The sequence below is a fragment of the Eleutherodactylus coqui genome, chromosome 6, assembly GCF_035609145.1.
Source record: "Eleutherodactylus coqui strain aEleCoq1 chromosome 6, aEleCoq1.hap1, whole genome shotgun sequence".
Lineage (NCBI taxonomy): Eukaryota > Metazoa > Chordata > Amphibia > Anura > Eleutherodactylidae > Eleutherodactylus > Eleutherodactylus coqui.
This window is the reverse complement of record NC_089842.1, coordinates 127,501,632-127,552,777: the sequence shown is the minus strand read 5'-3', so window position 1 is coordinate 127,552,777 and position 51,146 is coordinate 127,501,632. Positions and strand designations below refer to the sequence as shown.

The 51,146-nt window shown below is 47.5% G+C and overlaps 1 protein-coding gene across 2 annotated transcripts; it reads left to right on the top strand.

The window, feature by feature from the left end:
• Positions 1–22,666: 22,666 nt before the first annotated feature.
• SPATA7 (spermatogenesis associated 7) lies at positions 22,667–50,525 on the top strand. Of its 2 annotated transcripts, XM_066607588.1 has the most exons (12): positions 22,667–22,864; positions 30,569–30,643; positions 30,795–30,887; positions 32,460–32,507; positions 37,138–37,265; positions 45,995–46,401; positions 46,834–46,879; positions 47,622–47,683; positions 47,931–47,987; positions 48,120–48,197; positions 48,267–48,324; positions 48,905–50,525. In XM_066607588.1, exons 1-12 carry the CDS (start codon positions 22,828–22,830, stop codon positions 49,586–49,588), a joined length of 1,773 nt encoding a protein of 590 aa, XP_066463685.1. In that variant the 5' UTR covers positions 22,667–22,827; the 3' UTR covers positions 49,589–50,525. The 2 variants fall into 2 exon arrangements, with proteins under 2 accessions (XP_066463685.1, XP_066463686.1); XM_066607589.1 differs by lacking the exons at positions 45,995–46,401; positions 46,834–46,879.
• The last annotated feature ends 621 nt before the right edge of the window (positions 50,526–51,146 follow it).

The following is a 51,146-nucleotide window of genomic DNA, read 5'->3' as shown; positions in this document are numbered from 1 at the left end:
ATAAGGAGAACTTTTCCACTCTCATACCCGAAGAGGAAAGGGGTTCGAGAGTAATGCTATACCACAGGACCCTGGCGGACAAGCTGATGGTAAAATTCCCATCCGACAGCGCTAGTGGCAGAAGGCGCAGTTCCGAGGGTCAGGTAGCAGGGGAGGCGCGGAGATCAGGCAGCATGTACAGCACAGGCAGGGGAACACTCTCTAAGGCCTTTGACAGCTTTCTGGCTCCCCAGCAAGACTGTGTCACCGCTCCCCAGTCAAGGCTGAGTCGGCGGGAGCACTGTATAAGGATGGTGAGGGAGTACGTAGCCGATCGCACGACCATCCTCCGTGACGCCTCTGCCCCCTACAACTACTGGGTGTCAAAGCTGGACACGTGGCCTGAACTCGCGCTGTATGCCCTGGAGGTGCTTGCTTGTCCTGCGGCTAGCGTCTTGTCAGAGAGGGTGTTTAGTGCGACTGGGGGAATCATCACAGATAAGCGTACCCGCCTGTCAACCGACAGTGCCGACAGGCTAACACTCATCAAGATGAACAAAGGCTGGATTTCCCCAGATTTCTCTTCTCCACCAGCGGACAGCAGCGATACCTAAACAATACGTAGGCTGCACCCGCGGATGGAAGCATTGTTCTCTATCACCATCAAAAACGTGGACCTTTTAGCTTCATCAATCTGTGTATAATATTCATCCTCCTCCTCCTGCTCCTCCTTCTGAAACCTGACGTAATCACGCCGAACGGGCAATTTTTCTTAGGCCCACAAGGCTCAGTCATATAATTTTTGTAAACAATTTTTAGACGTTTCAATGATCATTAAAGCGTTGAAACTTGCACCTGAACCAATTTTTATTTTAACTAGGCTGTCTCCAGGCCTAGTTACAAATTAAGCCACATTAACCAAAGCGATTAATGGGTTTCACCTGCCCTCTTGGTTGGGCATGGGCAATTTATCTGACGTACATTAGTACTGTTGGTACACCAATTTTTGTGGGCCCTCGCCTACAGTGTAATCCAATTAATTTTTTGCCCACCTGCATTAAAGCTGACGTTACCTCAGCTGTGATGGGCAATGCAATGGGATATATTTATGTACCGCCGGTGGCTTCCTGGCACCCACCCATGCTGTCGGTCCACACGGAGTTGTAACTGCATGTGTCCACTTCTAAAGAACCCCAGTCTGACTGTGGCATGCAGTGTGGGCCGAAGCCCACCTGCATTAAACATGACATTACCTCAGCTGTGATGGGCAATGCAATGGGATATATTTATGTACCGCCGGTGGCTTCCTGGCACCCACCCATGCTGTCGGTCCACAGGGACTTCACAATAGGGAGTTGTACCTGCCTGTGTCTATGAATTAAAAACCCTGGTCAGGTTGGGGCATGCAGTGTGGGCCGAAGCCCACCTGCATTTAATCTGACATTAGCTCTGCTGTCCAGGGCACTGCAATGGGATACACTTATGTACAGCTGGTGGGTTCCAGGGAGCCACCCATGCTGTGGGTGCACACGGAATTCCCATTGCGGAGTTGTACTTGCCTGTGACTATTTATAAAAAAAACGCGGTCTGACTGGGGCATGCAGACACCTTGACAGAATGAATAGTGTGTGGCACATAGGTTCCCCATTGCTATGCCCACGTGTGCAGCTCCTGATGGCGGTGTCACAGGATTATATTTCTCATTGCTTCTGTACAGCATTGTGGGCTATCGCCCCGCCCCTTTTAAAGAGGGTCGCTGCCTAGCCGTGCCAACCCTCTGCAGTGTGTGCCTGCGGTTCCTCCTCATGGCAGACGCACTTATTATTAGACATGAGGGTGGTGTGGCATGAGGGCAGCTGAAGGCTGCGCAGGGACACTTTGGTGTGCGCTGTGGACACTGGGTCGTGAAGGGGGGGGGGTTGGGCAGCATGTAACCCAGGAGAAGTGGCAGTGGAGTGTCATGCAGGCAGTGATTGTGCTTTGTTGGAGGTAGTGTGGTGCTTAGCTAAGGTATGCATTGCTAATGAGGGCTTTTCAGAAGTAAAAATTGTTGGGAGGGGGGGGGGCACTCTTGCCGGTATTGTGGCTTAATAGTGGGACCTGTGAACTTGAGATGCAGCCCAACATGTAGCCCCTCGCCTGCCCTATCCGTTGCTGTGTCGTTCCCATCACTTTCTTGAATTGCCCAGATTTTCACAAATGGAAACCTTAGCGAGCATCGGCGAAATACAAAAATGCTCGGGTCGCCCATTGACTTCAATGGGGTTCTCTATTCGAAACGAACCCTTGAGCATCGCGAAAATTTCGTCCCAAGTAACGAGCACCCGAGCATTTTGGTGCTCGCTCATCTCTAGTAATCACAGTAACTTGCTTAAATAGTAATTTCCTTACAGTAATGTTGTTGGTTGAAATGACTTTCTATATGTGCTGTAGTGCCTAAATCTGAGCATGTACTGTATGTATATGGCTGAGATGTTATGTATGGCGTACAAGAGGTATCCTTTCCTTTTTCCTTACTGAATGCTATATCTACAAGTGCCCCAGACTCGATCTAGCCTCTATGCTTTCTATATAGGTGTAGATGTAGACTCCATGCTGTCTCTGTAGGTAACAATGCACTAGGCAATAGACACTATGCTCTTTCTATGGAGTCTGAATTAATTTAGGAATCCAATCTAAGATCTGCATTAATTTAGGGGTCTGAATTTATTTATGCTGCTATAAATGCTGGGGGGGGGCTGTAGAAGTGTCGGATAAGTGTGTCTCAAGAGTCTACAGCAATGATTGACAGCTATAGCATCCAATCAGGAGAGTTCTACAGCTGTCAGTCATTGCTGTAGAGCATCTAATTGGACAGAGAGGGAGAGCACCAGAGGACGTCCCTCCCTCAGACCACGCCAGAGATGAAAAGTTGAATTTCTCACTGATGTGGCAGCTTACAGCTGTAATAAATGTATGATGCCTCACTGCTCCCTATGTAGGTCTGCTCGCAGTTTTCCATAAACAAAGCTGCTGATAGAATCCCTTTAAGACTGTATATAAGTCCTGCGTATATGTAGTGATAAAAGGTAGTCTATATAGATATTTAGATCATTCTGCTTCTGGTAATAGTAGATCATTCTTGGTAATCTGTGTGAGTCTGGTCTGATGTTCATTTAGCAGTCTTTAGGGGAACCCTAAATCTTTCTGTCATTTTGTTAATTTTCAAGCAACTTTTATCTGGGTCCACAACAATTTGCTTCACCTGTAAGGAATAGGGAACATGGAAGGGAATTAGTAAGATGTGGTGGGTAACAGGTCCCAGATTATATTAGACTATTTTGGTCCATATGTTTATAACCCATTTAGGATCAAGCACAGTAAATTTACGGCGCTTGATCCTGGCGTTTAAACCCAGCCGATAGTAAAAATACAGTGGGGGTTTAAAGCCTCTGCCCTCTGCAATAAAATCAGAAGCATGTCGGGTTGTCAGCTGTTAGTGACAGCAGAGAGCCCAGAGGAGAAGGCAGGAATGGTTTTTAACCGTTTCTGCCTTCCCCTTTCTCTAGTACACAGCGCTCAATGAAAAAAATAGGGAATTAAAACCATCACATGGGTAAAATCTCTAAAAAGTGTCTGGTCCAAAGGACTTATTCTCATGAGCGTATATTGGCCAGCCGTAAAAACGGCCAGCTGATATACGGTACCGTGTGATGCATCGGGCGGCATATACTCCGTCAGGTGGGGAAGACAACTCTTCCCTCCCCCTCGACGACTCTCTGTAAGGGGAGGAGGTGGGACAGGGCGGGAGCTAGTGTACTAAACTCCTGCCCCATGCCACTGTTAGCAATGGGGTGGGTGTGGCAGGGCCTAGCCCCTGCCCCTGCAAACAGTGGCAAGGGGCGGGGAGGAGAAAAGAAGGGGGACGGAGTTCAGCAGTCACGTTGCTAAACTCCCTCCCACCTCCCTTCTCCTGCAGCTGTCATTGGCTCCCATAGGAGTTAATGCAGCTGCCACCACAATCGTAATAGCGCTTTTGCACTGCGGAGATACGCCCCTGTGCACTGATGCATTGTAAACCAATGCATAAGAGGGGCAGCGTATATCGTCCAGGGCATGAAAACCCAGACGATATAATAATAATAATAATAATCTTTATTTGTATAGCGCCAACTTATTCCGCAGCGCTTGCCCGTCGATATATGCCCGTCTGAATAAGCCCTTAAAGGTACAAAACAGCCTGGTCCTTAAAGGGTTAAAAAAGGGTCATATATTCTGTCCATTACCTCAACTTGAATGTCAAGAAAGTGTAGCTGGTTGGTATGAAAATTAAATCGTGGGTAAGGCCTGTATTACACAAACATATTTGTGCAGCGTTTTGCATGTGGAAAATTTGTGGGCACAATACACAGTGAGTAGAACCCATTGATTTCAATAGGTTAGTTCACATGCGCATATTTTGCGCGTATTTTATTCACGCCAAGAATTTGCAGCATGCTCTATTTTCACAGGGAAACAGCACATCTTAAACCAATTGACTTAATTGCCCATTTCAATCAATGGGAACATGCTTGCACGTTTTTTTAGTGTGCGCAAATGTGCACGATTTGCGCATGCAAAAAGTACAGTAAAACACGTTGCAGACAGGTCGCAGATTCCGCATCATCGCCTAACGATGGTGCAGGGGAAAAAATGTGAAAAAAATCTGTACTGCGCATGTCGGAAGGCGGCTCGCCGCAACCATCTGCTGTAGAGATGAGAAAGTACAGGTACGTGTGGATGCCGGCCTGGCACAGGGTCAGATTCCACTGTGGGCTCCCCTATGCGGAACCGAACCCATTCGTGTGCAAATAGGCTTGGTCACTAAGGGGTTAAGGAGGAAATAACTATTAGATAAAACAAAGACTGGGTCAAAGTTGGCAATGTAGTCCAGTGATTTTATTTTACTTAGTGGTACTATGCCAATGTGCAAGCATATATTTCTGGGGTGATTTTCTTCTTCAGTAATCTTTTAAAGTCTGTTGGACTTTTTGATCTTTCTGACTACTTAAAGGGGTTGTCCCGCGCCGAATCGGGTTGTTTTTTTTTTTCAACCCCCCCCGTTCAGCGCGAGACAACCCCGATGCAGGGACTTAAAAAAAAAAACGCTCAGCGCTTACCTTAATCCCCGCGCTCCGGTGACTTCTATACTTACCGGCTGAAGATGGCCGCCGGGATCCTCTTCCTCCGTGGACCGCAGCTCTTCTGTGCGGTCCATTGCCGATTCCAGCCTCCTGATTGGCTGGAATCGGCACGTGACGGGGCGGAGCTACACGGAGCTACACGGAGCCCGATTGAAGAAAGCAGAAGACCCGGACTGCGCAAGCGCGTCTAATTTGGCTATTCGACCATTTTAGACGGCGAAAATTAGGCGGGCTCCATGGAGACGAGGACGCCAGCAGCGGAGCAGGTAAGTGAAAAACTTTTTATAACTTCTGTATGGCTCATAATTAATGCACGATGTACATTACAAAGTGCATTATTATGGCCATACAGAAGTGTATAGACCCACTTGCTGCCGCGGGACAACCCCTTTAAGTAAATTACTTGGATACTGAAAGATAGAAGTAATTATCTTTGCGTCACCCTCTGTGTATGCAAACGTTGCACCAGGGGGTTCCTGTGGTCTTGAGGAGGACATTAAATACTGAAGGAAGTTGAAAGCCTGGCAGTAATAGGGTTGATATAACTTGTGACCCCGCTCATCTCTCTGTAGATGTATTCTGCTTGTTTGCTGGTTTCTGGCTCCTACTGCCCAGAGCCCTGCAATACAATTGATACCAAAGAAAGGGAGACAACACTCCAGACGTAATGCACGGAAAATCAAATCTTCAATTCATTTTTTAAAGTGTAACTGTCAATTTTTAATTTTACCCCAAAAAGCCTGTCTTGGACTTGGACTTGCCTTCCTGCTAGTGATGAGCGAGCATACTCGCTAAGGGCAATTGCTCGAGCGAGCATTGCCCTTAACGAGTACCTGCCCGCTCGAGAGAAAAGGTTCGGCTACCGACGGCGGCCAGGGAGCTGCAGGGGAGAGCGGGGAGGAACGGAGGGGAGATCTCTCTCTCCCCCCCCCCCCCCCACTCCTCCCTGCTGACTGCCGCAACTCACCGCTCCCCCGAGCCGGCACCTTTTCTCTCGAGCGGGCAGGTACTCGCTAAGGACAATGCTCGCTCGAGCAATTGCCCTTAGAGAGTATGTTCGCTCATCTCTACTTCCTGCCCTTCCCACTGGGCTCCACATTCCCCAAAGCAGCTTTATACAGTAAGTTTCGACTTCAAACACCTCCACCAGGTGCAAGGAGAGAAAACAGTTCTTTCATCTTCAGGGTGTTTAGGTGGAGATTACGCTCTGCTGTAGCCAGACATAGATCTTCTAGGGCTGAGGTAGGCTCATTCGCATGCTGAGAATTGGCTTTGGCAAACAGTTTGAGCAAGTCTTCTATCAGGGCAACATCCACTGAGCGAAAATGGTATATGATGTAGTATAGCGAATCAAAATGCTGTAAAACACATTTGGGACTCTGGGACTGGAGAGCAGCTTTTTAAGCATGGAAGTCCTTGGGTAGCTGTTGTATAGGCAGCACCTCCTGGACTACATCTTGGCCCACTCCTCCACTCTTCAGCAAGGCAAAAGGCCAAAGGGACAGTGAACCTGGATGTACATGGTGGAGACCTGAAAGACTTCAGCTGCGGCTGCTGATGGCAGCGGGAACCAGGAAACACAAGAATATCCAAAGACCGCTGAATTCAAATTTTAATTTTTAATTTTAAATGTACAGAATAATTGTTTCTAAGCATTCTGCAATATGTTTTATTAACTTATTCTGTACATTTTTCCTTCAAAACCCCTCTTCTGCTAAGTAGCTAGGTGAAGATGTTGCTAGAGAAATTTGCATTCATCTAACAGAATAGCAGAGGAGGGCGCTTCAGCTGTGCCCCTACTATTCTCTCTAGTGCAGGCACAGCTTTCCCATATAATACTGTTTTAATAAACGTTTGTTTTATGTTTTAGTCATTTTTAACCCTACTTTGTCCATCTGTGCACTTATGTTCAGTCCCCCCATGTTGGTGTTATTCCTCTTGGATCTTGACGGGCTGGCCTTCAGTGCTGTAATCGAGAAGCCATTCTGTGGACAGCTTATCCTCTTCATGCGGCCTGTTGTGCTTCAGATGGTGGCATACAGTATATGGGAACAGCTGTGCCTGCACTAGAGAGAACAGTGTAGCTACTAGAGATGAGCGAGCACCAAAATGCTCGGGTGCTCGTTACTCGGAACGAACTTTTCGCGATGCTCGAGGGTTCGTTTCGAATAACGAACCCCATTGAAGTCAATGGGCGACCCGAGCATTTTTGTATTTCGCCGATGCTCGCTAAGGTTTCCTTGTGTGAAAATCTGGGCAATTCAAGAAAGTGATGGGAACGACACAGCAACGGATAGGGCAGGCGAGGGGCTACATGTTGGGCTGCATCTCAAGTTCACAGATACCACTATTAAGCCACAATAGCGGCAAGAGTGGGCCCCCCCCCCCTCCCAAAAACTTTTACTTCTGAAAAGCCCTCATTAGCAATGCATACCTTAGCTAAGCACCACACTACCTCCAACAAAGCACAATCACTGCCTGCATGACACTCCACTGCCACTTCTCCTGGCTTACATGCTGTCCAACCGCCCCCCCTCCCCCCCACAGCGCACACCAAAGTGTCCCTGCGCAGCCTTCAGCTGCCCTAATGCCTCACCACCCTCATGTCTATTTAGAAGTGCGTCTGCCATGAGGAGGAACCGCAGGCACACACTGCAGAGGTTGGCACGGCTAGGCAGCGACCCTCTTTTAAGAGTGGCGGGGCGATAGCCCACAATGCTGTACAGAAGCAATGAGAAATAGAATCCTGTGCCACCGCCATCAGGAGCTGCACACGTGGGCATAGCAATGGGGAACCTATGTGCCACACACTATTCATTCTGTCAAGGTGTCTCTGCATGCCCCAGTCAGACCGGGCTTTTTAATTCATAGACACAGGCAGGTACAACTCCCTATTGTGAAGTCCCTGTCGACCGACAGCATGGGTGGCTTCCTGGAACCCACCGGCGGTACATAAAAATATCCCATTGCAGTGCCCAACACAGCTGAGGTAGTAATGTCGTGCTTAATGCAGGTGGGCTTCGGCCCACACTGCATGCCCCAGTCAGACTGGGGTTCTTTACAAGTGGACACATGTAGGTTAAACTCCGTGTGCACCTACAGCATGGGTGGCTCCCTGGAACCCACCGGCGGTACATAGAAATATCCCATTGCATTGCCCAACACAGCTGAGGTAGTAATGTCGTGCTTAATGCAGGTGGGCTTCGGCCCACACTGCATGCCCCAGTCAGACTGGGGTTCTTTTCAAGTGTACAGATGTAGTAAAAACTCCGTGTGCACCTACAGCATGGGTGGGTGCCAGGAAGCCACCGGCGGTACATAGAAATATCCCATTGCATTGCCCAACACAGCTGAGGTAGTAATGTTGTGCTTAATGCAGGTGGGCTAAAAATTTATTTGATTACACTGTAGGCGAGGGCCCACAAAAATTGCTGTATCAACAGTACTAATGTACCTAAAAAAAATTGGCCATGGCCAACCAAGAGGGCAGGTGAAACCCATTAATCGCTTTGGTTAATGTGGCTTAAGTGGTAACTAGGCCTGGAGGCAGCCCAGTTTAACGAAAAATTGGTTCAAGTTAAAGTTCCAACGCTTTTCAGAGCATTGAAACATCTAAAAATTGTTTCGAAAAATTATGAGTGAGCCTTGTGGCCCTAAGAAAAATTGCCCGTTCAGCGTGATAACGTGAGGTTTCAGGAGGAGGAGCAGGAGGAGGAGGAGGAGGAGGAATATTAGACACAGATTGATGAAGCAGAAATGTCCCCGTTTTGGATGGTGAAAGAGAACGTAGCTTCCATCCGTGGGTGCAGCCTACGTATTGCTTACGTATCGCTGCTGTCCACTGGTGGAGAAGAGAAGTCTGGGGAAATCCAGGCTTTGTTCATCTTGATGAGTGTTAGCCTGTCGGCACTGTCGGTTGACAGGCGGGTACGCTTATCCGTGATGATTCCCCCAGCCACACTAAACACCCTCTCCGACAAGACGCTAGCCGCAGGACAAGCAAGCACCTCCAGGGCATACAGCGCTAGTTCAGGCCACGTGTCCAGCTTCGACACCCAGTAGTTGTAGGGGGCAGAGGCGTCACCGAGGATGGTCGTGCGATCGGCTACGTACTCCCTCACCATCCTTTTACAGTGCTCCCGCCGACTCAGCCTTGACTGGGGAGCGGTGACACAGTCTTGCTGGGGAGCCATAAAGCTGGCCAGGCCCTTAAAGACTGTTGCACTGTCTGGGCTGTACATGCTGCTCGATCTACGCACCTCCCCTGCTACATGGCCCTCGGAACTGCGCCTTCTGCCACTAGCGCTGTCGGATGGGAATTTTACCATCAGTTTGTCCACAAGCGCCCTGTGGTATAGCAACACTCTCGAACCCCTTTCCTCTTTGGGAATGAGACTGGGAAGGTTCTCCTTATAGCGTGGGTCGAGCAGTGTGTACACCCAGTAATCCGTAGTGGCCAGAATGCGTTGAATGCGAGGGTCACGAGAAAGGCATCCTAACATGAAGTCAGCCATGTGTGCCAGGGTACCTGTACGCAACACATGGCTGTCCGCACTAGGAAGATCACTTTCAGGATCCTCCTCCTCCTCAGGCCATACACGCTGAAATGATGACAGGCAACCAGCATGGGTACCGTCAGCAGTGGGCCAAGCTGTCTCTTCCCCCTCCTCCTCATCCTCCTCCTCCTCCTCCTGAACGCGCTGAGATGTAGACAGGAGGGTGCTCTGACTATCCAGCGACATACTGTCTTCCCCCGGCTCTGTTTCCGAGCGCAAAGCGGCTGCCTTTATGGTTTGCAGGGAACTTCTCAAGATGCATAGCAGAGGAATGGTGACGCTAATGATTGCAGCATCGCCACTCACCACCTGGGTAGACTGATCAAAGTTTCGAAGGACCTGGCAGATGTCTGCCAACCAGGCCCACTCTTCTGAAAAGAATTGAGGAGGCTGACTCCCACTGCGCCGCCCATGTTGGAGTTGGTATTCCACGATAGCTCTACGCTGCTCATAGAGCCTGGCCAACATGTGGAGCGTAGAGTTCCACCGTGTGGGCACGTCGCACAGCAGTCGGTGCACTGGAAGATTAAAGCGATGTTGCAGGGTGCGCAGGGTGGCAGCGTCCGTGTGGGACTTGCGGAAATGTGCGCAGAGCCGGCGCACCTTTACGAGCAGGTCTGACAAGCATGGGTAGCTTTTCAGAAAGCGCTGAACCACCAAATTAAAGACGTGGGCCAGGCATGGCACGTGCGTGAGGCTGCCGAGCTGCAGAGCCGCCACCAGGTTACGCCCGTTGTCACACACGACCATGCCCGGTTGGAGACTCAGCGGCGCAAGCCAACGGTCCGTCTGCTCTGTCAGACCCTGCAGCAGTTCGTGGGCCGTGTGCCTCCTATCTCCTAAGCTGAGTAGTTTCAGCACGGCCTGCTGACGCTTGCCCACCGCTGTGCTGCCACGCCGCGCGACACCGACTGCTGGCGACGTCCTGCTGCTGCTGACACATCTAGATTGCGAGACAGAGGTTGAGGAGGAGGAGGAGGGTGCTTTAGTGGAAGAAGCATACACCGCCGCAGATACCACCACCGAGCTGGGGCCCGCAATTCTGGGGGTGGGTAGGACGTGAGCGGTCCCAGGCTCTGACTCTGTCCCAGCCTCCACTAAATTCACCCAATGTGCCGTCAGGGAGATGTAGTGGCCCTGCCCACCTGTGCTTGTCCACGTGTCCGTAGTTAAGTGGACCTTGCCACTAACCGCATTGGTGAGGGCGCGTACAATGTTGCGGGAGACGTGGTCGTGCAGGGCTGGGACGGCACATCGGGAAAAGTAGTGGCGACTGGGAACTGAGTAGCGCGGGGCCGCCGCCGCCATCATAGCTTTGAAGGACTCCGTTTCCACAACCCTATACGGCAGCATCTCAAGGCTGATAAATTTGGCTATGTGGACGGTTAACGATTGAGCGTGCGGGTGCGTGGTGGCGTACTTGCGCTTGCGCTAGCGACGGCTGGACTGTGCGGTGCGAGACATTGGTGGATGGGGCCGAGGACAGCGGAGGTGAGGCTGTGGGTGCAGGCCATGAGACGGTTATGCCTGTGTCCTGAGAGGGAGGTTGGATCTCAGTGGCAGGTTGGGGCACAGGGGGAGAGGCAGCGGTGCAAACCGGAGGCGGTGAACGGCCTTCGTCCCACCTTGTGGGGTGCTTGGCCATCATATGTCTGCGCATGCTGGTGGTGGTCAGGCTGTTGGTGGTGGCTCCCCGGCTGATCTTGGCGCGACAAAGGTTGCACACCACTGTTCGTCGGTCGTCAGGCGTCTCTGTGAAAAACTGCCAGACCTTAAACATGCCTCTGCAGGGTGGCATGGCGCGAGGGTGTGCTTTGGGAAACACTTGGTGGATTATTCGGTCTGGCCCTGCCTCTACCCCTGGCCACCGCACTGCCTCTTGCAACCTGCCCTGCTGATGCCCTTGCCTCCCCCTCTGAAGACCTGTCCTGAGTAGGCGTTGCACACCAGGTGGGGTCAGTCACCTCATCGTCCTGCTGCTCTTCCTCCGAATCCTCTGTGCGCTGCTCCCTTGGACTTACTGCCCTTACTACTACCTCACTGCAAGACAACTGTGTCTCATCGTCATCGTCCTCCTCACCCACAGAAAGTTCTTGAGACAGTTGGCGGAAGTCCCCAGCCTCTTCCCCCGGACCCCGGGAACTTTCGAATGGTTGGGCATCAGTGACGATAAACTCCTCTGGTGGGAGAGGAACCACTCCTGCCCAATCTAAGCAGGGGCCCGAGAACAGTTCCTGGGAGTGTTCCCGCTCCTGAGCAGGTGTCATTGTAGTGGAGTGAGGAGGCTGGGAGGAAGGAGGAGCAGCAGACAGAGGATTCGGATTTGCAGCACTGGATGGCGCAGAACTGTGGGTGGATGATAGCTTGCTCGAAGCACTTTCTGCCATCCAGGACAGGACCTGCTCACACTGCTCATTTTCTAATAAAGGTCTCCCGCGTGGACCCATTAATTGGGCGATGAATGTGGGGACGCCAGAAACGTGCCTCTCTCCTAATCGCGCAGCAGTCGGCTGCGACACACCTGGATCAGGAGCTCGGCCTGTGCCCACACCCTCACTTGGCCCTCCGCGTCCTCGGCCACGTCCACGTCCACGTCCTCTAGGCTTACCCCTACCCCTCAGCATGCTGTATTACCAGTGATTTGATTTCCCAGGCAGGAAATAAATTGGCGCAAGCCTGCAGGCCAAATATAATGTTTTCGCTTTTTTGCAAACGGAAGACCCCACTGCGTGTATTCAATGAACAAGAAGTTTAAAGGGGTTGTCCCGCGGCAGCAAGTGGGTCTATACACTTCTGTATGGCCATAATAATGCACTTTGTAATGTACATCGTGCATTAATTATGAGCCATACAGAAGTTATAAAAAGTTTTTCACTTACCTGCTCCGCTGCTGGCGTCCTCGTCTCCATGGAGCCCGCCTAATTTTCGCCGTCTAAAATGGTCGAATGGCCAAATTAGACGCGCTTGCGCAGTCCGGGTCTTCTGCTTTCTTCAATGGGGCTCCGTGTAGCTCCGCCCCGTCACGTGCCGATTCCAGCCAATCAGGAGGCTGGAATCGGCAATGGACCGCACAGAAGAGCTGCGGTCCACGGAGGAAGAGGATCCCGGCGGCCATCTTCAGCTGGTAAGTATAGAAGTCACCGGAGCGCGGGGATTAAGGTAAGCGCTGAGCGGGTTTTTTTTTAAGTCCCTGCATCGGGGTTGTCTCACGCCGAACGGGAGGGGGGGGGGGGTTGAAAAAAAAAAAAACCCGTTTCGGCGCGGGACAACCCCTTTAATATCTGTGGTGTGGCCCTCAAAAAGTGTCACACAAGTATAGTGTAGCAGAGTTATTAACTCTAGCAGACCAGGTATTTGCCAGTCAGGAAAGACAATGGCGCTAGGCTGCAGTAAAGCGTAGCTGGTTGCGTCTGATTTTTGTACGTTGTACACGCAGCACACACGTACACGGAGACCTTAGGACTGACACAGGCAGGCCAAATAGAATTTCTTTTCCTTTTTAGCTTAGGGAAGCACCCACTGCGTATATTCAATGAACAAGAAGTTTAATATCTGTGGTGTGGCCCTCAAAAAGTGTCACACAACTATAGTGTAGCAGAGTTATTAACTCTAGCAGAGCAGGTATTTGCCAGTCAGGAAAGACAATGGCGCTAGGCTGCAGTAAAGCGTAGCTGGTTGCGTCAGATTTTTGTACGTTGTACACGCAGCACACACGTACACGGAGACCTTAGGACTGACACAGGCAGGCCAAATATAATTTCTTTTCCTTTTTAGCAAAGGGAAGACCCCACTGCGTGTATTCAATGAATAATAAATGTCTTCTGGCCCTGCCTACACAATTCTATCCCTGTAGTATTAATGCCGGGTGCAATGCTCTGCACAGCCGGTTTTGAGAGAAAAAAAAAATATGCAACACTGCTAACAGCAGCCTGGACAGTACTGCACACGGATAGAAGTGGCCCTAGAAAGGACCGTTGGGGTTCTTGAAGCCTACACTAACTCCTAACACTCTCCCTGCCTAACCCCCACTTCTGTCCCTATTGCTGGGCGCAATGCTCTGCAGATCCAATTTTGGACAAAAAAAAAAAAATTACTGTGCTAACACAGTACTGCACACTAGTAGATGTGGCCCTGAGAAGGGCCGTTGGGGTTCTTGAAGCCTACACTGACTCCTAACGCTCTCCCTACAGCAGCACCAGCAGCAGCACTTTCCCTCAGCTAAGTCACAAGGCATGTGTGGCGAGCCGCGGGAGGGACCGATTTATATACTCGGGTGACATCTGATCGCCCCAGCCACTCACAGCAGGGGGGTGGTATAGGGTTTGAACGTCACAGGGGGAAGTTGTAATGCCTTCCCTGTCTTTCAATTGGCCAGAAAAGCGCGCAAACGTCTCAGAGAGGAAACTGAAAGTAACCAGAACACCGCGTGGTGCTCGTTACGAGTAACGAGCATCCCGAACACCCTAATATTCGCACGAATATCAAGCTCGGACGAGTACGTTCGCTCATCTCTAGTAGCTACAGTTGGAGTGTCCTCTTTTGATATGCTGCTAGACAAATACACCCTCCTATATAAGTCTATGAAAGAGCGTGCATGTGGGTCTCTGGAAAAAAAAGTGAGATTTTCATGCACCATCAGAACTTCAGAGGCGAACATCGCTGGATCCAGAGTATATAAAATTACATCACCTGGCTCCCTGTCATGTTCCCTAACAGCACGATAACTTAGCTTATGGTGCTGTGGGCATGTGGTAGGTTCCTTTTAAATGCATAGTAACTTTTTAAACAACTTGTGTGTATAATAACTAACAAAACTGTTATTTACCTAAAGTAAGGTTTTTGTCCTGAAATATCACTCTAAAGTGCTGCATCCCTTCTCCCTACCTTGCTGCCCACTGTCTGTGCTCTCATGATTGGCAGATGATGCTAGGATGGCAGAGCAGAGAGTCTTGCAGTACATTCCTATATGATGTATGTCTGTGTGTAACAGTTAAACCAGAATGAATGCATAAAATTCCAGCATTTCCTTAAAAATGTAGCTTTTATTTCTTAATCCATAAAAATCCATGATGTGTATATTATAGTGCCAGGGTAGACACACCATGGAAACGGTTTTTATAGAATAAAAATAAAAGCTACATTTTTAAGGAAATGCTGGAATTTTATGCATTCGCTCTGGAGTAACACAATTACCAGCAGTCCACTGGGCTTTCCTTACACTCCTGTGAGTTGAACCAGCTGAATTGAATTATGAAGAATGGGTGAGCTGACTTCTTTCTATTTGAATACATTGCCTTTTATATATTGTGTGACAGTTAAAGCAGAATCTTTGCAGTTCTCTGTGTACAGTCTATAGCGGTGGTGACAAACCTATAACACGCGTGTCATAGGCGGCAGGCAGAGCCCTCCCTGCTGGCACGCGTCGCCAACGGCCGCTCACCACATTAATGAATATCGACAGCGGCCACGGCTCCCCTGCCGATACTCACTCACTGGGCTGCTAGCGGCGCTGATCCCGGCTACACTGTGACGTCAGTGTGCAGCCGGGATCCTCCTCCCCATCCCCTGATGTCTACTACTTGGTTCCGCGAGAGCAGGGGAGGAGGAGGCGTCCGGCAGCACACTGACGTCACAGTGCGCACTGGGATCATTGCCAAGCAGCAATGCTGAGATGAGGAAGCTGCGGAGCTTCCATAGAGGAGGGGCGGATGGGGGGCCGCTGTGGGATGTCACTATTACACTGGGGGCCGCAGTGGGATGTTACTATTACACTGGGGGCCGCTGTGGGATGTCACTATAACACTGGGGGCCGCTATGGGGTGTCACTATTACACTGGGGGCCTCTGTGGGGTGTCACTATTCTACTGGGAGCTGCTGTGGGATATGGCCATTACTACTATGGGCTGCTGTGGGATGTCACCATTATACTGAGGGTCGCTGTGGGGTGTCGCTATTACACTGGGGCCGCTGTGGGATGTCACTATTATACCAGGGGCCCCTGTGGGATGCCACTATTATACTGGGGCTGCTGTAGGATGTCAGCTTTACTACTAGGGGCTGCTGTGGGATGCCACTATTATACTGGGGCTGCTGTGGGATGTCAGCATTACTACTGGGGGCCGCTGTGGGATGTCAGCATTACTACTGGGGGCCGCTGTGGGATGTCAGCATTACTACTGGGGGCCGCTGTGGGATGTCAGCATTACTACTGGGATCCGCTGTGGGATGTCAGAATTACTACTGGGGGCTGCTGTGGGATGTCAGAATTACTACTGGGGGCTGCTGTGGGATGTCAGCATTACTACTGTGGACCTCTGTGGGATGTCACCTTTACTACTGTGGGCCACTGTGGGATGTCAATATTACCGCTAGGGCCGCTGTGTGTGGGGGGGGGGGGGTCGCTATTACCGCTAGGGGCTGCTGGGGGGGTCACAATTATCACTGGGGCCGCTGGGGGAAAGTCACTATTATCGCAGGGGCCGCTGGGGGGTCACTGCTACACTGGGGGCCGCTGTGGGGTGTCACTATTTTAATGGGGGCTGCTGTGGGATATGACCATTACTACTATGGGCTGCCTTAGGGATGTCACTATTATACTGGGGGCCACTGTGGGGTGTCACTATTACACTGGGGCCGCTGTGGGATGTCACTATCATACCGGGGGCCCGTGTGGGATGCCACTATTATATTGGGGGCCGCTGTGGGATGTCACTATTTTACTGGGAGCCACTGTGGGATATCACCATTACTACTGTGGGCCACTGTGGGATGTCAATATTACCGCTTGGGCCGCTGTGGGGGAGGTGGGCACTATTACCGGTAGGGGGATGGTCACTATTACTGCTGGGGCTGCTGGGGGGGGGGGGGGGGGGGGTCACTATTATTGCTGGGGTGGGGAGTCACTATTATCACTGGGGCCCCTAGGGTAAAGTCACTATTATCACTAGGGCCGCTGAGGGAAAGTCACTATTATCGCAGGGGCTGCTGGGGGGGGGGGGGGTCACTGTTACACTGGGGGCCGCTGTGGGGTGTCACTATTCACTATTTTACTGGGGGCTGCTGTGGGATATGACCATTACTACTATGGGCTGCTGTGGGATGTCACTATTATACTGGGGGCTGCTGTGGGATGTCAGCATTACTACTGGGGGCCACTGTGGGATGCCACTATTATACCGGGGGCCCCTGTGGTTTGCTACTATTATACTGGGGGCCGCTGTGGGATGTCAGCATTACTACTGGGGGCCGTTGTGGGATGTCAGCATTACTACTGGGGGGCGTTGTGGGATGTCAGCATTACTACTGGGGACCGTTGTGGGATGTCAGCATTACTACTGGGGACCATTGTGGGATGTCAGCATTACTACTGGGGGCCGCTGTGGGATGTCACTATTATACTGGGGGCCGCTGTGGGATGTCACTATTATACTGGGGGCCGCTGTGGGGTGTCACTATTATACTGGGGCCGCTGTGGGATGCCACTATTATACTGGGGGCTGCTGTGGGATGTCAGCATTACTATTGGGGGCCGCTGTGGGATGTCAGCATTACTATTGGGGGCCGCTGTGGGATGTCAGCATTACTACTGGGGGCCGCTGTGGGATGCCACTATTATACCGGGGGCCCCTGTGGGATGCTACTATTATACTGGGGGCCGCTGTGGGATGTCAGCATTACTACTGGGGGCCATTGTGGGATGTCAGCATTACTACTGGGGGCCGTTGTGGGATGTCAGCATTACTACTGGGGGCCGTTGTGGGATGTCAGCATTACTACTGGGGGCCGCTGTGGGATGTCACTATTATACTGGGGGCCTCTGTGGGATGTCACTATTTTGCTGGGAGCCGCTGTGGGATGTCACCATTACTACTGTGGGCCATTGTGGGATGTCACCATTACCGCTTGGGCCGCTGTGTGGGGATGTGCACTACTGTGTGGGGGGGTGGGCACTATTACCGCTAGGGGGGGTCATTATTATTGCCGGAGGGGATGTCACTATTACTGCTTGGGCCGCTGTGGGGGGGGGGGGGGGCACTATTATTGCTGGGGTGGGTGGTCACTATTATCACTGGGGCCACTGGGGGGGAAGTCACTATTATCGCAGGGGTCACTGTTACCACTGAGGTATGTTTATATCTGGTGGAAATGGGCAGAGCTGTTTCAAAATAGACAGCATGCAGATTTTGACTGCTTTTCTCATGATTGACAGATGATGCTAGGATGGCAGAGCAGAGAATCTGTAACTCCCATAACCAGTTGAGCGGTTGCAAAGCCTATGCAAGGTACAGAGTGTGGCAGTTACAATAACTGTGCAGAGCTTGGCAGTTACAGTCCCTGAATGCGGACACTAAGCTTGGCAGTTGCATGTAACAGTGGGACAGATATACTAAGGTGATTGTACCCAGAACTTATGGCCCCCACACTTTTTTCAGTGGTTTCCTTACCAGAATACCACCCCCACGTCTAAGCCATCCAACCCCCCCCCCCCCCCCCCCCCCCCCCCTTGGGCCATCCCCCCCAATATCCCCCACGGGCAATGTTTTACTCGTTCTTAGATCTTTTTTGTTTGCAAGTAGAGTAAGGTTTTTTGAAAAAATAAATTTCCCAGTATGATCAGTTGGGAGTGTGTTAGAGCTTTTAAACCAACACCAAGGTATGATCTAGCAATATTTTGTGTCAAATCATCAGATTTTTGTTGGCCATGTCCCTGGATCATCATTTTTATGTTACTGGAAGTCGAAACAGTAGTAGATATTACAGTAGAAGTTGATGCAGTGTCAATTAGATCATCAAGCTTAATGAGCAGCTCTCTGAAAACATCATGATTTTCTTCATCACGAGTAGGCCTGACATCTTCATTTATTCTTGTTTCAGGGACATCATCTAAATGTAAGTTAAATTGGACTTTCTGGAACTGGCCACCTTCATCACTAGTCGATAGTTGGATAGAAGTAGATGCGTCCACGGTACGTCCACGGTACGTCCACGGTAGCGTCCCAATCACTAGTAGACTCCTGGTCTGCGCCATTTTCTTTCTTGAAAACTTTTATGGGCTGACGGTTAGTTAACTCTTTTGATTGTCGTTCAGCTTGTAATTTTCTCTTTTGTGCGACATGTTAATAGCCTCAATATCAAATAAAGCTGAACTGTTTACAAATCTTTACAAAAAATGTAATTTAGTTTAGCAATTAATTTAACAATAGGATTAGTTAACTATTTTATACGCCGGTTCTTGCTGGAAATTCTGGCAACCAAATACACAGAGAATAGAACCCATTGTTACCATGTGTTCATTCTCACTGGTATAGCGTATTTGTTGACGGAATTTCCAGCACGCTAAGGGCTTATTTAGACGACCGTATATCGGCTTGGTTTTCACGCCGGCCGATATACGGTGTCCTTGTCTGCAGGAGGGGGGGGGGAGGATGGATGAGCCAGGAGCAGGAACTGAGCTCCCGCCCCTTGCCACTATTTGCAATGGGAAGGGCAGGACAGGGGCGGAGCTAAGCGTCGGTACTTAGCTCTACCTTCGTCTCGCCCCCTCCTATCGCAAATAGTGGAGAGGGGCGAAGAGGGGGCGGGAGCTCAGGTCCTGCTCCTGGCTCTTCCATCTCCCCCCCCCCCCCCCCCCGATCGCAGACAAGGACACCGTATATCGGCTCGGCGTGAAAACCAAGCCGATATACGGTCGTCTAAATAAGCCCTAAAAGAAAGGCACTGACGTATATTTGGGGCTTATTACGCTGGCAAACATGGCTATTCACAGGAAAATGGTCGTGTTTGCCAGTGTAAAAACAGCCTGCCCTGTCTGCACAGCACCCTAGGGAGAAATGAAAGAGACCGGGGAATTTGATTGGTATACTTACCAGGAACCCCGCTGACAGTCAGTCCTCCCCCGAAGCTGGCGGCATCTCGCTTTAGTACAGTAAAGTGAGAAGCTGCCACTGCAGGGTAGAACACAGGCTGTCAGTGTGGACCTGGTGAGTAAAGCCACATGATAGGGTAACATATACTGTTTTTGCTGTTGGCATCAGAAACTTTTTTTCTCCTTGTCGGCCGGGCCCCCTGGCCACAGGTTGGGCTGCCTTGTGGGGGGCGTGAGAGAACTTTTCATAAACTGCAGCAAAATGTTATTTATTTCTAGTGCATAATGTTTTGTATCAGACTTTTTTTTACTTATTTATGAAGCAGATGCACAAAAAGGAAAAATCTAGTGCGCCTTGGGGGGACCGCGTGAGTGGGAAAAAAAGTATGGCTTGGTAAAAAAAAGGCATGGCTTGGCTTAAAGATGATGTGCACATAATTTTTGGCTCCACTTATCTAACTTTTTATCACCCATTAGTTGGCCTAAGTGTCTAAAGATGTGCTAAATGTATCATTGAGCAGAAGCCATTGTGATAAATTTGGCACATTTTTAGACTGTCTGGTCTATACTTACATTGTCTAACCATTAGCATTAATAAATCTGCCGCAGTACCTTTGCAGAGTATACAGCCCTAGAGTGCACACGGTAGGCTGAAAAGATCTTCACCGGGGGGAAACGAGGAGCAGGGGAGTGTGAAAAAAAGCATATCCACCGACTCCCTGTCACCTCTCGGAACAGCAGCATAACTTACTTTATGGTACTATTGCAAGGTAACAGGTTCCCTTTAACCCCTTAACGCTGCCGGACATACAGTTACATCCTGCAGGTTTGCGGTATATATGGAAGGGGATTGTGGGCCGATGCTGCTCCATACAATGCAGGTGCCGGCTGTTACTTACAGCCGACACCTGGCCGCAACAGCTCCAATAAGCCGCGGCATTGATCAGAGCTGTTAACCCTTTAATTGCCCCGACCGATGTTCGGGGGTCCTACACTGCGCCCGCAATAAGATCGCGAGTTGCCATGACAGTCAAGGGCCTTCTGAAATGCCCTAGGGCTGTCATTGCAGATTGCCTATCAAGCCAAGCCAAGTTTTTCAGTACATTATATGGTACATAATCTAGTACCATTGAAAAATACAAGTCATCCTGCAAAAAAACAAGCCCTCAGACAGTGACCTCGACAGATAAATAAAAGACTTCTGATTTTTTTTTAAAGGAGGGAGGGAGGAAAAACCGAAAATGGGGAGAAAAAAAGGTCCATGTCCTTAAGTGGTTAAAGAGAACTCCCTTCAGGATGAAACGTTGTACAGGGTCACTATCACACAGCTAAAGAGGCCAGGGGCCCAGGGTTTGCTGTCCAGCTTTAAGCTTGCTGGACCCAACTCCAGTTCTTATAGAACGACCCATATGGCTCTTGTTCTCCAGGCAGTCTTGGTGCTCATACAATTTTCCTCAATTCTTCAGCAAGTTCATACGTTTTTTAGTGGATGGAAAAGGTAAGCTGCTAACACACAGCTCTGGTGGTGGCTTATCTCCAGGAAGAACAGAGGACTTGGGCCTACCCAAATTCCTCCTTTCCCCAACATCATCTGTCAGGGGAGTCAGACAGCCCCATATAACAGTCGGCCACTCCTGCCGAAGTTGCTAGGTTTGGATGACTTATCCCTAATACGTACGAGGCTCTTAGGACTCACATAGCTATATGCAACTTCAGCCCCGTGAAAAACGCGCCGTTCTCAGTGTGTGTCTCTGATGTATATTGGGTACGTAGGAGCAGTTTTCACGTCCTTGCATCAGTGTTCACAGTTTTTCACATGTGCCAAAAAAAGCAAGGTGGTGCAAGTGATGCCCGTTTTATCACAACCCACACAATGCAGAGTCTGCAAAAAAGTAAATACACACGCTAACGCATTTTCACCGGGTGTTTTTTTGCGCACATTCACAAATGTAAAAAATGATGCCTAAATATACTGGGTCTGTATTCTGTCAGTAAAAGGAACAGAAAACACGGCTATTCAAATGGGCTCTTAGTAGGCAGGAGCCTCTGCCGTACTCTCTGTGCCACTACATCCCAACCAAGTCAGCCGGAATTATATAGAGGCGTAGCTAAAGGCACTTGGGCCCGGATGCAACACATTGCTAGAATCTTAAACGATAGAAGGTAAAAGTAAGGGGCCCTAAAGAAAAATCTGCCCCTCCCCCTCTAACCATCTAGGTGCCATTTATAATACGGGTGATCTCTCATATGATAGAGGGGCCCTTGGGCCCCCTAAGTCTCCAGGGCCCGGTAGTGACTGCTGCCTCTGAACCTCCTATAAATATGCCTGTGATCCCAAACTCTACCCTTGGCATGCCCATGCAGCGCTACCTTGGGCAATCATTCATGCCCCCGGGCCAATCACATGAGGCTATGTAGACAGAAAAATCAAAAAGTCACGGCTTTTGGAAAGCAGAGATAAATGAACCAAAAAGACACCTTCAAAGATGGCCCCAACGGGGTTTACAAAAAGAAAAACAACCCCCTAAAGCCAAACGAGAAACTCGCGCCAGCTGGGTGCACGGCGATGCACACAAAACCTGCGCAAATATGTATTTGTATGGATTTATTCACATCAGCGGTTTTTTATTTGATGTTTTCCTTGCAGCACAATGATGGCGGACGGTTCTATCCTTGGGGGTTCCCACAGGAGGAATCGCCGTTACTTTGGGGGGGGGGGGGGGGATTGCAGGGCGTTTTTTTTTTTCCCCATAGAAGTCTATGGGAGAGTCTTGCGATCCTTTTCCGCTCGTGAGAATCGCAATTTCACAGAAGTGATGTCCTTTTTTAATTACAAAACACGTATGGCCTCGCCGTGAGAATCGCATGTTGACAAGAGTCTCTTGGCTGCTATGGCGCTCGCCCGTGTGAGCGTAGCTGAGGATATAAGATGAATCTGCCCAGCTGCCATGATGGCACCAGAGGGTAACTAGTGCACTAGTCAGCTGCCCCGCAGATACAACCGCCTGCAGGGGGCGCTCTCACACCTGTCTGACCGGCTCATGTTACGGGCTTGCAGACACCTTCAGTGCACCTAGTACCAGCGGCTCGGGAGCAGCGGGCAAAGAGCGGCGCCACGGCTGCGGGAAAGGAGTGCGGCTCCGGCTCGGCAGGATGGGGCGCCCGGTGCCGGCTTCCTGCGTGAGGTCTCCGTGACAGGAAGTGCCGCCCCCGGCCGCAGCTTCCAGTATCCAGGAGACGCCGCGCTGGAGCAGCTTGGCATGCGATGCACCCCGGCGGCAGCAGATGCGGAGCCCGAGCGGGTGAGTGCAGTGCCGGAGGCCGCCGAGGACTAGTCGGGCGCACGGAAACATGGAGGCCGACTGTGTATGACGGGGAGCCAGGCAGCATCTGCAGGCTTCCCCGGGGCTGCTGGGACAGGCGGAGGCGCACACTGCTTCCATAGCAATAACTTTAGTGCCCCGTTATATAGTGATGGCGGCTGCCCGTCCGCGTAGATCCTCCGGCCGGCGGAAGAAAAGTGCTGCATGCGGAGCTTTTTCTTCCATCCAAAAGGCAGAAATCAGACGGACCCCATTGTAGTCAGTCCGACCGGAGGCAACCGCTCCGCCGCAGGGACTCCCCTTCAAGCTCCCGGACGGAGTAGAAAAGCGGAATCCCCATGGCAGATGTGGACTGCCCTGGCAGCGCTGCGCTCCATGGAGGGGTCGTTACGTAATAAACCAGTATTAGGCTGGGGTCACACAGGGCGGTTTTGCTGCAGCAGATCCGCCCGCGGCCGCTAATCCCGGGATTAGCCAGCCATCTGGATGAGGTTTCTCAGAAATCTCTTCCACACGGGACGGCTAATCCGCTGCGGTAAATCCGGTTGAAACCGCGGCTGCGGCCGCCGCGGTTTCAAAAGATGCAGCATGTCTATTTACCTTTTCTTTTTTGTTTATTTTCGTCACGGCCGCGCTCTCCTCTATGGGAGCGCCGGCCGCAACGGAAAAGTAAGAGGCCGGGCCGCTTCAAAGCCGCCGCGGCTTAAACCACGGCGGTTCTCCCGGCGGAAATCTCGCGTTTTTTGCTGCGGCCAAACCGCGAGATTTCCGACGGGAATCCGCCCCGTGTGAACCCAGCCTTATACACTCAGGACCCGTTCCCACCAGCCTATGCATGAACCGCGGAGGGGGTCACACAACGTCTTACCGCCGTGGAGGCGGCGGTGTGCTGGCTATAGTTGTGTATGGTGACAGCGTATCTCACACCGGCGGTCATTAGTAGTGGGACTAGTTACCTCAGCTGTCTCATAGCCGCGAACTAATAGGGGGTGCAGCGGGTGCGGGCGCACCTGGGCCCAGGAGCCCTGGGGGGCCCGTAAAGTGTCTCGTCCCCATATTGCAATCCAATACCATCAATGAAGCTTTATAGTTGAGGGCCCAGTTCCAGATTTCGTACTGGGGCCCAGCAGCTTCAATTACGCCTCTGCGTAGGGCTATACACGCGTAATACATGGTGAAATGGAACGTGTTCTTTTTTCAAGCGCGTATTATTCGCAATGTCTATACGCAAATGTAAATGGATCAATGAGAATCGATGTGAAATTACACTCATGGGAATGAGCCCGCAGAGCGACACGTCCTTTCAAAGCGTCATTTTCATCATTTACCATCTTTCACTAACATATCCAGTTCCTCATTAGTCCCTCCTGGCAGCAGCAAGGCACATAGCTCTCGCATCGCTATCGGTGTATTTATGTCACTTCACATTTCTGTGGCGTAATCGCTACATACATCAATAATAATAATCTTTATATAGCGCCAGCGTATTCCGCAGCGCTTACAAAACAGGAGAACAGATGCAAAACAACAATTGCATGCAGTTTGATAGACAGTAGGGGTGAGGGTCCTGCTCCAAGGAGCTTACATACTACAAGTAATGGGGTGATACAGAAGGTAAAGCGGCTGGAGATGTGCACGGTATGGCGGGGTGGAGAGTGAGGGATGCTATACACATAGACAATGGTCAGGCAGTATAGTGGCAGAATCAGGATGAGTGGAGGTGTCGGTTGATTACGGATAGCAGGGATTGCAGTCGGTAGGACAGGGAGCATGTTATCAGGCGGAGTACAGAGGGGTTTGGTTTAGGAGATATGGTGTGCCTCCCTGAAGAGGTGCGAGTCAGTGATTGCCCGGATAGTTTTGGTCGTGCGTTCCAGAGGACTGGTGCTGCTCTGGAGAAGTCTTGGAGGCGGGAATGAGAGGTTCGAATTAAAGGGGCACTTAATCAGACTTCGTTAGCAGAGCGAAAGGTGCGGGCTGGGTGGTGGATTGAGAGGAGGGAGGCAATGTAGGGCGGTGCGGTGCTGTGGAGGGCTTTGTGGATGAGGGCAGTGAGTTTAAATTGAATTCTGCATTTGCCGGGCAGCCAGTGCAGTGACTGGCACAGGGCAGAGGCGTCCGAGTAGCGGCTGGACAGGAAGATGAGCCTGGCTGCCGCATTCAGGATGGATTGGAGAGGGTAGAGTCTGGTGAAGGGGAGGCTGGAGAAGAGGAGGGGGCCGAGAACCGAGCCCTGGGGGACCCCAACAGCAAGGGGGAGAGGAGGTAGAGCCAGCAAAGCAGACACTGATGTAGCAGTAAGATGGGTAGGAGGAGAACCAGGAGAGAGCAGTGTCCTTTAGACCAATAGAATGAAGCATACTGAGGAGGAGTTTGTGGTCAACAGTGTCAAATGCTGCAGAGAGATCGAGGAGGATCAGTAGGGAGTAGTTGCCCCTCGATTTAGCAGTCAGGAGGTTGTTTGACTTTTTTTTTTTTTTTTGTGGAGGCGGTTTCTGTCGAGTGTAGGGGGCGGAAGCCAGACTATAGGGGGTCAAGAAGAGAGTATTCTGATAGATAGCTTATAAGATGGGAGTAAACCAGGCGTTCTAGTAGTTTGGAGATAAAGGGGAGGTTGGAGATGGGTCGGTAGTTGGCAGCATCGGTAGCGTCAAGAGTCGGAGTGGGGATATGCTGGCATGTTTGAATGAGGAATGGAAAATGCTAGAGGTCAGAGAGAGGTTGAATATAGTGGTGAGGTGGGATATGACCATCAGGGAGAGGGACCGGAGGAGGTGCGAGGGAAGAGGGTCACTAGCGCAGGTGTTGGAGCGAGCAGAGGAAAGCAACCTGGAGACTTCTTTCTCTGTCGTTGGTCTGAGTACAGACAGTGAGCAAGAGCCTGGATACAGTACTGACGAGACTAGGGTCAGGGCTAGTCTGGGATTGGGGAGCTATTTTTTTGCCGGATGTCATCATCATCATTTTTATGGCTGTAGTCCCCAACCTCAATCGCCCCGTACGAGCAGCGTTCTTTAACTACTGAACACATTTTAGTCCTCATCCATATCTCCACTTCATCCTCTTCACACAAGTGGTTTCTCTACCGCGTTATACATTGCTCTGTATTTTCCCTGCTGCGCCATCTTTAGTGCGTGTAAGTGCGATGTGCATGTACCAAAACCAGAGCGCTGTGTGTGATGTGCGTGTACCACAGCTTTGTTTTTGTGTGTGGCGTGCGTGTACCAGAGCTGTGTGGTGTGCGTGCGGGTAGCAGAGCTATCTATAATCTATCAAAACGCCCTAGAGGCGCAGTGACAATGACTTCATCACAGGTCCTAAAACGGCAGCTGTGTGCTTCCAACTTCAATCCCTATCACTGTATTATATTAGTAAGTGGCGCCACCAGAAACACTGCTACTATAATTTCCTAAGAATTACTAGTAGTAATGTAAACCAACATGGAGGTCTGTTGTGTGGCCCCCACTGGCCTACGTTTGAAGACATTGACAGAATTTTTCGCAAGCTTCCGCTTCTTAGTGCGTCTAATAAGATATTTATCGGTAAACCACATTCCAGTGAAGTCTGTTGTACAGGGGGGGGCCACGGAAAATTGTCCTAGCAGCACACTATTATGAAAGCTGTCTAAAAGAAAATCTTTGTTGCCTGTAGCAACGAATCACAGCGCAGCTTTCATTTTACCTCAGCAGTATAAGAAATAAAAGCTGCGCTGTAATTGGTTGCTGTGAGCAACAAAGATTTTCCTTTAGACAGCTTTCATAGTGGTGTGCTGCCGGCTACCTCTCTGTGGTCTGGTGGGGCATAGTGTGCAGTTACATAATGCATACACAAGCCACCCCACATCAGGCTAAGGGCTTATGTCCTCGTGCATATGCGTAAAACGGCGAGGATCTCCCGCACTGTTTTACACATATGGAGGACTTTCGCTCTGCCTGCAGGGACCGCATATCAGCGGGGCATGCACTGCGCATGTCCAGGAATATGGTGCACAGACATGTGCAGTGAGATTTTATTTTTTTCAAATTCCGCACAATGTTCAGAGCAGGGATGTGTTTCGAAACCCTGCCCTCTCGCAAGCAGAGAAAAGCAATTTGGAGACTTCTTCCTCTGTCACTGGTCTGAGTGCAGACAGTGAGCAGGAGCTAGATGCAGTGCTGACAAGACTAGGGTCTGGGATTGGGAAGTTATTTCCTGACGGATGTCCTCAATTTTCTTTTTGAAGTAAGCAGCCAGCTCTTCAGCACTGAGATCCGTCACCGGGGGCTGCGGTTTAAGGCTGAGAAGGGAGTGAAAAGTATCAAAGAGCCGTTTAGGGTTGTGAGATAGGAGATGCGCAAGGTGGAGTAGACTTGTTTGGCGTGGTGGAGGGCGAAGTTGTAGGTTCTGAGGATGAATTTGTAGTGGGGAAAGTCTGTGGAGTTTTGAAACTTCCTCCACAGCCGTTCAGTACTTCTAGAGCACCGCCGGATGAACCGCGTTTCAGGCGTGAGCCAGGGTTGCCGCGGTCTATATCGGATGTCTTGAGTCACCGGGGGCGCCGCTTCCTCCAGGGCATGTTTGAGGATGTTGTTGTAATGTGCGGCAGCCAGGTTGGGGGCAGAGAGGACTGTAGGGACTCGGCAAAGTATTGGGTGTGAACGGCCTGAAGGTTGCTGTCAGTACGGTAGGTAGGAGGGTCTGGAGAGATGCTAGGGAGCTTGACAGAGAAAGAGAGGGGGTTATGGTCCGAGAGCGGAAGAGGGGAGTTAGTGAAGTGGGAAGCAGAGACACTGAGGAAGACCAGATCAAGAGTATTGCCATCCCTGTGAGTGGGAGAGGCTGTGAATTGAGAGACCAAGGGAGGAGGTGAGCGATAAAAGCTGAGCGGGAGATTGGGTCATTAGTGGGGATGTTAAAGTCTCCTAGGATGAGGTTTGGGATTTTGCAGGATAGGAAGTGGGGGAGCCAGGTAGCGAAGTGGTCCAGAAACAGGCTGTAGGATGTCCTGAACCTATCGCTGAGCTGTCCTTGTCCCTCATTCCACTTCTAGGGGGTGACTCACTTTTGACCATCACTCCAGCAGTGGAAGCAGTGTGCCGCTCCACAGCAAAGGCAGGATTAAAGTGCTCTAAGCCCCTAAGTCTAAGACCCCTAGGTCTCCGGACATGAATACGGTCGTTGCCAGTGCAGAAACTAAACCTGGATTCATCGCTGAAGTCAAGACAGTTTTACTTTGTAGCAGTCCAGTTTCATTCACAACACCACTGCAAATGGAGGAGACCTGTCTCTGGATAGCGGACAACAAAACATTTGGAGCTGATCATGTCTGTAGGACTATCAGACAATCCTCTCTTCTGGTGGTCTGTTGGGGGCATCCTGAGCCCGGTCACCTTGTGTGCCCTCAAGCATCCACTGGTCCCAACACCTCCTAACAGTCTGGGCAGAACGGCCCAGGTGGGGGGCAATTCTTCGATACGACCATCCAGCTTCTCAAATTCCAATAATGCGCCCCTCTTGGACTCCGGTAACGGGGTGAAATCTCTTCTCTGCGTTGTAGAGGCATCTAGTTGTCAACAAGATCTACACAAGCGAAAGAAGAGGTCACTCCACACAAGGAGCCCCTGAGAGCCTTTTTATAGGCCAAGGGGGGAACCAGTTTTAGGGTCTTAGGGGACAAGACCGTTCATGTAATCACACCACAACTCATCATTTACATATCTGCATGTAACTGCATGCTGAGTTTTGTAGCTAAACGACAACCTCTTCTAGAGCCTTGTTTTTTTTGTGCTTTTTTGACAGTTTATATTAGATTAGAGCATTTGGAGTTCACCTGGAGGATGCTCAGGAACCCTCTTTATAAGCAGGAACAGAGAGACCCCCAAAAATCCATCATGTGGCTGTGTCAATGTGGCAAAATGTATTTGTATATTTTTTTCAACACCAGACCTCTCCTGTATATTGTAATATACATATGAGAACTCCGATGTCGGACCTCTCTTCTGCATAGTGTTAGAAATATGTGTTGGACCTCGCCCGACATGGGAGCTATGCAGGGAAATCTCCATGTCGAATGAGGTCCGACACTGGATTGGAAAGGGTCAAAGGAGTTGTGCAACTTATTCTATGTTTAGCAAAACGGTCTACCTGTGTGAAAAAGGTAGTAGCGGAGCTTATAGCGCCCCTGCCTTGGGTTTCCCCATGATGTAATGTATACATGCTGCAGCCGCCAGTGTATGGGACATCTCAGTCTGCTGCAGCCAATGATAGAGCTCAGTGCTCAAAACACAACATACAAATGTAAACTTTGTTTTTTATACAGCTTGTCCCCGTTGTGAATTTGACGCCACATTTTCTGAAAAGTCCTATGGCTGAAGCCTCACAGGCAGTATAAAAATCAATTGGAAAATCTGCTACATAATGGTTGTAAACTTGGGCCATGTGTCTGCTCTGTGCGGATTTGAACATTCTCAGCTGTATGTGGAATAGGTTCTATATGCCCTCGCCCTCGGACTGTTGCGAGCCATTGTTTGCATAAAACGGGGTGATTCTAGCAGGGCGACACACCGGTGGTGCACACCGAGCTGCTGCCGACAGATGGGGATTTTCCTGTGAGTCGGGCATGTCTGTCAGATTAGCTGCTCAGTTATGTCATGGCAGCGGAATAAGACAGACGGGCCATGTGACTACTCCCGTGTATCATACTCTTAAAGCTATTGTACCATTTTCTCCCTCAGTAACCGCCAGCTGCAAAAATGAGGGATTTAACGTTTAGCTAAAGTAAATACCATATTGGTATCAGTTGAGAGTAAATATGCTCAAGCCACATCCAGAACAGCCATTGTAATTCTGCTGGTTGCCAGTAGAGCCAATCAAGAGTTTATCATTAGACCTGCCCTTAAGGGCCCATTCATACGGGCGTATTTTTTGTCCGTATGCTTTTTTATTTTTTGTTTATGCATGTTGCCAGGCGACAGTGAGAAAGGAAAAGTGACTACAGTTGGTTATTCTTGCAGTTTTTTATGTGAAAAAAATGGATGACACAGGGATGGCACACAGACCTGACAAAAGTGCATACAACACATAGTAAAACCAGTCCATTTTTTACAGCTCGATATTGCATACCCCTGAGGGGATGCTCCTAACACCTTAGTTATAACCTGTAAGTTATATTCTAGTTAGAGTACTTCCTACATACATGTGCTGTACAGAACCTGAGCCTACATTATGGCAGGAGACAAGCAGGCAGAAAAGGTTGTGATGTGGCTGCAATATGAGATATAATGTAACAGCAGAATTGTGTGTACAGCTCTGGATGTAACTGGAGTACAAGGAGTTCTGGTGATGTCACATTGCCTGGGTTCTGAGTCCTGCTCTCACTCCTGGGACCTCGGCTTCACGTCTTATCGCAGCAGGTGAGGCAGCATCAAGGTCTTGAGTTCCTCTTCTGAGCATTGGTCTCGGTTTTTAGGAGATTGTCCCGGCCCTGTAAGAGGCTTGGCTCAGTACCTGGAGAAAAGGTCTCACCCTATTATACCAGTTATGTGTCCCTCATGATGTTCCACTGTTTGTTACAATGTAGCAGCCTGGAATCCAGGACAGAGGTTTTCTGCTGTTGTGTTTAGCTCATGCATTGACACATTGTGTCAGATATGTTTGTGTATATGTATAATATTATATTCATTGGCTGGTTTGTTTGTGTTGCAGGATCTCAGGCTCCCTCCATTCCCAGGTGCGGAGTATCGAGTCCATTCAGGGGACACCTCAGTACTAAGAGTAATGGTAAGCACTCCTGTGGGGAGAGCCCTGTGGAGGTCCTGGTCCAAAAGAGAAATGGTCTCCCTTAAATACTTTTTCTTTTTGCTTCTATTTGATATGATGCTTCATCACTCTTGACATAAAGTTACTTGTATTTGTTCTTTCCTCCGGTCAGCGTTTTGTATCGGCCACAGTAGCCGTCTGAGTGACCAGTACCAGATCCGGGACCACATGCTGATCCACTACAATAAAATCCTCTCTGCTAAAGGTACGGCGCCCGCAGCGATCACGGTGAGGAGTCAGCGTCTCCTTGTTATACATCAGCGAGGCGATGGGGGAAGGGATTGTGTATGATTGGCGCTCATGGCCCTGATTGCCCCGTGTCCAGGGGGAATTCCTCCCTCACTCTGTGTTTTCTGCAGTCAGTTTTACAAATCGATTTCCTTTTGCTTTATGGCTCCTGACAGGATTGTTGGGTTTAATAGTCTAGGGAGAGTTTCAAGAAGTTGTTTTACCGTCTCACCGCTCTTTGCGGGCGCCTGGGAAGCCTGTCCCTCCAAGGGCAATCTGTCATTATTGGGGGGGGGGGCATATTGTGGATGCACTGTATACTCATTCACATGGTTTATTAATGTCATTCTCCCCCATGCCTCGGTCGCGTCACTGAATTCTAGAATAGCTTGCACACTAGCTTCTACAGGAGACGCTGATCTCTGATTCCTGCTGGACTTCTATGAATAGTTTATTATTTTGTTCTGTTGCTTCGGATAGATGCTCTTTTATCACTACAGATAGATTGTGTTTATTGTTGACTTGCCGCGGGAACAGCAAAATAGAGACCGTGAACTCTGCGATTTACTAGTCTGTAATGATGGATTATTATAAACATGGCACAGATTTGCAGGATTTATTGGAACTATTATTACAGATGAGAGGAGCAATAAATGCAGCTTTTACGTTTGAGATGTTACATAAAATATACCCCATTTTTGTGTCTGCATCTAAAGTAGCCTTAACCCATTATCAGCCCAGGATGTATATGTACCCCGGATGGGTGCGTAGGGTATGTATGGAGTGGAATTAGCAACCGCATCTTAGACAGCTAATGTCTGACTGCAACAGCTGCGGTCAGTGTCCCTATCGCGCTACCCTTCTTCCAGTGATGAGATTGCAAGGTGGTGTTCCGTTGTCATGGCCAGCAGAAGTACCATATACTGCAATACTGTAGTACTGTAGTATATGGTATAAGCATTTAAACTATCGCAAGCTCAAGTCTGCTGTGGGGAATTTTGTGTTTGTTTGCTGCAAAAAAAAATAAGATTTGAACGCTTAAAAAAAACGAAGCAAAAAACTTTTCCATATTTAAAATAAAATTGAGACAAAAAAAGCACACATTTGGTATCGTCACATTCATAAAAGTCCAATCTATCAAGGTAATATATTATTTATCCTACACGGTGAATGTCGTCAATAAAAAATTGCACAATACCAGAATTGCTCTTTTGGGGTTTTTTTGTTTGGGGGTTTAAAGTCTTATAACAGTGCAGGAGTGTTATAAGATAAGTGACTGATATCTCTTATACATATGTATGTAAATATTACTGAAGGTTTTTCACACTGGAGATATGTGGCAAAGTAGTGGCAGGCAGTGAGGTTTCTATACTTTATTTACTCCTCCCATAGTATAACACTAGTCCGCTTCTTCCGTGTCTGAGAGAGGCTAATAAAAAGGAGCAATAAATTGTAATAAGCTGCACATCAATTGGAATGATGATGGACATCGGTGTTAGTACCCCTTTAATTATTTTCATTTATTAATTCTTGTATATTTTTTTTCTAGCTGCCGTTGACTGTTCCATTCCAAAGAGCATGATAAAAAGTATAAAATGTAAGCATATATCTTCCACAGGAACTAAACGCTACTGTCTTTGAAAGAATGCTCAGCTTCTGTATCTTAGCCTATGATCTGTTACACTATGTGCTGTATCTAATCCTATCCTGTGTGATGCTGTCTTCTGCTGTATATAAAGGTGGCCAGTGTCAACCAAACCTGATGATTTCACTGGGACCTGCTGACAATGTAATGTGTACAGGGGTATTAAGTTGCATTTACACACACAGATGATCGCTCAAATTCATCAGAAATTGACAGTTTTGAGCGATCATTTTGCATTAGCTACTAATGAGTTAATCAGCCCTTTAGTACCTAATTTGCATGTATTTAGAGAACAGCGGGTGGTCTGCTCTCTAAGTACATCCTGTTGTTCTCCAGGGGGACAGCAGCTGAAAGAATGCTATCAGCGCTGCCCGCGGAGAACTCGCCGTGCGGTCCCTCTTATCGGGTACAACGATTTCATGCTTACCTGAAGTCAGCGATGGATGAAAAGTGCACGATGGGCGCACATTTATACACAACGATTATCACTCAAAAGATGGCTTTTGAGCGATAATCGTTGTGTGTAAAAAGGCCTTTAGAGTTCACCGTGCCCAGTCTTTGTTATCATGGGGAATAAGCCACTGCCAGAGGTGTCTCGTAGAGGCTTACACGAGATACTGTCGTCTAAATAGTCCCCCATAGTCCCTATAGCGTACGAATGTCTGTGTGCTTTTACACAGCGTGATTGTTGTCGTTCACTTGTTCAATGTCACGGTAGCTGAAGCGCACCCCTCCCTGCAAAGTTATTCACTATTTGTTGAAAGACAAACAACTGCCTGTTTACACCAGGCGATAATCAGCAAGCGACTATTTTTAGGTAAGCTCAAATGAAGCGACTAGTGAACTAATTTTTGCTAATCAGTCAATTGATGGCCATATTTACATGGAACCGTCACTTAGATCCACTCTTTGCAGCGACTATTCAGACGATGGTAGTCTCGTGTATAGCCACCTTTACTTCTTTCTTCCTATTGGGAACATATGTGGTGACAGGATTAGCTGTTGGCTGAACAGCTATCTAAAGTGTATGGCCAGGATAATCCGGTCATGTATGATAGTATCTGCTGAGCTACTCTTATCTCATTGTTGTGTGATACTCTCTGCCGAGCCGCTGTACCTGTCTTTGTTGCCGTTGTTCGAGCGGAATGCTTGGCTGACACCTCAGGTTTGGGGACGTTCAGGCGCTATATGGCCAGTTTCCAAGGTCAGTGTTACCTGGCACGTTGTGGCTGCCTTTCCTGCTCCTACTGCACTGACTTGTTGGACCTGTCACTCATCCTGTGATTGTGTCCTCGAGGCAGGTGACATGAATGTGGCGTTCTGTTGTCTTGAGTTAATGTAATTCTATGTTGGTTCATATGACACCTTTTACTTTGCCATCATATTCGTGATCTGTCTGGCCATCTGCACAGGAAATGTTCTTCATCCTGGTAATTCCTTCTTTATAAACCCTTAACTGTGAGAAGCATTAGGTCTATCCAGGATATCAGCCTCTAGATGGAAACAAGAATTTCCCATTCACTGACAGCAAGCAGAGATTTTGAAGTGGTGAAGAACGAAGCACAAAATATATCTGAAAGTTGAAGAAGTTGCCTTTTATACAGTAATCAAAATTTCCTTACAGAAGACTGGATGTGTTTTGTAATGATAAAACCTCAACCCTAAACTAGTAACGCTACATAACATCGTATTCCCACAGGGCGCGTTTATTGCCGGAATTACTGTGACTGTCCTTACAGAAATGTGTGAATGTACCTTAGCTGTACGTTCAGATGTAGCAAAATGGGTGCAGATTTTCTGCAGTTGGACACCTGCATCAAAGCCATGTCAAAATCCACAGCAGTAGTATGTTGATATGCAGCAGACTTCACCCCTTCAACTGAAAGTGTAGAATCTGCAGCAAAAACTGCATCAAAGTCCTCACCAGGGATACGGATTTTGACACTGTTTTTGTTGCCATTTTGATGTTGACTACAAGAGCCGTCCGGCTGTGGCTTAACTTCCTAAACACATGAAGCCAAGCTGAACGCCCGTCCGTAAGTTAGGTTGGACAGGAAGCCAAGCTGAACGCCCTTCCGTAAGTTAGGTTGGACAGTTATTGAAGATACATGGGGGGGGGGGGGGTCTGTTTTATATTTTTTGTGCTTCCTTACAGGGTTTGTGATGTAGATGTGTAATTCTAGCAGGGTGGGTATGAATAATACGAACGCGCTAACGACAGCACGTAGCCTAATCGCGGTGGTATAGAAGGGGTTAATTCCTAGGTCGTTTTAATTAAAACTGCATTACTTTATTGTTGCCCATCCAATGTAGATTTTGCACTGTTTATCTGGTGGTGTTTTTGGCGGTTGCGTCTGGTCATTTACATGAAGCAATGTAGCTAGAGGATGTAGTGTCCTGGAGACGCTGATGCGCTCCTCGCCTCCGCAGATGTTTTGTTAAAGACGAAAGAGATCAAAGTAAATTGTGTTTTGTCTGATGTAAATGTCACGCTGAGCCGGGAACGCTGGAATACTTATGTCACCTGGTGTCCTCCAGCCTCCATCCACACCACCCGTCTAACCAACCACACGGGTTTATGATTTGCTTCTGATCGCTACTCTATACCAATATATATTCTTGTTGCATTCAAGCTTTCCTAGCATTTAAAGGGACAGGGATTGCTTAAACATGGCCGTCTACTTGATGTCTGTGATCTAAAAAAAAAGCCTCTTCTGTCCCTGGCTTGTCTGGTATTGCAGCTTATCTCCATTGAAGAGTATGGGTCAGATCTGCAATACCACATAAAGCCTGCGGAAAGGTGTAGCGCTGCTTCTGGGGGAAAAAGTTGCCATGCTTTTCTAAAGGTGGAATAAAATATATCTCTGCTTTCACACATGCGTTAGGTGTGAGTTAGTTCAGGGTTTTCTCGCTGTGCTTTGTATTTGGAGGAGAGAAGCGAAAAAAAACATCAGTTTTCCATTGATTTCAATGGGTTTAAAAAAAAAATCTGCTTCCATTCAGTCAGGTTTCCCTTTTTTTAACAGAAAAATAATGCTGCAGACTGCGCTATTTTCTCGTAAAAAAAAACAAAAAAAAAAACAGAAACCTAGCAGAACGGAAGCAGAGAGAAGCCTTTCTGGGTTTTTTTTTTGTGTGCCCAGAATACAAACAGATGGAAATCTATATCTTAGCAAATATTTGTACCGTGTGTTTGCACATATTTGAGATATTACAGTTGAAAATGTGAATAAAATTTTTTCCAATCTTTTTCCAATTTTGGCACTTTTCATAAATAAACACAAATTCTATCAGTCTATTTTCACCACCTTAATGAAGTACAACGTGACGAAAAACAATGTCAGAATCACTTGGATATGCAAAGCCTTTACGGAGTTATTCTGTGTTAAAGTGACACATCAGATTTCCAAAATTTGGCCTGATCATTGAGGCACAAACAGGCTTGGTCACTAAGGGGTAAATGTACTTTCACAATCTCTACTTGCAGCCAGTGAAGGGAAACATTCTTGTAAACTTTCAGAGAAACCGTTCCTGGTTCGATACTTAAAGGGGTTGTCCTGCGCCGAAACGGCTTTTTTTTTTCAATAGGCCCCCTGTTCGGCGTGAGACAAACACCAGAGATGGATTAAAAAAAAAAAAGTTTAGTACTTACCCGAATCCCCGCTCTGCGGCGACTTCTTACTTACCTTACCAAGATGGCCGCCGGGATCTTCACCCACGATGCACCGCGGGTCTTCTCCCATGGTGCACCATGGGCCTTCTCCCATGGTGCACCGTGGGCTCTGTGCGGTCCATTGCCGATTCCAGCCTCCTGATTGGCTGGAATCGGCACACATGACGAGGCGGAGCTACGCGATGACGCGTAGAAGGGGGCGGAGCCAGAACTCCGCTCGTGCCGAGACCCAAGAGAAGGGAGAAGACCCTTCTGCGCAAGCGCGTCTAATCAGGAGATTAGACGCTGAAATTAGACGGCACCATGGCGACGGGGACGCCAGCAATGGAGCAGGTAAGTGTATAACTTCTGTATGGCTCATATTTAATGCACGATGTATATTACAAAGTGCATTAATATGGCCATACAGAAGTGCTTAACCCCACTTGCTTTCTCGGGACAACCCCTTTAAAACAGCTAAAGGTTTGTTACAGTTGTATCAGTTTCAGGAATCGTCTAAGTTAAGAGGTTTATAGGTGAGAAGTATTTTCCCATACAACTGTGATCAGTGGGGGTCCAGTCTCATGGTGAATGAGTGAAGCAGCAGTATGTATACACGACCACTGCACCATTCTATCTCCTGAGTGCAGGGGGTGCAGTAAGCCTGCAGTGAGGAGGTGGGGGTCACAGTGGTGACTATTACATGTATTTTCTGGTACAACCCTTTTAAATAGCCTGAACTCTATTCTGATAGTTTGTTACAATGTAGCAGTGCTGGTAAAAGTTATGCTGCTGGTGTGTGGTCTGCAGGAGATCAACTGCTATGTTATACAGATCTCCTTTCCAGGGCTTTTCTCTTAATTTCTGTTCGGTATCAAACTCTTATCTGGTGATCTTGATATTTATAATGTTTCTGTATTTGTTTTGAAGACAGCGACCAGCAGAGACGGGAAAGTATGAAGAAGGAGGTAGCGCGGCTGGAGAGGACGTCATCGCACTCGGCTGCTTCTTCTCGACGTCGCTCTAGAGACAGCTCAGATTCTGTAATACACTGGAAGGTGAGGTGGTCCCGCACTATGGTGCCCGTGTTATGTAGAGTCTGCTGTCAGCTTGTAGGCACCGCCCTTCCCTAACAACTTATCTGTGATGCGGGGGTGGTTACTTTTTCCTGCTCCACTTTGAAACCTTTTGTTGGATCTTATTATTTGAAGTGATGAGCAGGGACCTTATACTGCTCCAAAACTTTGGGGTAGAGTGTCCAAGCATAAGTGGGTTGTCCCGTACAGGCTGCTGGACATCGCTTACAGAGAAAATGAAAGAGCTTGTATTACAGACTAAGGGCTCATGCCCACGGACGGACGGAGCGGGATACTTCGCAGTTTTTCACCACAGAAATAAACAAAAAAGTCCCTGCTGGCGATTGCAGAAAAATGTGCTTTTTTTGCGGTCTCCATTAATACCATATTAATAGAGACCTCCCGACGTGCAAACATGCAGTAAAATAAAACATGCCACAATTTTTTTTTCTCCCGCAGCAGAATCCCGCATGTGAGGACTGAGCTCAATAGAACCCAATAGCTGCCTTATTCTGCTGCGGATTTACGCCATGGGGAATGTAGCATAAATCCGTTCGTGGGCATTAGCCCTTAGACTTTAAAGTAGCTTTCACCTGTGGCAAAAACTGATGATGGGAGTATTAACAAGGGCTAGAGGCTGCACCCCATGGCCCCCCAGGGGGGTAGGAGGGTGAAGCTGCTCCCCATGGACTGTCTGTGGTGGGATGGGGGGGGGGGGGGGGGGGTGGCAAGGCTGCAAACCACAGGCTGTCTGGGGGGAGATGCAAGGCTGCGCAAGAGGAATGGGCTGCATCCAGCATGACAGAAATTGCGCACAATCATTTGGATGGGTTAATGCACATTGGCTTTTTTTTTTTTCCCCTCAATGTTTGGTCTCCGGTACATCGGGCAACACACTGATGGGTGGAGTGTCTGATGTGAGTTGATCCCAAGAATCTGGGGTGCAACTTTAAAATCGCCCATATGCGTGTACCCTAAATGTTTGGGGTTTGAACACCGTAATAACCAACATAAAGAGTCTTCATTGCGTGTAATAAAATGTACAAGAAGCTCTTGGAACATCCATAGAATACATCCCATAAATGTTATTTATTGTACATGGGATACATTGTAGCTGCAAATAAACCGCTCTCTTACATTTTATGGTGCCTGAGGTGCAGACACTTCCAGCATCTGATGATACTGAATATCCGCTGCCCCGTGAAGCGGTCTGTGCCGGCACATATATCGCCTCTCCAACAAGCAAGACATTCTTTAATCAAGGGATTTTATTATTTTACAACTTGTCTTTTGGTCAGTGATATTTTCCAAGTCTGTTTCTACAACTTTGGAGCGATTCGGTATAAGTGATATGAGGGGATTGCAAAAGTATTGACACCTTAATATAATTTTATCTGAAGGCGTGTTAGCAATGGTGAAGTCCAAATTGCTTCTAGTTTCCCCATGTCTCCTGGGCTTCAACTACCATGTTTCCCCAAAAATAAGACATCCCCTGAAAATAAGACCTAGTAAATGTTTTGCTGACACTAAATATGCGGCCTCCTCTGAAAATAAGACCTAGCTCTGTCCCTGCTGTGTGAATCTGCTGTGATGAGCTCCCCCTGGTGGCCTGAAACTGCAATACCGTCTCTGCTGTACAAGTGGTCCAGTAACTACTTTGGGTGATCGTTACAGTCTCCAGACAGTGTGTGGGAGCCAGGTACTTTACAGTCCTTATTTTTTGTGGCCCTGTGTGTGTCAGGCAACTTGCGTGTCACTTTGATTCTTTAGGCGGTATTCGTTGCATTCTCCAGCCAGTGTGTACGTGGAAATAATGGCAGTAACTACAAACTCTTGATAGGATTCACAGTTTGTCTGGTTCTGCTGGTTTGTGATGACAACTACTGTACAGTATATAAGAAATGTGCATTTTTTTTTTGTTCAACAATAAATGCAAATTCTTCATGGAAAAATAAGACATCCCCTGAAAATAAGACCTAGCACATCTTTGGGCGCAAAAATTATTATAAGGCACTGTCTTATTTTCAGGGAAACAGGGTATAATGTTCTTACAGAGTTATTCCCATCTGAGATTTAGAATGTTCCTCCGAAATGTGGCTTGTGTTTGCTGTATAGACCTGAAACGAACAAGACCGTCCTCGCTGTGACTAAATATAAATTTGCGCTAGTAATGCGAACGTGCAGGAAACAAAAGGATGCAGATGGGGACAGAGGAGCAGTCACTGTGTTTTACCCAAGATGGTAATTACGTTATTTACTCTTCTCCTTGTTTTGAGAGGAATCCCGCTGTGATGCGTTTGTTTCTAGAAGCGCGAGGATGGCGTGTGGTTCCGGGGGAGCACGTCCACAGCCTGCAGAGCCTCAATATTTAATCTGTCAGAGCGATTCATGTTTCCACAGCAACCACTATTTTTGAAATTGTCAAGTTTATCTGCTGAATTGTTACCATGAGAGACTTGGGCGGATGAAGCGGCAAGTTAAATATTCCTCTGGGGTCTGTTTTGTTAAGAAATTATTTTATTAAAGGGAGCAAAGTTTTTTGTTTTTTTTTAATTTTTTTTTTTTGCTTTTTTTCCCTGCACTTACAGACTGAAAAAAGTTGCATAAGTATTCCCCCTCCGGCTGGATAGTAATGCCTCATTTAAAGGAAAATTTGTATTTAGGACCAAATTGCACACACACAAATTCTAGTGGAATCTGGTTCTAACCGCAGCTGAAGACCGTGCGTACCTTTCTTATGGACACTCGCCGTCAGTCGTGTGCAATACAGCTTTTTTCCCCGTGCTGTTGCTAGGCGTTGACATTGCTAATGGGCCGCGGATTGGACAGCATCCATTGACTTCAATCGAAGCTGTCTGTGTCATGTCTGCAGCAAAATAGAACCTGCTGCAATTTTAAATCAACTCGTGGAAATCACAATCGCTATCTGCTCATCTGAGCGGAGATGTGAATGTTCTATTCCTGCAATGTGTGTGGAATACCATGGACCATCTGCGCAGGTAACTATTGCGGATTCCGCAAGTCCAATCCCGTCGTGTGAGACCGGCCTATGAGCAGAGGCTTGTAGAGCTGCTGCACTTCAGCCTTGATTTACAGTGCTAAAAAAAATGTAATGAAAGAATATTACAAGATTAATGAGACACAAGATGTCTGGGCAGGTAGTGTCCTTTAACCCATTAAGGACCAAGCGCAGTAAATATACGGTTCTTGGTCCTGGGCTTCAAGCTCATCCAATAGTAAAAAATACGACGCGTGATTTAAGCCCTTGCTTCTACAATCTGGCAGAAGCTGTTTTTGTTTTTTAAGCCCCCCTTCTCTTTTCCCAGGTCCATAGCATACATGCACTAGAAAGTGGAAGTGTTTCTTCCACAACACAAGCCAGCTGTCACATGACCGCTAGGTCCCCCTGTTACAGCAGAGCTGCAGGGTCCTATCAGACCCTGATCAGCTCTGCCAGTGACTATTGTCACTACAGGGGGATGTTTTCCCCTATAACTGGGGCTCCTATGGATGCTACAGTGGAAAAATGTAAAAAAAAAAAAAGTGAATGTCGCCTAGAGGTCTTATATGACATCATGGGGGTCATAGATGGTAAAAAAAAATAAAAATACAGAATAAAATAAAAATCTATACATAAAAAAGAAAATCACCCCAAACCATCGCCATATGCGCCCTTCAATCCAAAACTATACATATCAAAACATCTGAAATAAAGGAACCCGTTCCCATACTTTATTTTAGCATAAATATACTAACTAAGAAAAATAACTAGAAATGTTAATTTTTTTTTTACCCCCAGTAAAACTAAAAAAAACTGGGGGGAAAAAGTAAGTGAAAAAGATATTACAAAAATAGCAGTATATGTCATGGGGAACCAAAAATAATTTTGGTAGCTAAAGGAAAAAAAATAGGGCATCAAAACCACCATATGGGTAAAATCCCTAAAAAAAAAAAAAAGGGTCTGGTCCTTAAGGGGTTAAATCATTGAACATCAAAAAGTTCAGTAACTTTTGTTTCAAAGCCTTATTGTTTTCAAGGTCTCTGCTTGCTGTTAGGGAATGGAAACATTTTAGTTTATGTCCAGAGGCTAAAAACATGACCTACCAAATATATCCCGCAGCTGGGGGTTTGCATCCAGTATAGACTGATGCATTTTACTTGTACTCATAGTTTGTTACAATGTTTTAGGACAGGAGAAAGTAATTTTTGCTGCTGATATATTTAGGGTTGCCTAAACTAATCCTTCTCACAGCTGAGGGTCCGTTACACTACATGAAGTCTGTACTGCTGGATGGAGTGTTCGACCTTTTATAGAGAGAGGTTAACCTGTAGCATCGTGAGATCATGACCGCTCGCAGCCAAGCCTGTGACTGTGGGTGTCCTCTCTAGTACTTTTGCACACGACTGATTACAGTCACCGGACTATTATACTAACTAATGTTCAATAGGCGACCGCGGACGTGATGTCTTCAGGCCATGCATCATTCGCTCCAGCTGCGCTCTGTACAATCCCGCACAATGTCAGCCACCTTTATGTCAAGGACCTCTAATTGTTGTGACAAAAAGCTATTTGGGCTAAAAACTTTGTGTAAATTGTGGAATGGAAACCGCGGTTAGAATGTTTCTGCTTCCTGCCACTCGTTCTCTGTGTTTTCTACAGAAATGTTTACACCTAATTTGTGTTTTTTCAAACAAATAAAAAGAGCAGCAATGACACATACAGATGATCGCGTGACAACAGCGGCTTTGGTGGGAGGACGGCGTGTCCCCTCTTGTAACGGTGCAGGCAAATTGCTGCAATTTTAGATTTGTTTACAGCAATAAATCACATTCCTCTTGTGTGATTGGAGTGATTTTCTGAAATTGGCCCATTAGTGAAGGATGGCAGTGTCTGCGTTGGTATGTTGCTGTGGTTTCTGCATTCTCTGTCTCTGGAAAGAGGTATTCTCTCTTCAGTCCTTGTGCTCGCTGGCGCTGCTAGGCTCCAAATGGTGGTCGGATATTATAGACTCTATGCTACAGTTTCTTTAGGCTCAACAGTCCAGAAGTTACAGAAATGGCAGAGATCACATGGTTTACATAACTCCCATTCACTTCTATCGGAGTAACAAAGGGTGCTAAGCTGTTTCATTAAAACCAAGCCACTTCCAGTAGTCTGAATGCCCTGGCTAGTGGGACAGGGTTGAGGACCTCTCTCTAACTATGGGTGTGGTGGTCAGTGGGAGGACAGTAGCATATCTCAGGTGCGAGTACCCCTTTAAAAAATGTTCTTGACGGATCCAGCTGATGGCTCCAGCATGTTGTTGGGGGATATAGGGGTTGGGTATCTGCAGTCTTTAAGGATTTATTTAGGTTTGTTTTGTCTACTGCAACATACTGTTTAATGATCAGAAACCTGAGTTGTAGGTGAATACCTTTTCAAAGCACCAATATAGGACATAGTGTTTTGGGGGGGGGGGGGGTTCACAACAAAAATAAGCCAGTTTTATTGAGACCATTGGGGTTCTATTCACAGGATGTGCGCAAATAAGCGTGCATAAGTTTGCAGTGTATGTACGCTCGTGTGAATGAGCCCTTATTATGAATTATATCTTAGACTAGCTGATATACCCGGCTTCGCCCAAGTTATTTGGTACAGGTGTTTAGCTGTTTGCACAGAACATTTAATGAAATCGTGGTTATTTCAGAGGAACCAAGGAATAAAATATGTATACACATAAAGGAGCGTTGGATTCTCCTCAGACTGCATGTACCGATGTCCCTCTAGGGAATGTGCCACCCTACCACTCTCCTCACTTTTTACCCTTGAAGGTAACACCTCTTTTATCCAAATTTACCCCCCAACTGGGGGTTGCCCTTCTTCACCTTAAAGGCATGCTCCATCATGCAGTCCATGGCTGCTTCCTTATGTACAGCCTTTCAGTATATGCACATAGGTCAGTTAGATTCTCTTCAGTACGCAGATCATTTCACAAGGCTTTATGGTTTCTGAGAAAAGAACTGTCTCATATCGCGGATTTTCACACAGTTTTTCACACTTAGAATTGAATATTGTACTTGCGACCACTTTACTTTTCCTATTTAGGACATACAGAATGCTCATGCCAAATTTCAAGTTTGTACGACACCAGGAAGTTAGAGAATTAGGGGTCAGTCAGTGAGGGCTTTTGAATATGTATATATAGATATATATGCACTTAATTGTTTTGGATATATGCTCATTGTCAAAAGAAATCAAGCATCTAGAAGTTGTCAGAATGGAATATAAGAGCAAAAGGAGAATTTATTGTGGAAAACTGACCCGCTGAAGGGAGGCTTGGATACAATATGTGATACGGGCGGGCATGGAGGCATACAGGTTCTGTATGGTATCCTGTGGCATTTCTGTCCACATTTGCTAAAACTGAGCCTCTAGATCATGCAGATTTGTAGGTTGTCAAAATTGTTGTCCGAGATGGTCCCATGTGTTCTATTAGTGGTAACAGAGGTGACTGTGGGTGGATGTCAACGGCATGTACATGTAATGTAGGCAGTAGATGTAATGGGTGCCATGAGACTTAATGTCCTTCAGCCAAGACACACGGGTCTATAACCATGGTGCCACGTGGCTCTGGACAATGAAACACAGCTGCTTATAGTTGTCAGACGATCCTCTCTACTGGTGATCTGTCCAGTGAGCCCAGATGCCTTGTGCCCTTGCCGTCACGCATCCAATGGTCCCAACACCCCAGGTGGTGGCAATTCGTCAATATGACCATCCAACTTCCCGCAATCCAATAATGTGCCCCTCTCAAACTCTGCTAACTGGGTGAAATCTCTGTGACTGCATCAGAGACGTCTAGTGGCCAACGAGCTTCACAGAAGCGGAAGAAGAGGTCACTACATACAACTAGCCTTGTGTGCAGACAAGGATGGATCCACTTTTAGGGCCTCAGGTGACAAGACCAGTTTTGTGGCTGCAAATTATGGCACATGTCACTGTTGCAAAATATTATATTTATTTATTTTTTTTCTCACCCTTTGTTTTGCAAGTTGCCAAGAAAAGTTGGCAGGGTAAACTGGGAGGGTTTGTGATCTCTATTAATCTGACAGATTTCTTAACCCCGTTATAACAAAGCCGGTTTGCGCCTTAATGTCCAACGACTTATTACATTTTTTTTCAGCCTCTCGTTCCAAGAGCCATAACTTTTTACAAGTTTTTCCGTAATACTTTGTTTTTTTTTTCTATGTTTTGTTACTTTTGTACACAAAAAATAACTTTTTTTTTTTCTTTTTGCGTTGCTGCATACCAAGATCCATAGCATTTTTATTTTTCCACCGATGGAGCTCTATGGGGGCTTGTTTTTTGTGGGATGAACTCTAGTCTTCATTTATCCAATTTTTGGGAACATTTAGCATTTTAATTCTTGCCTCTACAAAAAAAAAACTGAAAACCTGCCATGTTTATTCCCATTCACTGTCCAGTATAAATATTAGTTGATAGGTGGTTGTTATTTTTAGCCACTTGTTTGTGCTATTTAAAGAAATCTATATCTATCCAAAGACTTTTTAATGGTATGATTTGTTGATTCATGCAACTTTTTGATTGCTCTTTATTCCTTTTTTTTTGTAAGGAGAGAGACAAAATTATCTATACACACCCTGATTTTTTTTGTATTTTTTTTTCTTCCATGACGTGCACTCTACGGGTTAACTAATGTTATAACTGTCTTCTCTAGGTCATTATGAACGCGGCAATAGCGGGGGAAGTTGTGTGGTGATGGTTTAAATTTTTTTTTTTTACTTTATTTTTGTCCCACTAGGGAACTTGAATATCAGCATCTTATATAATTCTTCTGATACACAATTATACATCAATATAGCAGTGCAGTAGAAACACTATGCAGCTGAGCCTCATAGGCCACCATAGCTGACAGGACTTAGCAACTCATCGGGACCCCATGTCACATGGCAGGGGTCCGATGGGTGACAGCATTTCACATGTTGCGGTCGCACTGACCGGAGCTTGTAAAGGGTCAGACAGCATCCCCGCTGTTAGAGCAAGTGCCGGACTGTCAGACAGCCGATAACCCATTCTCCCTAGCACGGGAGACCTGCGCCAGGCTTTTGATACACCTAAGTAAAAAGACTGTGCTGTGGAATAAAGCCCCTTAACGTCCGCTGTCAAGACGTATGAGCGGTCATTAAGTGGTTATTCCAAACTGGTGAAATCTCCCTCCATCATGGGCCTCTTTCACACGAGCATGGTTTTAGCGCAGTTTAGGTGCGTGAAAAGATCCGTCGATTAGAACCAATGGTTTCCTATAGAAATGTTCACATAAAGGAATTTTAGATGCGCAAAAAGCTCGCACCCAACAAGTATAGAACATGCGACTGCAAAGCTCGCATCTAAGGTCCGTGCTGCGTGAAACGATAGGACCCGACCTATCTTTGGTGTGAGCTGCGCAGGAGTTTCCATAGACTCCCCTGGAAGATGGATAACACGCACCACGCAGCTCCCGATCGTGTGAATGGACAATCTCGGTGCTAATTAAGTTCGAGACTTAATAGCTGGAAATCACCTGTTAACACTATTTTTAGTGCAGTATATCTGCGATCGTTTCATGTGCCGATACTGTGCTAAATCCCCGCCCGTGTGAACAAGGTCTTATAGAAAGTTATTGAAATTCTCATCATTGTAATACCGATGAATAACGTCTGCTTCTTTCAAGGACACCTACGACCCTCACGCTTATCTCCTGAGACATTCCCCTTATTCAGACCCAGGACCCGTTTACTCTCCCAGCTCCTTCATCTCCTTCCCAAGACATCTCAGATCACCAGATCACGCTGGCAAGCTACCCGGAAGACACACAGAGTTCTCCAGAATGCATTGTAGCCACAGTACTGCCGCCTGGGTCAGTCCCTGCAAGTTCCAGGACAACCAGATCAAGACTTATAACGGGGATGTTCTGGAGAAATACTCCCATCATTTCACCAACAAAGAGCGCCCCTTCACACCCCGCATCCTGAAGACCCAAGCCAAGTCTGCATTAGCCCAATCCCGTTATTACACGCAGCCCAGGAGGAGGAGAAAAGGGACCGCAACCGAGGCAGAGACCCAGACCGATCTCAGCAGGTCAGGGACAAATGAATTCACCAAAACTGCAGGTTCCACTATGTAGTAATGTCCTTTAGTATACAACACATGGTCAGAAGCAGGTGCACCCCCTCTCTATTGTAAGGTTAACCATTTTGCCATTGCCTTTGCATTAATTCTAATAGACAAGTATTAGAATGGCTCTCAGCATTGTCTAGTATCTCCCATAGTCTGGAGATGAACTGGCTGAGATTGGTTGGAGTATCCATAAACTGCGATAACCAGTCCTAAAATGCAATAAGAAATTCAGTACATCACACCCCCTGTGATGTGACTGGCTCTGTTTTCTATGATTAGTCATCCTACCCTTAAGACCCCCTGTCGCAGACAATCAGAGACCCTCATTTAATGTTATCATTTGCAGCAGTTATAACTTTACTCTCTAATTCATTTTAACTTTTTTTTTTCTAGTTTTCGACACACAGAAGAGATGGAGTCCCAGCCAATCAGAAATCAGGTAACCAGTAATCTCACCTGTGAGAACGATGTTCCCTTAACACCTTACCGACATCTGCTGTACATGTACGGCAGATGCTAGGTGTCATTGTGTTGAGCGGTCTCAGGAGCCAAGCCCACTCTATACGGAGTGCATTTTGGCTTTGATAGCTGAACCTGGCTGTGACAGCAACATGTAAAAGGCCCCTCAGAGGGAATAATCCCTTTGTCACCCATAAGATGCCATTTGGTTAAGGCCTATTTACATGCAAACGATTGAAAGATTGACAGTTTTAGTCTTTTTGCATAAAGTGCTAATGGACACTAATATCCATCAGTACTTTATAATCTTCATTTGCGTGTAAATGACCCTCCCAAAGCTGTTTGCAGATCTCAGCAGGTGGTCTGAGCTCTACACACAGCTCCATTGTTCTTGCAGGGACTGTCAGCAGAATACAATGGAATCTCCAACTCCCGTGCAGAACACAGCATGCAGTACCTGTTATCTACTCTCCAGCTGAACAATGGATTGTAAGCTCATCTTAAAATCCTCGTTAAGCCGAAAAGTAAACTATGGCAGAGTTTACACACAACAATTATCGCTCATATGCCATCGTTTGAATGAATTGTGAGCGAAAATCTTTGCGTGTAAATGGGGCTTAAGCCTAGGGCCTTGTGAAGGGCTGGATGCTGCTTCTTTTTGTACTGAGATTATATGGAGAATGCTTGATGTTTGTGTGTAAATGACTGCTTTCATACCTTAGGAACAGCAGTTGAGTGATGAAGAGGAGGAGGAACCAGTAGAGCAGCAGCTGTCCTTCTCCAGGTATGAAGTACAGACCCCTGGTTTGTGGGAGGCAGGAGTTTTTCACCATGCAGCTTTGTTTTTGGGGTGCTATACTGTTATCCATAGCAAGCAATCATAAAACTAGTGAGGAGTATCAGCCAGTTTAGGGTGGGCACATTGGAGGGATCATTTAAGGTCCTGCCAGGATTATATGTAATGAAGTGTTCATGAGAACAGTGCCCAAATGTTCTAATAGAGTGTTTCAGTAATTGTGTGTTTTTTCTAGGTTCTCTTCCAGTGATTTCAAGTCTCCATCTCCTACGCTCCAGAAGATTCACTCTGAGTAAGTCAGTGTTCGGAGTAGTGTGACAGCAAAGTGGTCGTCTTACTAGTCTACCATGACATATATAGTGTAGATGGTAAAAAATTGTAGGATTTGGGCTTTTCCCACATTTAATTTATCATATATATGCAGAGGGGAAGAATTGGCGTACCTCAGCTTTGTGGCAGATGTGACCAATGAAATCCTGACCCTTGGACTATTCTCAGACAGGTGAGTCCTTATGTGGTTTAGGAGGGGATCAAAACTCATTATGCTCTAAGTATTAATGTCTGTTTTTAGGGTGTTGGAGCGCGTCTTTCAACAACATCTAGAAAAAAACAGACATCGATTGGATGAGGTAAGACTCTTGGGCTTGATGACAACACTTATGTTCTGAAAAAAATATTCTGTAGTGCTGCATGGTACTGGTGTATCTTGTCTCCACCAGAGTTATGGGTGGAGACATGGGCTGGCCTGCTGGAGCTAGAGGGTACGCGCGCAGCTCCAATTGACTGCCGGATCCACACCTGCAGCAAGCTAAGGACATTTTCTGGCCCTCTGCTCTGCTAACCTTAAGCAAGTATGTTCCTCCTTCTCCTCCTGCCCCGCTCGACTACTTAGTCCCAAGCACTTTCCCCACGCTCTCCGGCAACCCTGTTCCTCTGGCCCCCACTGTACTGTCGGTCATTTGTCCCGGCCAGTTATCAGCCACTTTTGAATCTCCTCAGCTCCGTGCAGGTGTGGTATCCGGCAGCCAATCTGGAGCTGTGGGCATTCCCTTTAGCTCCGCCAGGCAAGCCCATCTCTCAACCCATAACTCTGGTGGAGACAAGATACACCAGTAACGTGCTGTATACCTTGCTCCTGCCACTATTTCCCAGTCTGTGCCCTATGCTTTACTAGCTCATGCCATATAATTACCTTCTTTCACAATATAGGGTAAAATGTGCCACCTGCTGGACATTCTCAGGGCAGATTTGCAATGCAAAGAAGAAAGTGACCTGAAATCAGTTGTGAACAACCAAGTAGACGCCAATTCACCTTGGGACGTGGTTAGGAATGGGAACTTCCAGGAAGAGGCCTCTCTGTATCCAAATGGTTTGTTCACCAGCCAGCATCTACACATGGACTCTTTACCATGTACAGATAAAGAGGTCAAGCACCAGCATCCAGATGATGCCCTCATTGTGTCAGACACAAGAGACACTGAACTTGAAGACTATGTCCCAAGAGGTGCAGATGTAGAAGATGGTGATCACCACCAGGAGGGCAATGCCCAAACTGATCAGGGAAATAGAAGTGATTGCACCCTCCATCCATCACATGATTACATCCTGACTACTCTGGATGATGGAGGATCTCCTGCACATGAAAATGTTGATCACCAAGTGATCGAAGCCTCTGAGGACAATCTGTTAAATGTCAGTGGTAAAGATCATACCTTGGATGAACAATGGGGCAACTTGCCCATCTCTAGACAGGTTTCTGAGGAAACTGAGGACTTAGAGACTCTTGAAGACTTGCAGCAAAGCTTTTCTGATGTCATCCAGGTCTCTAGAGGAGATGATGTCTCAGAACCAGGAGAGAGGAGCGCTGCTGAAACCAACAGTCAATCAGATTAACTTCTAGAGAAATAAATACAAGAGCAGAGCATGCTGCTGCTTCTAAATATTTATATACGGGTAATAACTTGCAGCTAAGAACAGTAGACTTCTGTAGTTTTTTGTTTTCCTCTCAATTTAAGGGTCTGTTAACCCCATTATCAAGGTAGGTTTGTTACAATGTATTGGCTACCTGAATACATCGTAACAAATTCTCAGTTGTGTGAGCAGGACTGAAGCCCCATTTACATAGGAAAAATGTCGGCAACCGATGCCCGACACTTGTCCTCGCATGGACCTGCTTCCATGCTGCTGCACAAGAGTGAGTATCGTTGGCTCGCAGCGGGGAGGCAGAAGATGATTTAACTCCTTGCGCTCCCCCACCCCTTTCCAGTCACTTAACACAGCGAACGTTCAGTTTTGAACTGCTGCTGTTTATACTCATCGTTCAGGATTTTATGCAGCCTAAACTATAAGTGATGATCCTGAACAATGATTGTTCAGTACTGAACAGCCACTGTGTTAACCACTTGCCTGTCATCAGGCATGCGTTCAGGAGGAAAAAAAATGTAATTGTTCTATGACGCATTCCATGCGATGCACAAGAGCGGCTCAGCCCCCATGGTTATCCGCTGCCACTGCTGTAACAGCAGGGTCAGAGGATTTCTTCACCCTCCCCGTGGGGAGTCCCCTCATCACTGAACACTGTGACAGTGCTGAGGAGACTGCCCGTGACGTTTTGATTTAAGCCCTTCCTCCAAAATTATCCCAAAAGTGTGTGTAAAAAAATAAAAATAAAAAAAAAATACACACACACACACACTCCCCCCTCTCTGCCGCTGTCTGGGTCCGGCCAGCGCCAGAGGGGTGAGTACATATGTTTTTATTTATTTTTTACACAAGCTAGAGATGATTTTCAGGGAAGGGCTTATATTTCAAGCCCTTACCCCCCCCCCCCCCCCCCCCCCCAAAAAAAAATCACTACTGGGGTTACCTGCATCCCATTGCTTTCAATGGGGCCGGTGGCTGTAGCATCATATCTCCTAAACTATACTAAATATTTTTAAAAACCTTACACTCCCAAGTTCAGAAAAAAAATCATAGAATTTAAATTGCTAATAGAAAAAAGAGGTTTTTTTACTCACTGTAAAATCTCTTTCTCGTCTCGTCATTGGGGGACACAGCAAAGACCGTGGGATATAGCTTCTGCCACTAGGAGGTGACACTAAGCACAAAAAGTTAGCTCCGCCCTCTGGCTATATTCCTCCTGCTGACAGCAGGCTAATTAGTTTGTCATGCCAGCAGTTGGAGTAGCCATGCAGGAACAGAGAGACAACAATAGTTAGTCATATGACACATCAACAAAAAATTTAACTGTAATGAAAAACACGCAGCACCATGTGCGACTTACAGAATCCGGAGTCCGACCAGGAGCACCACTGTGTCATAAAAAAAAAGAGGGGTGGGTGCTGTGTCCCCCAATGACAAGACGAGAAAGATTTTACGGTAAGTAAAAAAAATCCTCTTTTCTCGCTTGTGTCATTGGGGTACACAGCAAAGACTGTGGGACGTCCCACAG

Coding starts and splice junctions, on each gene's coding strand:
- SPATA7 (XM_066607588.1), top strand. CDS start 22,828: ATGCACCCCGGCGGCAGCAGATGCGGAGCCCGAGCGG. Junction 32,508..37,137: donor CATGATAAAAAGTATAAAAT/GTAAGCATATAT, acceptor TTTGTTTTGAAG/ACAGCGACCAGCAGAGACGG. Junction 46,880..47,621: donor CCCAGCCAATCAGAAATCAG/GTAACCAGTAAT, acceptor TTCATACCTTAG/GAACAGCAGTTGAGTGATGA.